Raw genomic sequence first — 55,010 nt, 5'->3', positions numbered from 1 at the left:
CGGTGTCAAATTTTTGTTTGATAATCGCTCCTGTGAAGCGTCGTGGGACGTTTTACTACGTTTAAAGGCACTATATAAATGCAAGTTGTTGTTGGGGAGTGTCGGCCTAGATTTTGTGCTCAAGTCTCTGGAGTGGGACTTGAGCCCGTGAGAGGTACTACACTTCAAAACTACTTCATTGGCTATAAAGCGTCTTTGGGGCATCGTGGGGTCGTGAAAGGCGCTATGTCGACCCTTTCCTTCCTCTGCACTAAAGTGAGGTAGGGGAATACTGTTCGGTAACCAGGTCACCTCAGCTTCCATACAGCGAGTGAACGGGTCCTATTAGCAGAGAGCTATTGGTCCTATAGGGCAATGCCCACTTGCTGGAGGTGCTGGGATAGGGCGGCTGCTGTACCCCAGTGAGAGTTTTCAGGGCGGGGGGGGGGGTGCAAATTTGGATAAACTAAATATAAAAGTTGTTTTCTGGTTGTGACACTGACAAAGATCAGCTCAAATTGGAATTGAGCAATCAGATATTTTAATCTTGTGCTTATTTCCAGTGACACTTTGTCACTGGAGAGACAGGAAGCGCCTGTGAACACTTCCTCCTCCCCGGCTGTCAACAGAAAGAGAAGCAGAGCCACTCTGAGCCCCTATTTCTGTATCGCCCTGACGGAACGCGATACAGACCCCCGCGGGTCACCGGAGGAGGGGAGGGGAACTGGAAATTAGATAAACTTTTTGGAAAATGGAAATACGCAGCCCCACCTCGCCGAAAAAAAAAAAACAAAACGGATTCCGCAGAGGAGGAGGGGGTCCGGGGTCCAACCCCAATCTGGGGCAAACAGCTGATCTCGGGGCAGCGGATGCGACAATTGGCCTCAGTACCGGCAGGGGGGGGGCGGTGGGAAATAGTCCAGGACTCTTGGTCCTGATTGGCATCCAGTGGCCTCTAATGGAAGGTGCGCAGCTCAATCCTGTCCAAAACACACCCTTTCCGTCAGGACTTACTGGAGGGTGATCAGGAATGGGAATTCTTTGTATCTCCTTTCCCCCTCCCCGACCCAAGGGGCACGGAGGTCACTAGAACCACCCCCTCTACCGTCACCCCGGGCTTGGGATCCAGCGTCTTCCTGGTGTGTGTGTGTTCGTGCGTGCGCGGTTCGTCAAGGTACCAGACGGTGCGCGTGACCATCCTACGGCTCCCATCGACCGCCAGCGATCCTCCCCCCACCCCCCCCCCCCAACCTCCCCGCTCGCAACTTGCAATTTCCGCGTTTTAAGTTTCTACTGAATTTGGGTCAAAAAGTCAGGTGGCAGCAAATCTGTTTAGGTGTCTGAATTGAAGGGAAAAGAAAGAACTTCCATTCATACGGAGCCTTTCGTGACCCCAAAGATCTTTACAGCCAGTGGAGTACTTTTTGAAGTGTGGTCACTGTTGTAACGTAGGGAGACCAATTTGCGCACAGCAAGATCCCACAAACAACAAAGAGATAATGACCAGATCATCTGTTTTGGTGATGCAGGTTGAGGGATAAATACTGGCCCCAGGGGAGAACTCCCCCCTGCTCTTCTTCCAATAGCGGCCAGTGGGATCTTTTCCGTCCACCTGAGAGGGCAGACGGGGACCTTAGTTTAACATCTCATCCGAAAGGCGGCACCTCTGACGGTGCGGCGCTCCCTCAGTACTGCACTGGGAGTGTCAGCCTAGACTTTGTGCTCAAGTCTCTGGAGTGGGACTTGAACCCATGACTTTCTGACTCAGAGGCAAGAGTGAGAGCCACGGCCGACACCTGAAAATAAAGAGAAAAGAAAGACTTGCATTTATATTATACCTCTCACAACCTCAGGATGCCCCAAAGCGCTTCACTTTTGAAGTGTAGTCACTGTTGTAATGTAGGGGATAAAATAAAACCTTTGTAATCAGAAAATCTTGGCTGGTTAATTGCACGAGGCAGATTCCAATGTTGTAACTAGCCTGTGATTACATCAAACAATAAGGCACTATTACAGACTTGTACAGTCATGCATCCCTGTTTTGCACCCTCGAGTCTTTCTAAACCGGATTGTTCCTTGCTCCCCGCTCCTTCTGCTACACTCTGCTCTCTGGAATTCCCATCCCAGGAGCGGGGAGTGTCTGTATGGTGGTGCACCAGGCATCGTAGTTGTGAGGGACGGGCTGGATGGACAGGCGGGTCTTTTCCTGTCCGTCATTGTTTGTCTGTTCATGAATGATCAATCCCCTCTGTGGGACTCAAGCTATTTTAATTTCTCACTACTTGTTCCCCATCTCTCTCGTGGTACAGCTCCACAACTGCCCTTTGAGGCACGAGCCAAGTGCTTATTCTTCATGTGTGAATGTCGACCAACATGCGGCCAGAGGGAGGACACTGACCCTGTCCTCAGCCGTCGACACACACACACACACTTTACAGCGGGAGTCGCTGGACAGAGATCGGGGGTAGGAACCCTGTCTGTCGCGGATGCACCCCGACCACCACCCTTGCAGAGATGAGCCAACTCAGCACGGACCAGGGGGTTTGATCTGTACAGTCCAGCTACTCACTGGATTGTCTCATCCACTGGGCGGGGGGCTGGGGGAAGGAGGGCAAAGAGTTGGACCATCATTAACTCCACCACCAGGTCTCAGTAACTCAGTGGGTTAGTGCGCCACCCAAAGTGGCAAAAAAACCCATAGCCATCGGGGTGTTTAAAACGTTAAAAGGATTCGACAGGGTAGATACGGAGAAACTATTTTCTTCCGGTGGGCGATATAATTAGAGCCAGTGAAATCTTTTTCACACCAAGGGGAGAGGAAATCTGGAACTCTCTCCCCAACAAGGTGGAGGCTGGGGGCCAATTGGAGCTTTCAAGACAGATTTTTGTTGGGTGAGGGGTATCGAGGGGTATGGAGTCGAGGTGCAGATCAGCCGTGGTCGAACTGAATGGCGGAGCAGGCTCGGGGGGGGGGGGGCTGGGCTGGGCTGAACGGCCTCCTCCTGTTCCTAGATCAGGAGGTCTCAGATTGCACCTCGGGGCCGCGATGCTGCAAAAAAGTGGAAGGGGAGGGGAAAGTTAATCAGGGATCCAGGTCATGCTGGAGAGCGCACGTTTGCGAGGACAGGGTTTCGTCCCCACCTCCCCGTGCCTTCGCTTTATTTACACACTCGACGGGTGGTTTCAACCTCCTCCGTTGGATAGCTGCAGTGTAGTTTGTTCTTCTGTGTGTAGTTCATGTATATTATTGTGCCCACCCGTTCGGCAGAGGGCTACAAAGAAAGAACGAACTTGCATTTCTACAGCGCCTTTCATGACCTCAGGACGTCCCAAAGCACTTCACAGCCAATGAAGTACTTTTTTTTTTGAAGCGTGGCCACTGTTGTAATGTAGGGGAAACGCGGCAGCCAATTTGCGCACAGCAAGATCCCACAAACAGCAATGTGATAAATGACCAGGTAATCAGTTTTAGTGATGTTGGTTGAGGGATAAATATTGGCCCCAGGACACTGGGGAAAACTCCGCTCCCCCCCACCCCCCCACTGCTCTTCTTCCAATAGCGGCCGTGGGATCTTTTACGTCCACCCGAGAGGGCAGACGGGGCCTCGGTTTAACGTCTCACCTGAACGGTGGCACCTCCGACAGCGCGGCGCTCCCTCAGTACTGGCACGGGGAGGTGGGGGGGGGGGGAGCGTCGGGCCTGGATTATGGGGCTCAGGTTTCTGGAGTGGGGACTTGAACCCACGACCTTCTGACTCAGAGGCGACGAGCGCTCCACGGCTGACACCTGAGGGAGGGAGAGAACGGGAAGATTTTTGTTTTCAAAAAAAAAAGGAAGAAAATTTCTTTTAAAATAAAAATGGAGTATCATCGATCGAATATTTTTTTTAAAATCTAGCGGGTCCGGGGGCAGGAACTTAAACTGTGGCCTCGATTAGAGGAGCCGTTATGCGAGACTTGTGGTAAAGAAATTGAGGAGATGATAGTATCATAAATAAATTGGATAAATTTCATATCTATCCTTCCCCTCTCACCCAAGCAAAAAGAAGAGAAATATTAGTCAACTCCAGTGAGGCCCCCTCGACCCCACCAAACGTACTTTATAATCTAGAGTGCAGCCTGTGCCTTATAGTAGATGTCTCCAACTCCCCCCCGATGATGCCACCCAGCTCCACGAACTGTTAGTCACTGATAAGGGTTTTATCTGATCAGAGGCAATTCTTGGGTCATATGCACAGCAGAAATCTGAACAGTCATTTTCTTTTTTTTTTCCCTTCAGGGCAGAAACATGTCACTTTATAACATTAACCCCTGCCCGCTGTGCTCTTGTTTCTTTTATTTCTCGAAAGGCGGGTGTTTGGTCACCTCCTCATCTCCATGGGTGGTGTCGGGCCACCAATCTCGCTTTCCGGCCCCTCTCTCCTCCTCCGAGGAAACCAATATTGATACCAAGGCTCATGTCAATTAACACTAAAATGGCTGAGGGTGGTGGAGGGGAAAGGCCCGATACCCCAGGCCCGTCTTATGGGGGTCGTTGGGGCCAAAGCCTTCCTCATAACCCAACAAAACTTTCAGGAGGAACTTCTCAGCCCAGAGAGTGGTTGAGGCGAATAGGACAGATGCATTTAAGGGGGAAGCGAGATAGGTACACGAGGGAGAAAGGAATAGAAGGGTATGTTGATAGGGTGAGATGAATCTTAGAATAAGGGGCTGCTCTTTCAAAACTGAGATGAGGAGAAACTTCTTCACTCAGAGGGTAGTAGGTCTGTGGAATTTGCTGCCCCAGGAAGCTGTGGAAGCTACACCATTAAATAAATTTAAAACAGAAATAGACAGTTTCCTAGAAGTAAAGGGAATTAGGGGTTACGGGGAGCGGGCAGGAAATTGGACATGAAGCTGAGTTCGGATCGGTCAAGGCCCTGTGGGTGGCGGAGCGGGCGCAGGGGCTGAGGGGCCGGGTCCTGCTCCTACTTCTTGTGTTCTTTAGATTTGAGGTTAGGATCAGGTCAGCCATGATCTTATTGAATGGCGGAGCAGGCTCGAGGGGCCGATTGGCCGACTCCTGCTCCTATTTCTTATGTTCTTATGTTCTTAAGTAGGGTGGGAGGGGGGCTCGTGTGGAGCATTAAGACCCCCATAGACTTGTTGGGCCAAATGGCCTGTTTCTGTGCTGTAATTTCTATGTACTCCAGGCCCCTTTGCATAGATCAAGGTTCCTTCCTCAGTCTGGCAAGTCCCATCAAACCTTCCAACACCGCCTCATAGAACCGTAGTTTACATCGCGGAATGAAGCCATTCGGTCCATCCGGTCTGTGCCGGCTCTTCGCTAGAGACCGGACCGAACCAATCCCAATGTCCCGCTCTCTTCCCCCATAGCCCTGCATCTTCAACTGCCTCAAATGTTTACCCGTTCTTCCCTTAAAAGATGCTGTGGTCTCTGTTTCAACCTCCATGTCATTGCTCAATATTCACTCCTATTTTTTAAATACTCACCCACTTATTTCAATACTTATTTTACATTTGAGTCATGAGATCGTGGGTTCAAGTCCCACTCCAGAGACTTGAGCACAAAATCCAGGCTGACACTCCAGTGCAGTACTAGGGTAGTGCTGCAATGTCAGAGGCGTCGATTTTCAGATGAGACGTTAAACCAAGGCCCCATCTGCCCCTTCAGGTGGACGCAAAAGATCTCAAGGAATTATTTGAAGAAGAGCAGGGGGAGTTCTCCCCAGTGTCCTGGTCAATTTTTTATCCCTCCGCCAACATCATTAAAACAGATGAACTGATCATTGTCACATCGCTGTTTGTGGGATCGTGCTGTGCGTTTCCTACCTTACAATAGTCACCGCAGTTCAAAAGTAATTGATTGGCTGTAAAGCGCTTTGGGACACGCTGAGGATGTGAAAGGCGCTACATAAATGCAAGTTCTTTCTTTCCTCAGTTTATTGGTATATTTGGAGTCAAGTTCTGGGGGCCTGAAGAAGGTACTGAATCCCAGCACCAAAGGAAACACCCACAGATTCATCTCATTCCTCTTTATGGAACGCTGCTGACTCAGAATGGCTGCCTACGTGACAACAGTCACTGCACTTTAAGGTATCTCATTGAATGAAGGGCCTTGAGACGTATTGGTGTGCTAAGAGCTACATAAGTTCGAGTATTTCCTTTAGCCACAGCTGTCTATGGGTTGAAAGGCCCTCTTTACTCCTCCAACCTTAGATTGTACAAGTTTAAGAAGTAACGTGAGATGCCAAAACATGGAACACAGCACAGATCTTCAATACAACCTTCCAACTTTCAAGGTTGTGAGCTTTATGACATCAAGGATTGATTAAGAATAAACTCGCTCACGTAACTGGCTCCAGATAGATGGGTGAGAGCCATCAACCTCCGCGTCAAAAACGACCTGCAGAGGTGAGAACTGAGAGGAGCATCAAATGAATCACACAAGTGATTGATCTTCTGGGTTTGGGCTTGAGGCACATTGTTAGGTCGACGTAATCTGTATCTAAACCGTACTGTACCTGCCCTGGGAGTGTTTGATGGGACAGTGTAGGAGGAGGTTTACTCTGTATCTAACCTGCACTGTACATGACCTGGGAGTATTTGATGAGACGGTGTAGAGGGAGTTTACTCTGTATCTAACCTGTGCTGTATCTACCCTGGGAGTGTTTGATAGGACAGTGTCGAGGGATCTTTACTCTGTATCTAATCCATGCTGTACCTGCCCTGGGAGTGTTTGATGGGACAGTGTAGAGGGAGCTTTACTCTGTATCTAACCTGTACTGTACCTGCCCTGGGAGTGTTTGATAGGACAGTGTCGAGGGATCTTTACTCTGTATCTAACCTGTGCTGTACCTGCCCTGGGAGTGTTTGATGGGACAGTGTAGAGGGAGTTTACTCTGTATCTAATCCATGCTGTACCTGCCCTGGGAGTGTTTGATGGGACAGTGTAGAGGGGGCTTTACTCTGTATCTATCCTGCACTGTAAATGACCTGGGAGTACTCGATGCCATCACACTCGTGCCTTAGCTGAGTGTGTTCCATTCCCTCACTTTGACAAAGAAAACAATTGAAATCGAGGTGCTGTGCGAAGACAAATCCACTCCCTAATTCTGGAACTGCAGGAGATTGCTTTCTGACCTCAAAAATCAGCAATATCTACTCTCACCATGCACCTACAGATACCAGAACATCTTTCATTCAGAAAAATGCACAAAAGGTTCAAAGGGTAGGACACTACCAAGGCTGAAAATAATGAGAACATGAATTGAATCATAGGAACAGGAGTAGACCAATCAGCCTCTCTAGCCTGTTCCGCCATTCAATTAGTTTGCAGCTGTTCTGTATCTTAACTCCATTTATCCGCCTTGGTTCCGAAACCCTTAATACCCTTATCAAAATCTATCAATCCCAGTTTTGGAAATTTTCAATTGACCCCTACCTCAACAGCTTTTTGGGGAAGAGTTTTCTAGATTTCCATTCCCCTTTGTGTGAGGAAGTGCTTCCTGACATCACCCCTGAACGGCCTGGCTCTAATTTTAAGGTTCTGCCCCCCTTGTTCTGGACTCCCCCCACCAGAGGAAATAGTTTCTCTCTCTCTCTACCCTATCAAATCCTTTAATCATCTTAAACCCCTCGATTAGATCGCCCGATAATCTTCTACACTCGAGGGAATACAAGCCTAGTCTGTGCAACCTGTCCTCGTAATTTAACCCTTTTAGCCCCGGTATCATTCTGGTGAACCAAGAAGCAGTGGTCAGATGACACCAAACTTGGGATTTAAAGACCTGCAGACTCTAAGTGGGGGTGAGGAGTTCCACAGTTTTGAGTCCTGGGAAAGAGAGAGTTGGAGTCGGAGACTTATCTGTTAATTGTATCCATGTGATTTATATCAATTAGTGTTAATTGTATTCAGGTGGTGCGTATCAATTGGGAATTCTCTTGTATCCATTTATAAGAGAGCTGATCTAGGGTGTGGGGTGGGTGTAATGTGGAGCTCTATGAATAAAGGCTTGGAAGCAACTGAAGACCAGGCTCTAGAATTCTATCCTTCATCACCAGGCTATCCAATTTACGACATTATCTTCATCCTACAATGTGTCTTCCCCTAAGTCGAAACACTCTCTATACATACAGAAAGCTACTTTATTTTTCTCCACAGATTCTGAATCTTCTTCTCTGTTACTTGTTACCACTGCCACACCTTCTGTCCATTGCATGCCCTCCCACCATATTTCTCTCTCTCTCGCTCTCTTCCTTTTCCAGACTGCCCCCTCTCCTTGTCTTGCCCTCACGTCAGGGGGTGCTACACTGATGGAGGTGCCCTCTTTACTGATGAGACGATACACCAAGGCATCGTTCAGGGGGCTGTTAAAGATCCCGTGGTTTCCTGGGGCCGACGTCCCTCCGTCAACCAAACACCGCCGAGAGACAGGAGGAAAAACACTGCGGATGCTGGAAATCTGAAATAATGAACAGAAAAGGGTTGGAGGACACTCAGCAGTCATCGACCTCGAAACGTTAATTCTGTTTCTCTCTCTCCACAGACGCTGCCTGGCCTGCTGAGCATTTTCCAGCACTTTCTGCTTTTACCACCGAAAATAGGACTCATTCGTTTGCTGTGTGTGGGGTCTTGCTATGTGCAAAAATTAACTGGTGCGTTTGCCTACAAAATAACAGTGACTGCACTTCCAAAATAATCCACTGATTGTGTAACACTTTGGGACGTCCTGGAGGCATATAAATGCAAATTCTTTCTTTCTTTCATTGAACTTTCTCTCTCTACCCGGGGGCTTGTTATTCCCTCTCTCCTCCCCTTTTCCCTGACATGCTTCTTTTCTTCTGCTCGTTGATCACATGCTCTCTTCCCTCTTTCGGATTTTCTCTCTCTCGTTCTGCTCTGTTTATTCCCTACTCTCCATCTACCCTCCACGTCCTCTCTCTCTCTCCCCCCCCACTGTTTGTTTTTTTTTCTCCGTCTCTTGCAGCCTGTCTGCAGCAGTCGGCACTGTACTTGACAGAAGCCTCCCAACAGCTCTCACTCACGCGAGTGTACGCTCGGCATGCAGAACTGGGAGGATCTGGGCCGACGAGATAAGGGTGTTTCAGAGGAATTGCTCTTCTGGTGAAGTGACCCAGTGGCTGATTCACACCCAGAACCCAGAAAGCCAGAAGTGGTCTGGAGGGAGGGACCGAATTCACGAGCAGAATCTGGAGGCGCAATGTCGCGTTTCACAACTTAAACTTGCATAAAGGTACAGTCATTTTCCTCTGGCCTGTATCCGTCAGAACAGTGCTAATCCTGGTGCGTTACAATCACTTTTTAAATTCCTCCCACCCCTCACGAAAGGGTCGAGTTCCACGGTCCACAGGCACCCTCTCACACTTCCCCCAAGTGGCCATTTTTCAAGCACGAACTGGTTGTCAGCCGTGGCTCAGCGGGTCTCACTCTCGCCTCTGAATCAGAAGGTTGTGGGTCCAGAGACTTGAGCGCAAAAATCTAGGCCGACACTCCCAGTGCAGTACTGAGGGAGCGCTGCACTGTTGGAGGTGCTGCCTTTCTGGTGAGACGTTAAACTGAGGCCCCGTCTGCCCCCTCAGGTGGATGTAAAAGATCCCACGGCCACTATTTGAAGAAGAGCAGGGGAGGTGTCCTGGGGCCAATATTTATCCCTCAACCAACATCACCAAAACGGATTGTCTGGTCATTTATCACATGGCTGTTTGTGGGATCTTGCTGTGTGCAAATTGGCTGCCGTGTTTCCTACATTACAACAGAGACCACACTTCAAAGGTACTTCATTGGCTGTGAAGCGCTTCGGGACGTCCTGAGGTCGTGAAAGACGCTGTAGAAATACAAGTTCTTTCTTTCGCTGCGTCCAATCCTGTCCCGCCCGAAGTCCACGCTCTCGCTTTCCCCTGCAGGACTCGCTGCATCAGCGATCGCGACCAGGAGCCCGGCACGATTCATTCCCCTCCTTGGCCCAGGGACTCAGAAGGAAAACGGGAAAGGAACGTTCGGTGCGGTAAAAAGGAAGTGGGGGTTCTTCCCTAAAGTCCTGAGTAGTTCAAAGTTGGCGGGTTGGGAACACTCTTCCTGCCGGATTTGGGGGTAGCCGCTTATTCGGATAGCGTCCTTTTGCCTCCCCCCACTCTGAAACCAGCACAACGACCGTGAAGCCGTCGTATTGTTGCAAAAACCCAACTGGTTCTCTAGCGCCCTTCAAGAAAGGGACTCTGCCGTACTCACACGGAATGGGCCTATGTGTGACTCCGGGCCCACACCGATATGGTTGACTTCTAAGTTCCCTCTCATGTGGCCACTCAGTTGTACGAGAGCCGCTTCCTAGCGGTTCAAGAAGGAGGCCCACCACCACCTTCTCAGGGCAACCAGGGACGGGCAATAAATGCCAGCCTTGCCAGCGACGCCCACATCCTGATAATGAGTAATAGAAAATCTCCTTTGGTACAGCACTTGGAGCGTGGGCCTTGGTTTATGGGCTCAGGTCCCGGGGTGGGGCTCGAGCCTGGCGCGTGGCATCGTCGGGGAGGAGACTGGGGCGGGTGGGGGGTGCTGGATAATTTTTAGTGTGCGAAACTCTTGCTTCCCCTCGAGGTACGAATCGCCGTTTGGCCAAGTGAAAGCAATCTGATCATTTCAGAAAGTGGAAAAGAGAAGAAAAAAAAAAGGAACAGATTCTAATATCCATATGAGGGAGAAAGAAATAGAAGGGTATGCTGAAAGGGTGAGATGAATTTAGATGGGAGAAGAGAGTAGGGTATTAGAGGGACGATCACTGGGAGAAGAGAGTAGGGTATTAGAGGGACGATCACTGGGAGAAGAGAGTAGGGTATTAGAGGGACAATCTTCACTGGGACAAGAGTAGGGTATTAGAGGGACGATCTTCACTGGGAGAAGAGAGTAGGGTATTAGAGGGACAATCTTCACTGGGACAAGAGTAGGGTATTAGAGGGACAATCTTCACTGGGACAAGAGAGTAGGGTATTAGAGGGACGATCACTGGGACAAGAGAGTAGGGTATTAGAGGGACGATCTTCACTGGGAGAAGAGAGTAGGGTATTAGAGGGACGATCTTCACTGGGACAAGAGAGTAGGGTATTAGAGGGACGATCTTCACTGGGACAAGAGAGTAGAGTATTAGAGGGATGATCACTGGGACAAGAGAGTAGGGTATTAGAGGGACGATCTTCACTGGGACAAAAGAGTAGAGTATTAGAGGGATGATCACTGGGACAAGAGAGTAGGGTATTAGAGGGACGATCTTCAGTGGGAGAAGAGAGTAGGGTATTAGAGGGACGATCTTCACTGGGAGAAGAGAGTAGGGTAATAGAGGGATGATCTTCACTGGGAGAAGAGAGTAGGGTATTAAAGGGACGATCACTGGGACAAAAGAGGAGGGTATTAGAGGGACGATCTTCACTGGGAGAAGAGAGTAGGGTATTAGAGGGACGATCTTCACTGGGAGAAGAGAGTAGGGTATTAGAGGGACGATCTTCACTGGGAGAAGAGAGTAGGGTATTAGAGGGACGATCTTCACTGGGAGAAGAGAGTAGGGTATTAGAGGGACGATCTTCACTGGGACCAGAGAGTAGGGTATTAGAGGGACGATCTTCACTGGGACAAGAGAGTAGGGTATTAGAGGGACGATCTTCACTGGGAGAAGAGAGTAGGGTATTAGAGGGACGATCTTCACTGGGAGAAGAGAGTAGGGTATTAGAGGGACGATCTTCACTGGGAGAAGAGAGTAGGGTATTAGAGGGACGATCTTCACTGGGAGAAGAGAGTAGGGTATTAGAGGGACGATCTTCACTGGGAGAAGAGAGTAGGGTATTAGAGGGACGATCTTCACTGGGAGAAGAGAGTAGGGTATTAGAGGGACGATCTTCACTGGGAGAAGAGAGTAGGGTATTAGAGGGACGATCTTCACTGGGAGAAGAGAGTAGGGTATTAGAGGGACGATCACTGGGAGAAGAGAGTAGGGTATTAGAGGGACGATCTTCACTGGGAGAAGAGAGTAGGGTATTAGAGGGACGATCTTCACTGGGACAAGAGAGTAGGGTATTAGAGGGACGATCACTGGGAGAAGAGAGTAGGGTATTAGAGGGACAATCTTCACTGGGACAAGAGTAGGGTATTAGAGGGACGATCTTCACTGGGAGAAGAGAGTAGGGTATTAGAGGGACGATCTTCACTGGGAGAAGAGAGTAGCGTATTAGAGGGACGATCGTCACTGGGAGAAGAGAGTAGGGTATTAGAGGGACGATCACTGGGAGAAGAGAGTAGGGTATTAGAGGGACGATCTTCACTGGGAGAAGAGAGTAGGGTATTAGAGGGACGATCTTCACTGGGAGAAGAGAGTAGGGTATTAGAGGGACGATCTTCACTGGGAGAAGAGAGTAGGGTATTAGAGGGACGATCTTCACTGGGAGAAGAGAGTAGGGTATTAGAGGGACGATCACTGGGAGAAGAGAGTAGGGTATTAGAGGGACGATCTTCACTGGGAGAAGAGAGTAGGGTATTAGAGGGACGATCTTCACTGGGAGAAGAGAGTAGGGTATTAGAGGGACGATCGTCACTGGGAGAAGAGAGTAGGGTATTAGAGGGACGATCTTCACTGGGAGAAGAGAGTAGGATATTAGAGGGACGATCTTCACTGGGAGAAGAGAGTAGGGTATTAGAGGGACGATCTTCACTGGGAGAAGAGAGTAGGGTATTAGAGGGACGATCGTCACTGGGAGAAGAGAGTAGGGTATTAGAGGGACGATCACTGGGAGAAGAGAGTAGGGTATTAGAGGGACGATCACTGGGAGAAGAGAGTAGGGTATTAGAGGGACGATCTTCACTGGGAGAAGAGAGTAGGGTATTAGAGGGACGATCTTCACTGGGAGAAGAGAGTAGGGTATTAGAGGGACGATCGTCACTGGGAGAAGAGAGTAGGGTATTAGAGGGACGATCTTCACTGGGAGAAGAGAGTAGGGTATTAGAGGGACGATCTTCACTGGGAGAAGAGAGTAGGGTATTAGAGGGACGATCTTCACTGGGAGAAGAGAGTAGGGTATTAGAGGGACGATCGTCACTGGGAGAAGAGAGTAGGGTATTAGAGGGGCAATCACTGGGAGAAGAGAGTCGGGTATTAGAGGGACGATCTTCACTGGGAGAAGAGAGTCGGGTATTAGAGGGGCAATCACTTGGACAAGAGAGTAGGGTATTAGAGGGACGATCGTCACTGGGAGAAGAGAGTCGGGTATTAGAGGGGCAATCACTTGGACAAGAGAGTAGGGTATTAGAGGGACGATCGTCACTGGGAGAAGAGAGTAGTGTATTAGAGGGACGGGTATTAGAGGGACAGGATCAGCTGGGCCGACTCCCTTGTTCTCATCCTCAACGTTTCTTCTGGTCCAGCTCAGCACAGACACGAGATGGAGCTCGGGACCTTCTTGGTCAGCCCCACAACAGGCGGTGCACTTACCGGCTGGGTTAGGGAGGGAACCTCTGGTTTCCCCTCGTTTAAGAGAAGTTGAGCAAATGGAAAGGGGTGTGGAAGCAATCATGTGGCGCCATCAACGACTTTCTCAACAGCTTCGCTCCTGTGGTCCAGGACGTCAGCGCAGCAGCACGACTGAATTATGGTCACAACGCTCACTGCCAGACGTCTGTCCCGCTGGAGTTACATGTCTGGTGCTTACAACTGTGGTGTTTTATCTCCATCAAAGGATGAATCATTCGTAAATTTAATCATGCATTTCCTGCCTTTACACGAGTGGGGGCGGGGCGGGGGGGGGGGGGTGGGGGTGAGATGATTGCACTGGAGAGGGTACAGAGGCGATTTACAAGGATGTTGCCAGGGCTGGAGAATTTTAGCTGTGAGGAAAGACTGGATAGGCTGAGGTTGTTTTCTTTGGAACAGAAGAGGCTGAGGGGAGATTTAACTGAGGTGTATAAAATTATGAGGGGCCTAGATAGAATGGATAGGAAGGACCTATTTCCCTTAGCAGAGGGGTCAATAACCAAGGAGGCACAGATTTAAAGTAATTGACAGAAGGATTAGAGGGGAGTTGAGGAGAAAATTTTTCACCCAGAGGGTGGTGGGGGTCTGGAACTCACTGCCTGAAAGGGTGGTAGAGGCAGAATCCCTCATCACACTTAAAAAGTACTTGGTTATGCACCTAAAGCGCCGTAACCTACAGGGCTACGGACCAAGTGCTGGAAAGTGGGATTAGGCTGGATAGCTCTATTTCGGCTGGCACAGACACGATGGGCCAAATGGCCACCTTATGTGCTGTAAATTTTTGATTCTATGACCGGAGGAGCCCTCGCTACTGAACGGATTTCTACTGGTGCCAGTTTGCAGCTTCAATCAGGGCTCGCCCAATGGCTCAGTGCACTGATCAGCATGATACAGGTCCCAGGATCTTGAGTGCCACCATGGCTGCTGCTTGCCCGTATCCTGACTCGCACCAAGTCCCGTTCGCCCATCAGCCCCGTGCTCGCTGACCGACATTGGCTCCCGCTCCAGCAACGCCTCCATTTTAAAATTCTCATCCTCGTGTTCAAATCCTCCCATGGCCTCCCGATCTCTGCAACCTCCTCCAGCCCCTACAACCCTCCCGGATCTCTGCGCTCCTCCAATTCCGGCCTCTTGTGCATCCCCCGATTCCCATCGCTCCGCCATTGGCGGCCGTGCCTTCATCCGTTGAGGCCCTAAGCTCTGGAATTCCCTCCCTAAACCTCTCCGCCTCTCTCTCTCTCTCCTCCTTTAAGACGCTCCGGAAAACCTCCCTCTTTGACCAGATTTTTAGTCACTCCTCCTAACATCTCCTTCTGTGGCTTGGTGTCCATTTTTTTTGTCGGCTTACGCCTCTGTGAAGCTCCTTGGGCCGTTTTTCTATGCTAATGGCGCTCTATAAATGCAAGTTGTTGTAGAGAGAATGCAGCCTTCTGCATTATATTGTAGGAAACAGCAGTCCTTGTGTATATTACAGGGCATAGCAGCCCCTGTGCATATTTGTCAATAGCAGGCTATTATAAGAGAAGGGTTGTGCGATGAAGCTCCCTCTTCTGTTGCAAGATCTGAACTGTTCCTCGAATCCAAAAAGCTGTTGTCAAACCGCGTCGGAGGGGAATGAAAGCAGCATGTGATCAAAGGAGCCTCTCAAGGCCGCACAGGGCGGAGGCACTGAGCTCCTCCCGGTTTACCTCCGCTGCCACCTACGGGGAGGAGGCAAACACTGGGTGCCGACAACCAGCAACTGGCCCACAGCAATGGGAATGGTCCACGCCCGGTCGCTGTCCAGCTCCTGCGGGCAAAGGGGGAGGTCGGACACCGGGGAGAACTCCTCTGCTCTCCTTCCAGTAGCGCCTTGGGATCTTTAACATCCACCTGAACAGGTGCTCAGCGCCTAAAGGACGGCACCTCTGACAACGCAGCTCTCCCTCGGTGACGCGCTCAAGTCCCTCTGACAACGCAGCTCTCCCTCGGTGACGCGCTCAAGTCCCTCTGACAACGCAGCTCTCCCTCGGTGACGCGCTCAAGTCCCTCTGACAACGCAGCTCTCCCTCGGTGACGCGTTCAAGTCCCTCTGACAACGCAGCTCTCCCTCGGTGACGCGCTCAAGTCCCTCTGACAACGCAGCTCTCCCTCAGTAACGCGCTCAAGTCCTGGTGTGGGGCTCGGATCCACAGCCTTCTGACCAGGTGACAAGAGTGCCATCTTAGCCAGTCGCTCAGTGGCTAAATACACTGCCCATCCAGGCCTGGTGTACAATATAGGAAAGAGCAGCCCCCGAGTATATTATGGAGGATAGCAGGCCCTGAGTATATTATGGAGCAGAGCAGCCCCCTGTGCACATTAGAAGGAATGGCAGCCCCTGTATGTATATTAAAGAGAATAAGAGCACCTGTGTATATTATAGACAATAGCAGTCTCTCTTTATTTCGGCCCTATAGCCTCTCTCTACATTGTATGTTATAAAGAATTACAGCCTCAATGTACACTATGGAGAACCAGCAGCCCTTCTGTGTATTATAAAGGGTAGCAGGCACATAGTGGACTAGCAGACCCTGCGTGTATTATAGAACACAGTGCTTATAAAGAGGAACAGCACCCCGTGTCTCTCTTTACGTAGACACGTTTACGTATCATTATCTCCAGAGGGGTACTCCAGTTAATTCCTCATTTCCATGGTGCTGGGGTGAGGACTCGGTGGCAGTCGGGACGTTGCCTGCCCCCTTTCACCAGACCCTGACGTGCTGGGAGATGAGCTCTGGGTCGATGACGGACTCCTCGATCGGCTGGTCGATGTGGAACTCGTACTGGTGCTGCAGCCGCTGCTGGGTCTTCTTGGCGCCCCTCTGCGGTATCGGCAGTTCAGAGTGGTGGGCCGGCAGCGGCTCCTTAAAGAAGTACGGGTGCAGAAGGGCCTGCAGGAAGAAGATACCAATGAGGCTATCGCGGTGTTGCGCCGACTCCACTTCCTGCCCCGGAGGCGCTGCTCTGCCGTACGGTGTTCCGCGAGCACCAGTCCCACACCTAAGGAGGTGCGAGCTTGGACGGCGAGTGTTAGCGATGGCGGCCATCATGATGGCCGAGCCCTGATCCGACATCTATAGACGGGTACTTTCTAGCAAGGGTCACCGGATGGTGAACAGGAGCTGGGGGAACCCTGGCTCATTTGCTGCCACTCCCTAACCCAAGATAGCTGAGGCCAATTGTAGTATCCCTACCAGCTGGAACTGTCCCAGTAGCCGGTGTAGCAGTTTGAAAGTGCTGCGGCAAAGGCCACTCTCAGGAACCACAGGACGGTGGGACTTTGGTCAGCTCCACAAAGAAAAAGGAAAGAACTTGCATTTCTATAGCACCTTCCCTGACTTTAGGACATCCCAAAGACAATTAAGTACTTTTCTGAAGTGTAGTCACCGTTGTAATGTAGGAAATGCAGCAGCCAATTTGTGCACATCAAGCTCCCACAAATAGCAATCAAGTACACAATCTAATAATCTATTTTGGTGATGTTGGTTGAGGGATAAAAATTGGCCCCAGGATACCGGGAGATCTTCCCTGCTCTTCTTCAGTGCCATGGGATCTTTTACGTCCGCCTCAGAGGGCAGACGGGGCCTCGGTTTAACGTCTCATCCGAAAGACGGCACCTCCGACAGTGCGGCGCTCCCTCAGTACCGCCCCTCCGACAGTGCGGCGCTCCCACAGTACCGCCCCTCCGACAGTGCGGCGCTCCCTCAGTACTGACCCTCCGACAGTGCGGCGCTCCCTCAGTACTGACCCTCCCACAGTGCGGCGCTCCCTCAGTACTGACCCTCCGACAGTGCGGCGCTCCCTCAGTACTGACCCTCCCACAGTGCGGCGCTCCCTCAGTACCGCCCCCTCCCACAGTGCGGCGCTCCCTCAGTTCCGCCCCCTCCCACAGTGCTGCGCTCCCTCAGTACCGCCCCCTCCCACAGCGCGGCGCTCCCTCAGTACCGCCCCCTCCCACAGTGCGGCGCTCCCTCAGTACCGCCCCCTCCCACAGTGCGGCGCTCCCTCAGTACCGCCCCCTCCCACAGTGCGGCGCTCCCTCAGTACCGCCCCCTCCCACAGTGCGGCGCTCCCTCAGTACCGCCCCCTCCCACAGTGCGGCGCTCCCTCAGTACCGACCCTCCGACAGTGCGGCGCTCCCTCAGTACCGCCCCCTCCGACAGTGCGGCGCTCCCTCAGTACCGCCCCCTCCCACAGTGCGGCGCTCCCTCAGTACCGCCCCCTCCCACAGTGCGGCGCTCCCTCAGTACCGCCCCCTCCGACAGTGCGGCGCTCCCTCAGTACCGCCCCCTCCCACAGCGCGGCACTCCCTCAGTACTGACCCTCCGACAGTGCGGCGCTCCCTCAGTACTGACCCTCCGACAGTGCGGCGCTCCCTCAGTACTGACCCTCCGACAGTGCGGCGCTCCCTCAGTACTGACCCTCCGACAGTGCGGCGCTCCCTCAGTACCGCCCCCTCCCACAGCGCGGCACTCCCTCAGTACTGACCCTCCGACAGTGCGGCGCTCCCTCAGTACCGCCCCCTCCCACAGTGCGGCGCTCCCTCAGTACCGCCCCCTCCCACAGTGCGGCGCTCCCTCAGTACCGCCCCCTCCCACAGTGCAGCGCTCCCACAGTACCGCCCCCTCCCACAGTGCGGCGCTCCCTCAGTACCGCCCCCTCCGACAGCGCGGCGCTCCCTCAGTGCCGCCCCCTCCGACAGCGCGGCGCTCCCTCAGTACCGCCCCCTCCCACAGTGCGGCGCTCCCTCAGTACCGCCCCCTCCCACAGCGCGGCGCTCCCTCAGTACCGCCCCCTCCCACAGTGCGGCGCTCCCTCAGTACTGACCCTCCGACAGTGCGGCGCTCCCTCAGTACTGACCCTCCGACAGTGCGGCGCTCCCTCAGTACTGACCCTCCGACAGTGCGGCGCTCCCTCAGTACCGACCCTCCGACAGTGCGGCGCTCCCTCAGTACTGACCCTCCGACAGTGCGGCGCTCCCTCAGTACTGACCCTCCGACAGTGCGGCGCTCCCTCAGTACTGACCCTCCGACAGTGCGGCGCTCCCTCAGTACTGACCCTCCGACAGTGCGGCGCTCCCTCATTGCCGCCCCCTCCCACAGTGCGGCGCTCCCTCAGTACCGCCCCCTCCCACAGTGCGGCGCTCCCTCAGTACTGACCCTCCGACAGTGCGGCGCTCCCTCATTGCCGCCCCCTCCCACAGTGCGGCGCTCCCTCAGTACCGCCCCCTCCCACAGTGCGGCGCTCCCTCAGTACCGCCCCCTCCCACAGTGCGGCGCTCCCTCAGTACCGCCCCCTCCCACAGTGCGGCGCTCCCTCAGTACTGACCCCTCCCACAGTGCGGCGCTCCCTCAGTACTGACCCTCCCACAGTGCGGCGCTCCCTCATTGCCGCCCCCTCCCACAGTGCGGCGCTCCCTCAGTACCGCCCCCTCCCACAGTGCGGCGCTCCCTCATTGCCGCCCCCTCCCACAGTGCGGCGCTCCCTCATTACCGCCCCCTCCCACAGTGCGGCGCTCCCTCAGTACCGCCCCCTCCCACAGTGCGGCGCTCCCTCAGTACCGCCCCCTCCCACAGTGCGGCGCTCCCTCAGTACCGCCCCCTCCCACAGTGCGGCGCTCCCTCAGTACCGCCCCCTCCCACAGTGCGGCGCTCTCTCAGTACCGCCCCCTCCCACAGTGCGGCGCTCCCTCAGTACCGCCCCCTCCGACAGTGCGGCGCTCCCTCAGTACCGCCCCCTCCCACAGTGCGGCGCTCCCTCAGTACCGCCCCCTCCCACAGTGCGGCGCTCCCTCAGTACCGCCCCCTCCCACAGTGCGGCGCTCCCTCAGTACCGCCCCCTCCCACAGTGCGGCGCTCCCTCAGTACTGACCCTCCGACAGTCCGGCGCTCCCTCAGTACCGCCCCCTCCGACAGCGCGGCGCTCCCTCAGTGCCGCCCCCTCCGACAGTGCGGCGCTCTCTCAGTACCGCCCCCTCCCACAGCGCGGCGCTCCCTCAGTTCCGCCCCCTCCCACAGTGCGGCGCTCCCTCAGTACCGCCCCCTCCCACAGTGCGGCGCTCCCTCAGTACCGCCCCCTCCCACAGTGCGGCGCTCCCTCAGTACTGACCCTCCGACAGTCCGGCGCTCCCTCAGTACCGCCCCCTCCGACAGCGCGGCGCTCCCTCAGTGCCGCCCCCTCCGACAGCGCGGCGCTCTCTCAGTACCGCCCCCTCCCACAGCGCGGCGCTCCCTCAGTACCGACCCCTCCCACAGTGCGGCGCTCTCTCAGTACCGACCCCTCCCACAGCGCGGCGCTCCCTCAGTACCGCCCCCTCCCACAGTGCAGCGCTCCCTCAGTACCGACCCCTCCCACAGTGCGGCGCTCTCTCAGTACCGACCCCTCCCACAGCGCGGCGCTCTCTCAGTACCGCCCCCTCCCACAGTGCAGCGCTCCCTCAGTACCGCCCCCTCCCACAGTGCGGCGCTCCCTCAGTACCGACCCTCCGACAGTGCGGCGCTCCCTCTGTACTGACCCTCCCACAGTGCGGCGCTCTCTCAGTACCGACCCCTCCCACAGCGCGGCGCTCCCTCAGTACCGCCCCCTCCGACAGTGCGGCGCTCCCTCAGTACCGCCCCCTCCCACAGTGCGGCGCTCCCTCAGTACCGACCCTCCGACAGTGCGGCGCTCCCTCAGTACCGCCCCCTCCCACAGCGCGGCGCTCCCTCAGTACCGCCCCCTCCCACAGCGCGGCGCTCCCTCAGTACCGCCCCCTCCCACAGCGCGGCGCTCCCTCAGTACCGCCCCCTCCCACAGTGCGGCGCTCCCTCAGTACCGCCCCCTCCCACAGTGCGGCGCTCCCTCAGTACCGCCCCCTCCCACAGTGCGGCGCTCCCTCAGTACCGACCCCTCCCACAGTGCGGCGCTCCCTCAGTACCGCCCCCTCCCACAGTGCGGCGCTCCCTCAGTACCGACCCCTCCCACAGTGCGGCGCTCCCTCAGTACTGCACTGGGGAGTGTCGGGCCTGGATTATGGGCTCGAGTCTCTGAAGGGGGGCTCGAACCCACGACCTTCTGACTCAGAGGCAAGAGTGATACCCGCTGAGCCGAGGCTGACGTCTAAGGAACGGGCGGAGCTGAAGCCAGGCACCTTCCCACAGGCAGACTGCATAGCTTCTTCGTTGGACAGCGAGAGAAAGGGGGAAGATAACAGCACTGAATCCCAGGCTGTTCCACATGCCACAGCCAGGGGAGTGAACAGGAGTCTGAGCGAAGCAACGAGCTTACCGTGGGGCCCCAGGTACAAGGGCGGCCCTGAACCACATATGGAGTGACGGCACTGGAGAAGGCGACAAGGTGGCACCAGCGGGTCAACGTGCTGCGGGACAGCGCGGGAGAACTCAGGGCTGCATCGTGACAAGCTGCTGCCCTCAGTGGTGCCATTCGGAGCAGGTACCGGACAAGGAGGAAAGATAATTGGAGAGCGAGTGGGTCACCCAAGGGCGATCGGGGGGAGGAAATGCCAACACGTTGCAGCGCACAGAGCGGTGTCACTTCGCCGCGCATTTCGCTGCCCGTTTCCCGAGAGTCCCCCGGCTGAGAGGGACCTTTCTCGGATCTCGCCACCCCACGCTTGGTTTGATTTTTTTGTTAAAAAAGGCCTTATTAACCTGCGTCGCTACTTTTAACGATTTGTGTATCTGTACCCCTGGAGCCCCAGTGGTAACAAATCTTTTTTTTGCCGTTCCTGTACGTTCCTCCGGCGTTACGGCGAACCAAAGACCGACTCTGTGAACACCGCGCGGTTCAACGCGGGGAAGGGTTTCTCCTCACCTCAGCAGCACTGATCCTCCGCTTGGACGGGTAGACGAGGAAACGTTTGAGCAGATCCACCGCCTCCGGGGACGCGTCCGGGACGATCTGCTCCAGCGGGATCGGCGGGTTCTCCTTGAAGGTGATCTTGTTGTAATCCGGAAGCTCCGTGATTTCCTGACCGGAAAAGCCGCCCGTTAGGGAAGGGTGAGAAAAGACCACACGGGGGCCACCGAGCCCCACCCCTCCCACCGAGCCCCACCCCTCCCACCGAGCCCCACCCCTCCCACCGAGCCCCACCCCTCCCACCGAGCCCCACCCCTCCCTTTTGCACACAGGTTGCAATCCAGCCGAGTGTCGGCCGTGGTTTAGTGGGCAGCACGCTCCCGAGTCAGAAGGTCGTGGGTTCGAGCCCCAACCCCACAGACTTGAGCACAAAATCCAGGCCGACACTCCCCCCCCCGGTGCCAGTACTGAGGGAGCGCTGCACTGTCGGAGGTGCCGTCTTTCAGATGAGACATTAAACAGAGGCCCCCGGTTGCCCCTTCAGGTGGACGCGAAAGATCCCACGGCCACGACTGGAAGAAAAGCAGAGTGGGGAGTTCTTCCCAGTGTCCTGGGGCCAATATTTATCCCTCAACCAACATCGTTAAAAACAGACGACCTGGTCATTATCACGTTGCTGTTAGTGGGATCTTGCTGTGCGTGAATTGGCTGCTGCGTTTCATACATTACACTGGTAATGTACATTTCAGAAAGTACCTTCATTGGCCGTGAAACGCTTTGGGACGTCCTGAGGTTGTGAAAGGCGCTGTGGAGATGCAAGTTCTTTCTTTACTCTCTCGGTACCTCTCTTACCGCTTTCAAAACCTCTTCGACCCGCCCTCGGTTACCTCCCCTAACTCCTGCTGCTCCTCGGCAGCTGTTTCCAATCTCTGTGAAGCGCCTGGAGTCGTTTTACTATGCTAAAGCTGGCGTGTGAATGCAAGATACTACCGCTCTTGTTGAAAATCCCATGGGCCCGCAGTGCAGGACACCACCAAGAGTAGGGCGGGGGGGGGGGGGGGGGAAGGCGGGGTAAATTAAGCAGTCGTGATTAGGTGAGGTCGAGCCCTGGGTTCTAGAAGCCTGAAGACTCTTGGAGGAAGGGAAAGAAGGAGCTAACCAACAAAGCGTTGTCTGCTTTTGTTAGGAGGACTGGATGGGAGTCAGACGTGATCCACCTCGCCCTCCCCCCACCTCCCAAACTCGCGATCTCCACCATCCAGAGGGACAAGGGACGCGGGTGCATGGGAACACTATCGCCTCTAAATCACACACCATCCCGACTTGGGCATATAATCGACGTTCCTTCTCGTCGCTGGGTCGAAATCCTGGACCTCTCAACCTAACAGCATTGTGGGAGCACCTTCAGCGGTTCAAGAAGGCCCACCGCCACCACCTTCTCAAGGGTGCAACTGGGAATGGGCAATAAATGCCGGCATTGCCAGCGACGCCCACATCCTGAGATTGCATTTAACCTTAAAATTGGAGCTCGGTCGTTCAGGGGCGATGTCAGGAAGCGCTTTTTCACACAGAGGGTGGTGGAAATCTGGAACACTCTCCCCAAAATGGCTGTGGATGCTGGGGGACAATTGAAAATTTCAAGACTGAGTTCGATAGATTGTTGTTGGGTAAAGGACATCAAGGGATATAGAACCGAGGTGGGTAAATGGGGTTGAGGTACAGATCAGCCATGATCTAACAATGGCGGAGCAGGCTCGAGGGGTCGAGTGGACTCCTCCTGTTCCTACGCCTGTCTCGAGGGAAGGTGGCAGGCGTGTACAGTGCACGAGCTAACAGCACGGCTGAGTCAGCCAATGACTTACTGGCCAGATCTTCTCGTTGGGCGTCCCCAGCACCCGGAGCACGCAGCACAGCTGCTCAATGTCATTTTCACCAGGGAACAGCGGAGAATTGTTCAGGAGTTCGCCGAATATGCAGCCCACAGCCCTGGAGGAACCAAAACACACACAGACAGTTAACAAACAGTTCAACCGCTCCCCACCCCACTCCTCTCCGACTGAATGCATCGGCTCTTGCCAGGGTACAGTTTCACTGTTCGTTGCTGCCCTCTGGTACTTGAGCCGAGGAACCACATTTCACGTGTGCGGCTAGACGAGCTATTCAGCTGCCGAGGCCATCCCGGCCGAGCCGAGTCAGTCCCAATCCACTTTCCAGCAAAAGTCACTGGATTATGGTCAGATGCGGGAACGCCAACTGATTTTTTACCCCTCTCCTCAACACAGGGCAATGAGACAAATTGTAGCCCCTTAGTACTACCCTGGTTGAGACCAGCTAACTCGGCACAGGCCCTTCCTGCTCTGTTAGGCTGAAGACCAGAGCGATTGATTCATTCACTGACTGACTGAAGGGATGAAGGTCCCCTCTATCTGCAGGCTGTAAAGGACCCATGTGAAATTAAGGTGGGGCAACTTCAACCTAGTTTCGTGCATTTAACCAATGCTGTACCTGCCCTGGGAGTGTTTGACGGGACAGTGTAGGGGGAGCTTTACTCTGTATCTAACCCTGTACCTGCCCTGGGAGTGTTTGATGGGACAGTGTAGAGGGAGCTTTACTCTGTATCTAACCCTGTACCTGCCCTGGGAGTGTTTGATGGGGACAGTGTAGAGGGAGCTTTACTCTGTATCTAACCCTGTACCTGCCCTGGGAGTGTTTGATGGGACAGTGTAGAGGGAACTTTTCTCTGTATCTAACCCTGTACCTGCCCTGGGAGTGTTTGATGGGACAGCGTAGAGGGAGCTTTACTCTGTATCTAACCCGTGCTGTACCTGCCCTGGGAGTGTTTGATGGGACAGTGTATAGGGTGCTCTGTCTTTTATTCTACCATCTTTCCATCTAACTTAGTAAACCGAAGGAAACATTTCTTTGTGAGGTGATTGTAATGGAGAAAGTCGGATCTCACCAAATATCCACGCCTTCATCGTATTTACGTGCTCCGTATAGCAGCTCCGGGGCTCGGTACCACCTGTGACACAGAACAAAACATGTAACTTAACAGACAACAATTACAGCGAGGCCTATGGACTCGAGAGTGCAGTTCAGTGCCAGCCGTGGCTCAGTGGGTAACACTCTCGCTTCTCAGCCAGACGGTCGCCGGTTCGAGTCCCACTCCAGAGACTGCAGCACAAAATCTAGACTGATACTTCAGTGCAGTACTGAGCGAGCGCTGCGCTGTCTAAGGTGCCACCTTCCAGATGAGACATTAAACGGAGGTCCCGTCTGCCCCCTCAGGCCATGAACACTATTTCGAAGAAGAGCCACGTCTGAGGCCAATATTTATCTTTCAACCGACATCACTAAAACAGATTATCTGGTCCTTATCACATTGCAGTTTGTGGGATCTTGCTGTGCGCAAGTTGGCTGCCCCGTTTCCTACGTTACAACAGTGACCACACTTCAAAAGTTCTTTGTTGGCTGTGAAGCGCTTTGGGACGTCCTGAAAGGTGCAGTAGAAATGTAAGTTAGTTCTTTCTTTCTTTCTTTCTTTCTCACCGTGTCGCCACCTGATGGCTGTAGAGTCTGTCGCCCTCGTTTGAGAAAACCCGCGCCAAGCCAAAGTCCGCGATTTTCAGGTGTCCCGTCGAGCTGATGAGGAGATTGGCCGGCTTCAGGTCCTGCAAGAGGAAAATGAAATTTTAAAACAGGTCAGTCGGAGCAGTGTGCAAACCTTAATCCTTCTTGTGAATAAACCAGAGCAACTGAGGATGGAGCGGGGGAATAGAGGGGGTTATCCCCACTCAATTATTTGTGGCAAAACCAATAATATTGAAGATCACATTTAAAAATTTCACAGAGAATCATTTCAGTGCAGCAGGAGGCCATTCGGCCCATCGAGCCTGTGCCGGCTCTTTGTGAGAGCAATCCATTTAGTACCCCCACCCTGCTCTTTCCCCGTACCCCTGCAAATTTTTTCCCCTTCAAATATTTATCCAATTCCCTTTTGAAAGCCACGAGTGGATCTGCTTCCACCGCCCTTTCAGGCAGCGCATTCCAGATCAGAACAACTCGCTGCGTACAAAAGTTTTTCCTCCCGTCGCCTTTGGTTCTTTTGCCAATCGCCTTAAATCTGTGACCTGTGGTTCTCGACCCTTCTGCCAACGGGAACAGTTTCTCTTTATTTACTTTATCTAAACCAGTCATGATTTTGAACACCTCTATCACTTGTCATAACAAACAACAGCTTGCATTTATACAGCGCCTTTAACGTAATAAAACGCCCCAAGGCGCCTCATACAGATGAAACTAGCCCTCAAGTACCTTTAGAAACATTGCAGACAGTGATCCTGACCAATTTTTTTATTTATTTGCTCCGTTACGAAAACCACTTAAAAGAGCTAATGCCCCTAGTGCAGGACATCAAGGCTGGCGAGGGTAACAGAGGCTCCCCTGACAGTCTGACTGCTTAAGGCTGTGAGTAGCTGAGCCGCACAGTCAAGGAAGATCTTCGGTCCCATTCCCCAGCCTCCGTTGAGTTAGTTCATCTCACCCAGGGTGGAGATGGAAAGGGCGGGGAGGGGCGGGGGGTGGTGGGGGGAACAATTCTCCTCAGTGCTTCTGGATTACAAAGGGAGGAGTGGGAACAAGAATAATCAGCCAGCCCTCTCGCCTCTGAACACCCCTCCCCAGTGACCCCCGTTGGAAAGTGCAAGTCGGGGGGGGCGGGGGGTGGGTATGGATGTCAGCATCGGATTGCACCGCGATGCCCCCAGTGTCAAATAGCCTGCCGAAACCCACCATCTTGATGCACACGTGGGTGCCGACCGTCTGTGCAGCTGCTCCCCAGCGAGGAGCCAGTGCCTTTGGAGAGAGGAGAATAAAATGAAAGCAACAACACTTGGGACGGGGGCGAGCTTCTCACCCGGTGCATGATGGAGTTTTCGTGACAGAACGCCACCCCCTTCAGCAGCATCATCATGTAACCTTTGACCTGCGACTCGGTGAGGGGCCGGTCGGAGTTGCGGATGACCTCCGACAGGTCGGAGAGCATGTACTCGAAGACCAAGACGAAGCCCGTCCCGTGCGGGAAGACATCCTTCAGCTTCACCACCTGGAGGGGGGGGGAAAAGAGGAGCCAGGAGCTTGTAAGAAATCTGAACAACATTTACAGAGCGCCTTTCACATAGGAAAACGTCCCAAGGCGCTTCACAGCAGCATAAATCAGACAAAAATTTACACCGAGCCACGTAAGGTCAGGTGACTAAAAGCTTGGTCAAAAAGGTAGGTTTTAAGGAGCGTCTTAATGGAGGAGAGAGAGGCGGAGAGGTTTAGGGAGGGAATTCCAGAGCTTAGGGCCCAGGCAGCTGAAGGCACGGCCGTCAACAGTGGAGCGATTAAAATCAGAGGATGTACAAGAGGCCGGAATTGGAGGAGCGCAGAGATCCGGAAGGGATGTAGGGCTGGAGGAGGTTACAGAGATAGGGAGGGGTGGGGGGACGAGGCCAGGGAGGGATTTGAACACAAGGATGAGAATTTTAAAATCGAGGCACTGCCGGACCGGGATCCAATGTAGGTCAGCGAGCACAGGGGGGTGATGGGTGAACAGGACTTGGTGCGAGTTAGCATACGGGGGCAGCAGGGTTTTGGATGAACTCAAGTTTACGGAGGGTGGGAGATAGGGAACAAGGAGTTTGGAAGGGACCGAGTGCTGTCAAGGCTAATTCGGTGCGGTACTCCAGCAGTGTTTGCTCTGCGAGCTCAGAAATGAGAAGTCTTCCTGTAGTGTCCAGAAGGTATGTCACTGACTGCTGGGAGGATATGGCGAGCATCACAGCAATGCACTTCCCGCTTGATGTCTTGTCATTTGGAAAACAGCTGGAGCAGATCATGAGAAAACAGTAAAACACTACTGTAGGAGACTGACTCCAGCCAGACTAGCCTACTCTGCAACCTGTGCCAGAAAGCCTAGGATTAAAAGGCACAGGATTAAAGGCACAAGACACATCAGGTACAGCACGGGTTAGATACAGAGTAAAGCTCCCTTTACACTGTCCCATCAAACACTCCCAGGGCAAGTACAGCACGGGTTAGATACAGAGTAAAGCTCCCTCTACACTGTCCCATCAAACACTCCCAGGCAGGTACAGGGTTAGATACAGAGTAAAGCTCCCTCTACACTGTCCCATCAAACACTCCCAGGGCAGGTACAGCACGGGTTAGATACAGAGTAAAGCTCCCTCTACACTGTCCCATCAAACACTCCCAGGGCAGGTACAGGGTTAGATACAGAGTAAAGCTCCCTCTACACTGTCCCATCAAACACTCCCAGGGCAGGTACAGGATTAGATACAGAGTAAAGCTCCCTCTACACTGTCCCACCAAACACTCCCAGGGCAGGTACAGGATTAGATACAGAGTAAAGCTCCCTCTACACTGTCCCACTGCGTTCCCCAAACTCAATTCCAAAACAGTGCTCCCTACTGCACAAATGTAACATTTTTCATTTCCCACATCAACCATCCTGTTGCCTAAGTGAGGCTGATAATTTAATACTGAGTTAGGACCAGTTTTGTGCGATGGAGGAGCTGAACGTAAACTGGGCCTGATAAGCAGCAGACTGAGGATACCTTTGTTGCATCAATCTGGACTGGATTCAAGGTGGAAGTGGGGGCGTGCGACACACCATACCACCTGGTGCCAGCCCTGGGCTGGCAGTGGTTCCTGTACTCACATACTGATTATCCTCGATTTCCTGAAGAGCTTTGATCTCACGTAGTGCCTGGTTCGGAATACCATCCTCCAGCTTCCGCAGAGCTACTTTCTTCAGGGCGACAGTCTCTCCCGTCTACAGAACAAGAAGAAGAACAAATCGAGCAACTGGTACGATCTGCTTCAGAGAAAAACTACCGGCGATCCCGATGACTCCAGAGATAAAGTCCCAGTCTCCACGAGCCATGCGGTCCAGAGGGCAGCAACTTCCATGGCCGCTGTCAGCACTCTCCCGAGTGAGAAGGTTGCAAGTTCCCATCCCCACTCCAGAGACTTGAGAGCAAAATCCAGGCCGACGCACCCAGTGAAGCACAGAGGGAGCGCCGTGCCCTCGGAGGGTCGGTACTGAGGGAGCGCCGCACCGTCGGAGGGTCGGTACTGAGGGAGCGCCGCACTGTCGGAGGGTCAGTACTGAGGGAGCGCCGCACTGTCGGAGGGTCAGTACTGAGGGAGCGCCGCACCGTCGGAGGGTCAGTACTGAGGGAGCGCCGCACCGTCGGAGGGTCAGTACTGAGGGAGCGCCGCACCGTCGGAGGGTCAGTACTGAGGGAGCGCCGTGCTCTCGGAGGGTCAGTACTGAGGGAGCGCCGCACCGTCGGAGGGTCAGTACTGAGGGAGCGCCGCACCGTCGGAGGGGCGGTACTGAGGGAGCGCCGCACTGTCGGAGGGTCAGTACTGAGGGAGCGCCGCACTGTCGGAGGGTCAGTACTGAGGGAGCGCCGCACTGTCGGAGGGTCGGTACTGAGGGAGCGCCGCACTGTCGGAGGGTCAGTACTGAGGGAGCGCCACACTGTCGGAGGGTCAGTACTGAGGGAGCGCCACACTGTCGGAGGGTCGGTACTGAGGGAGCGCCGCACTGTCGGAGGGTCAGTACTGAGGGAGCGCCGCACTGTCGGAGGGGCAGTACTGAGGGAGGGCCGCACTGTCGGAGGGTCAGTACTGAGGGAGCGCCGCACTGTCGGAGGGTCAGTACTGAGGGAGCGCCGCACTGTCGGAGGGTCAGTACTGAGGGAGGGCCGCACTGTCGGAGGGTCAGTACTGAGGGAGCGCCGCACTGTCGGAGGGTCAGTACTGAGGGAGCGCCGCGCTCTCGGAGGGTCAGTACTGAGGGAGCGCCGCACTGTCGGAGGGTCAGTACTGAGGGAGCGCCGCACTGTCGGAGGGTCAGTACTGAGGGAGCGCCGCGCTCTCGGAGGGTCAGTACTGAGGGAGCGCCGCGCTCTCGGAAGGTCGGTACTGAGGGAGCGCCGCACTGTCGGAGGGTCAGTACTGAGGGAGCGCCGCACTGTCGGAGGGTCAGTACTGAGGGAGCGCCGCGCTCTCGGAGGGTCAGTACTGAGGGAGCGCCGCGCTCTCGGAGGGTCAGTACTGAGGGAGCGCCGCGCTCTCGGAAGGTCGGTATTGATTTATCCCTCAACCAACATCACTAAAAGAAAAACAGATGATCTGGTCATTTATCACATTGCTGTTTGTGGGATCTTGCTGTGCGACATTACAACAGTGAATGCACTTCATCCGATGGGGCAGATATCCCGGGTCCTCGACGCCCTGAGCCCCCCCCCCCACCTCGATGTGTTTGGCTTTGAAGACGATGCCGTGCGCCCCCTCCCCGATCCGCCCCAGGATGCTGTACTGCTCCATCCCGAGCAGCAAACGCCGCTTCAAAGAGGCCTGGAGCCGCTAGGCCGCGGGGACCGTTGGAGCGCGGGCGTCATGGCAACGGCGCGCGCCCGCGCGGGCGGACGTCATCGCCTCAACCGTCGTCACGCGTCCGAGTGCTGAAGGATGTCATCACGCGACCTAGTTCTGGGTGATGTCATCACGCGACCTAGTTCTGGGTGATGTCATCACGTTAACAGGTTAGACTCCTCCCCTCTCCCGCACCAGATTGTTTTCCCTTAAAGGGACACTCCAGGGAATTACATGAACTGGAACCCCCACCCCGCCATTGTTTTCCCTTAAAGGGACACTCCAGGAAATAACATGAGCTGTAACCCCCCCCCATTGTTTTCCCTTAAAGGGACACTCCAGGGAATAACATGAACTGGAACCACCACCCCGCCATTGTTTTCCCTTAAAGGGACACTCCAGGAAATAACATGAGCTGGAACCCCGCCATTGTTTTCCCTTAAAGGGACACTCCAGGGAATAACATGAGATGGAACCCCCCACCATTGTTTTATCTTAAAGGGACACTCCAGGGAATAACATGAATTGGAATCCCCCCCATTGTTTTCCCTTAAAGGGACATTCCAGGGAATTACATGAGCTGGAACCCCCACCCCCCCCCCCCCAAACACACACACACACACACACAAACCACCTTTAATTGCTGTCCATATGGAGGCAGGACATGTTTAGTACAAGATTCCAGTCCCCGGCACTGTGAACACGCCCGGTTGGCACCTGTCTCTGGGCTGGAGGGCGAGGGAAGGGGGGCTGGGGGGGATAAAAAATCAGCCAGGGGTTCCCACACCTATACGCATATCAGTGACACCTGCTGGAAAGTGCGTGTGTGTCAGGCAAAACAGGATCAGGCTCAGCCGCGATGCTCCCTGCAGTCGAATACCTTGCCCCAGCTCACGTACGAAGAAGAGCTGCTTGGGCGAGGTAATGGGAAGTGACTGGTGATTGTGTAACTGTAAAGAGTCAACGCCTTCAGGAGAGGAGGGGAGAGGAGTGAAAATTGGACGGGGTGGGTAGCATGAAAGGGAAGCAAAAGTATTGGGGACAAAGCAGTCCGCTTGATCGGTGCCCCTGACGCTGGACTCAGAATACACCCCAGGTGCATCTGTGACCCACGGGATGCACTGCAGCAACTCACCAAGGTTACTTCACCAGCAACTCCCTCTTCTGCGGTCTCCACCACAGAGAACGCCAAAGGCAGCAGACGCATGGGAACACCATCGCCTCTGGGTCACACACATACCCTCACACCATCCCGACTTGGAAATATATCGGCCGTTCCTTCATCGTCGCTGGGTCAAAATCCTGGAACTCCCTCCCTAACAGCACTGTGGGAGAACCTTCACCACACGGACTGCAGCGGTTCAAGAAGGCGGCTCACCACCACCTTCTCAAGGGGCAGTTAGGGGATGGGCAATAAATGCCGGCCTTGCCAGCGACGCCCACATCAACTGAACTAATGATATCAAGAAACGGCTGAGTGCACTGGATACAGCAAAGGCTATGAGCCCCGACAATATCCCGGCTGTAGTGCTGAAGACTTATGCTCCACTCGATTGGGGGTAATATTCTGGCATGGGTGGAGGATTGGTTATCTAACAGGAAGCAGAGAGTTGGGATAAATGGTTCATTCTCGGACTGGCAACCAGTAGCCAGTGGTGTTCCGCAGGGGTCGGTGCTGGGTCCCCAACTCTTTACAATCTATATTAACGATTTGGAGGAGGGGACCGAGTGTAACATATCAAAGTTTGCAGATGATACAAAGATGGGAGGGAAAGTAGAGAGTGAGGAGGACATAAAAAACCTACAAGGGGATATAGACAGGCTGGGTGAGTGGGCGGAGATTTGGCAGATGCAATACAATATTGGAAAATGTGAGGTTATGCACTTTGGCAGGAAAGATCAGAGAGCAAGTTATTATCTTAATGGCGAGAAACTGGAAAGTACTGCAGTTCAAAGGGATCTGGGTGTCCCAGTGCAAGAAAATCAAAAAGTTAGTATGCAGGTGCAGCAGGTGATCAAGAAGGCCAACGGAATGTTGGCTTTTATTGCTAGGGGGATAGAATATAAAAACAGGGAGGTATTGCTGCAGTTATATAAGGTATCGGTGAGACCGCACCTGGAATACTGCATACAGTTTTGGTGTCCATACTTAAGAAAAGACATACTTGCTCTCGAGGCAGTACCAAGAAGGTTCACTCGGTTAATCCCGGGGATGAGGGGGTGGACATATGAGGAGAGGTTGAGTAGATTGGGACTCTACTCATTGGAGTTCAGAAGAATGAGAGGTGATCTTATTGAAACATATAAGATTGTGAAGGGGCTTGATCGGGTGGATGCGGTAAGGATGTTCCCAAGGATGGGTGAAACTAGAACTAGGGGGCATAATCTTAGAATAAGGGGCTGCTCTTTCAAAACTGAGATGAGGAGAAACTTCTTCACTCAGAGGGTAGTAGGTCTGTGGAATTTGTTGCCCCAGGAAGCTGTGGAAGCTACATCATTAAATAAATTTAAAACAGAAATAGACAGTTTCCTAGAAGTAAAGGGAATTAGGGATTACGGGGAGCGGGCAGGAAATTGGACATGAATTTAAATTTGAGGTTAGGATCAGATCAGCCATGATCTTATTGAATGGCGGAGCAGGCTCGAGGGGCCGATTGGCCTACTCCTGCTCCTATTTCTTATGTTCTTAGGACTAGCTGCGCCTCTAGCCAAGCTGTTCCAGTCTGCTACAACACTGGCATCTACCCGACAATGTGGAAAATTGCCCAGGTATGTTCTGTCCACAAAAAGCAGGACAAATCCAATCCGGCCAATTACCGCCCCATCAGTCTACTCTCAATCATCAGCAAAGTGATGGAAGGTGTCGTCGACAGTGCTATCAAGCGGCACTTACTCACCAATAACCTGCTCACTGACGCTCAGTTTGGGTTCCGCCAGGACCACTCGGCTCCAGACCTCATTACAGCCTTGGTCCAAACATGGACAAAACAGCTGAATTCCAGAGGTGAGGTGAGAGTGACTGCCCTTGACATCAAGGCAGCATTTGACTGAGTGTGGCACCAAGGAGCCCGAGTAAAATTGAAGTCAATGGGAATCGGGGGAAAACTCTCCAGTGGCTGGAGTCATACCTAGCACAAAGGAAGATGGTAGTGGTTGCTGAAGGCCAATCATCTCAGCCCCAGGGCATTGCTGCAGGAGTTCCTCAGGGCAGTGTCCTAGGCCCAACCATCTTCAGCCGCTCCATCAATAACCTTCCCTCCATCATAAGGTCAGAAATGGGGATGTTCGCTGATGATTGCACAGTATTCAGTTCCATTCGCAACCCCTCAAATAATGAAGCAGTCCGAGCCCGCATGCAGCAAGACCTGGACAACATCCAAGTTTGGGCTAATAAGTGGCAAGTAACATTCGCGCCAGACAAGTGCCAGGCAATGACCATCTCCAACAAGAGAGAGTCTAACCACCTCCCCTTGACATTCAACGGCATTACCATCGCCTAATCCCCCACCATCAACATCCTGGGGGTCACCATTGACCAGAAACTTAACTGGACCAGCCATATAAATACTGTGGCTACAAGAGCAGGTCAGAGGCTGGGTATTCTGCAGCGAGTGACTCACCTCCTGACTCCCCAAAGCCTTTCCACCATCGACAAGGCACAAGTCAGGAGTGTGATGGAATACTCTCCACTTGCCTGGATGAGTGCAGCTCCAACAACACTCAAGAAGCTCGACACCATCCAGGACAAAGCAGCCCGCTTGATTGGCACCCCATCCACCACCCTAAACATTCACTCCCTTCACCACCGGCGCACCGTGGCTGCAGTGTGTACCATCCACAGGATGCACTGCAGCAACTCGCCAAGGCTTCTTCGACAGCACCTCCCAAACCCGCGACCTCTACCACCTAGAAGGACAAGAGCAGCAGGCACATGGGAACAACACCACCTGCACGTTCCCCTCCAAGTCACACACCATCCCGACTTGGAAATATATCGGCCGTTCCTTCATCGTCGCTGGGTCAAAATCCTGGAACTCCCTCCCTAACAGCACTGTGGGAGAACCTTCACCACACGGACTGCAGCGGTTCAAGAAGGCGGCTCACCACCACCTTCTCAAGGGCAATTAGGGACGGGCAATAAATGCCGGCCTTGCCAGCGACGCCCACATCCCGTGAACGAATAAAAGAAAAATCACAATTTGTGAATTTGAGCAAAGGGTATTCCAATGCCTTGGACAGTCAGATGGGCAATCCCAGGAATAAAGGGCCTGAGTCTCATTTGTATCACAAGACACAGTCCTAATCCAAAGACAAACTATTTAGACACTCATCCCACTTTAAAATCTCCCACATGCTGGTCCAAGTGTCCAGTTGTGAGCTTTCAATTCCCTCCTGTCAGCCCCCGTAGGCCGAGCTCCACCTGAAAGTTACAAAACCCGGAAACAGCTAAACTTTCCTGAAACTTGCAGGGGGCAGAAAGTGAAACTGGAGGAGAGTTTTAAGCAATAACATTTGGAGCACCAGGTTCAGGCACGGGTAAGAGCTGCAGACAAGTTCACATTTTGTGATCAAGTTAAACTTTTTAAAGTTTTTTTAAAAAAAAAGTTTTAAGAAGTTTGCAATCGACAAAAAGTTGTTAACTCGTTTCCCAGAGATAATTCGCGTGACTTCCATATAGTTTATTGGTTCAGACTCGCTGTTTCATGTTTATCCCGAGTGCAGCCAGTTCTTAGAGCGATTTAACCTTTTTAATTGAAAACTTATTTTGTTTGTAAGAGTTGGAGGGGGGGGAAGAAACAGAAAAGCAGAAATAAAGCTGCGTTTTGATGGTGTTACTGAGATAACCTGGGATTTGTAAAGCGTGTTAGAAACAACGCTGATTCAATGTTGTAAATAAGCTCTGATTTAAACTATCCCAAGGGGGCAAATTTAATAAATTCCGCACTGAGTTGCTGCAGAAGGTGCATATTTACATATGGAAATATTAACGCGGATATGCAAATTAGTGCGCCCAATATTAATATGCAAAGAGCAAATGATGCAGTGTGAAAAATATTAATGCAATTGCTGTGCAAAGGTTAAATTGTGCACATAATGCAGCTGGTATAAAGATAATTAGACTGCAAATGGATAAATCTGCATATATGCAGATTGCAGTTGTCTCTAATTAAGAGCTCGCGCTCTCTCTCTCTCTCTCTCTCTCTCTATTTTACTCTTTTTTTCCTCCTTTCCTGACTGAATTAAAAGGTTTCACAGGTACTAGACTGAAAGCCGAGAGAGTGGGGGGGGAAGAAGAAGAACATAAGAAATAGGAGCAGGAGTAGGCCAATCGGCCCCTCGAGCCTGCTCCGCCATTCAATAAGATCATGGCTGATCTGATCCTAACCTCAAATCTAAATTCACGTCCAATTTCCTGCCCGCTCCCCGTAACCCCTAATTCCCTTTACTTCTAGGAAACTGTCTATTTCTGTTTTAAATTTATCTAATGATGTAGCTTCCACAGCTTCCTGGGGCAACAAATTCCACAGACCTACTACCCTCTGAGTGAAGAAGTTTCTCCTCATCTCAGTTTTGAAAGAGCAGCCCCTCATTCTAAGATTATGCCCCCTAGTTCTAGTTTCACCCATCCTTGGGAACATCCTTACCGCATCCACCCTATCAAGACCCTTCACAATCTTATATGTTTCAATAAGATCACCTCTCATTCTTCTGAACTCCAATGAGTAGAGTCCCAATCTACTCAACCTCTCCTCATATGTCCACCCCCTCATCCCCGGGATTAACCGAGTGAACCTTCTTTGTACTGCCTCGAGAGCAAGTATGTCTTTTCTTAAGTATGGACACCAAAACTGTATGCAGTATTCCAGGTGCGGTCTCACCAATACCTTATATAACTGCAGCAATACCTCCCTGTTTTTATATTCTATCCCCCGAGCAATAAAAGCCAACATTCCGTTGGCCTTCTTGATCACCTGCTGCACCTGCATACTAACTTTTTGATTTTCTTGCACTGGGACCCCCAGATCCCTTTGTACTGCAGTACTTTCCAGTTTCTCGCCATTAAGATAATAACTTGCTCTCTGATTTTTCCTGCCAAAGTGCATAACCTCACATTTTCCAACATTGTATTGCATCTGCCAAATCTCCGCCCACTCACCCAGCCTGTCTATATCCCCTTGTAGGTTTTTTATGTCCTCCTCACTCTCTACTTTCCCTCCCATCTTTGTATCATCTGCAAACTTTGATATGTTACACTCGGTCCCCTCCTCCAAATCGTTAATATAGATTGTAAAGAGTTGGGGACCCAGCACCGACCCCTGCGGAACACCACTGGCTACTGGTTGCCAGTCCGAGAATGAACCATTTATCCCAACTCTCTGCTTCCTGTTAGATAACCAATCCTCCACCCATGCCAGAATATTACCCCCAATCCAGTGATTCTTTATCTTGAGCAATAATCTTTTATGTGGCATTTGTCGAATGCCTTCTGGAAGTCTAAATACACTGCGTCCACTGGTTCCCCTTTATCCGCCCTGTACGTTATGTCCTCAAAGAACTCAAGCAAATTTGTCAGACATGACTTCCCTTTCGTAAAGACATGCTGACTTTGTCCTATTAAATTGTGTTTATCCAAATGTTCCGCTCCTGTCTCCTTAATAATAGACTCCAAAATTTTACCCACCACAGATGTTAAGCTAACTGGTCTATAATTTCCAGCCTTCTGCCTACTACCCTTTTTAAATAAGGGTGTTACATTAGCAGTTTTCCAATCTGCCGGGACCTTTGCCGAGTCCAGAGAATTTTGGAAAATTGTTACCAAAGCATCCACAATCCCTCCTGCCACTTCCCTCAAGACCCTGGGATGTAAGTCATCAGGTCCAGGGGATTTATCCGAAGAACAAGAATAAGAATGAACCGGCCTCGGAAGCTGCGTGAACCTGCTTCATGGCCTCTCACTGGGATTGTGTGGACTGCAAATTGTTTGAAGAACGGAGAGTGGCTGAACCCCGTCCTCAGGACAGGGGGGCAACACCCCGTTACCCCGTTACCCCTCTACCCATGGGGTTTCGCATGTCAATACGACGAGTAATTAACTGGAATTGAGAGTCACCCACTCTAACGTCATCTCGAGCTGTGCAATCCTCCGCCTCCCTCCAGGAAGAACTTGTACCCTGTGGTTCAGGGGGTCTCCCTCTCACTGCCGAGTCAGAAGGTCGTGGGTTCGAGCCCCCCCCCCCGGCTCCAGAGACTCGAGCACGTAATCCAGGCCCGACGCTCCCGAACGCCAGTACCGAGGGAGCGTTGCCCTGTCTGAGGTGCCGTCTTTCGGATGAGACCTCTCGGGCGGACGTAAAAGATCCCACGGCCGCTATGGGAAGAAGAGCAGTGGGGGGGGAGTTCTCCCCGGTGTCCTGGGGCCGATATTTATCCCTCAACCAACATCGTTAAAAAACAGATGATCTGGTCGTTTATCACATTGCTGTTTGTGGGATCTTGCTGTGCGCAAATTGGCGGCCGCGTTTCCTACATTACCGCACTTCAAAAGTGATTCATTGGCTGTAAAGCGCTTTGGGACGTCCCGAGGATGTGAAAGGGGCTATATAAATGTAAATTCTTTCTTGCCTCATTCTCCGAACAACCCAGTTAGCTTTAAATAAACTTGTTTATGTGGGTAAATACGGCAGCCAATTTGCACACAGCAAGATCCCACGAACTGTAAATGACCTGAGCAACCAGTTGTGTTATACCCAGTAACGCACGGCCTGTGTTCTGTTTCAGACCATCGTTTGCGCGGCTTCCAACGAAAAGATGTCGATGAGGAAGAGAATCCACCTGAAGGTCGTCCTTCTGGGAAACTCCGGGTAACGTCAGAAATAGGGGCAGCAGTAGGCCATTCGGCCCCTCGAGCCTGCTCCGCCCTTCAATCAGATCATGGCTGATCTTCGACCTCAACTCCACTTTCCCGCCCGATCCCCATATCCCTCTATTTCCCCTAGAGTCCAGAAATCTATCTATCTCAGTCTTGAATATACTCAACGACTGAGCATCCACAGCCCTCTGGGGTAGAGAATTCCAAATATTCACAACCCTCTGAGTGAAGAAATTCCTCCTCATCTCAGTCTTGAATGGCCGACCCCTTATCCTGAGACTATGCCCCCTAGTTCTAGACTCTCCAGTCAGGGGGAAACAGCCTCTCAGCATCTACCCTGTCGAGGCCCCCTCAGAATCTTGCATGTTTCAATGAGATCACCTCTCATTCTTCTAAACTCCAGACAGTATAGGCTCAGTCTCTCCTCATAGGACAACCCTCTCATCCCAGGAATCAATCTAGTGAACCTTCGTTGCACCGCCTCTAAGGCAAGTATATCCTTCCTTAGATAAGGAAGAGCAAAACTGTACACAGTACTCCAGGTGAGGTCTCACCAAAGCCCTGTACAACTGTAGCAAGACTTCCTTACTCTTGTACTCCAACATCCTTGCAATAAAGGCCAACGTGCCATTTGTAGGTACTGTTCCATGGGGAGAGTTTTCCGATTTCTTCCCTCCGACTCCCCGGCCGTTTCTCTCACCTGCCTGACTGTGTCTCTCTGCATGGGGAACCTTCAGCTGCTCACAGATTTCTCCAACTTTCCAGCAGTTGGGAAACCTGCGAGAGTTAACACCAGGTTACCTGTTCTACACATGAGTGTTATACTTAAATAATGCACAGAGTGTTACACATACAGGAGTGTTATACTTCAACAATGCACGGAGTGTCATATAATATATACAGGAGTGTTATACTTAAATAATGCACGGTGTGTTATTATAATATTTTATATATACAGGAGTGTTATACCCAGTAGCGCACGGTGTGTTGTTATATAATATATATACAGGAGTGTTATACCCGGTAACGCACAGTGTGTTATTATATAATATATATACAGGAGTGTTATACCCAGTAACACACGGTGTTATTATATAATATATATACAGGAGTGTTATACCCAGTAACACACGGTGTGTTATTATATAATATATATACAGGAGTGTTATACCCAGTAACGCACGGTGTGTTATTATAAAATATATATACAGGAGTGTTATACCCAGTAACACACGGTGTTATTATATAATATATATACAGGAGTGTTATACCCGGTAACGCACGGTGTGTTATTATATATTATATATATCCAGGAGTGTTATACCCGGTAACGCACGGTGTGTTATTATATATTATATATATCCAGGAGTGTTATACCTGGTAACACACGGTGTGTTATTACATAATATATATACAGGAGTGTTATACCCAGTAACACACGGTGTGTTATTATATAATATATATACAGGAGTGTTATACCCAGTAACGCACGGTGCGTTATTATATAATATATATATACAGGAGTGTTATACCCGGTAACACACGGTGTGTTATTATATAATATATATACAGGAGTGTTATACCCGGTAACGCACGGTGTGTTATTATATAATATATATACAGGAGTGTTATACCCAGTAACACACGGTGTGTTATTATATAATATATATACAGGAGTGTTATACCCGGTAACGCACGGTGTGTTGTTATATAATATATATACAGGAGTGTTATACCCAGTAACACACGGTGTGTTATTATATAATATATATACAGGAGTGTTATACCCAGTAACACACGGTGTGTTATTATATAATATATATACAGGAGTGTTATACCCAGTAACGCACGGTGCGTTATTATATAATATATATACAGGAGTGTTATACCCAGTAACGCACGGTGCGTTATTATATAATATATATACAGGAGTGTTATACCCAGTAACGCATGGTGTGTTATTATATATAATATATATCCAGGAGTGTTATACCCAGTAACGCACGGTGTGTTATTATATATAATATATATACAGGAGTGTTATACCCAGTAACACACGGTGTGTTATTATATAATATATATACAGGAGTGTTATACCCGGTAACACACAGTGTGTTATTATATAATATATATACAGGAGTGTTATACCCGGTAACACGGTGTGTTATTATATAATATATATACAGGAGTGTTATACCCAGTAACGCACGGTGCGTTATTATATAATATATATACAGGAGTGTTATACCCAGTAACGCATGGTGTGTTATTATATATAATATATATCCAGGAGTGTTATACCCAGTAACGCACGGTGTGTTATTATATATAATATATATACAGGAGTGTTATACCCAGTAACACACGGTGTGTTATTATATAATATATATACAGGAGTGTTATACCCGGTAACACACAGTGTGTTATTATATAATATATATACAGGAGTGTTATACCCGGTAACACGGTGTGTTATTATGCTATACTAGTTGATCTTTCGTGACATTGCAGACAGGGAGTCCAAGACCAAGTATAATTTTCAGCTGGAGCAGGGTTACTGCCTCCGCTGGTGGGAGGTTGTAATTACAATGTGACATGTTTACATAGGCAGTTTCTATTCTCAATGTGGATGTCGGAATTTGTGTTGGAAAAACATTTGACAGGGAGTGTGTGCAGACGTCGGATTTTTACTATAGTATAGATAGATGTTAGAACCAAGGGCAGCCTTTTTCAAACCTGCATAAAATTCAAACAGAGCCAACCAACAACAACTTGCATTTATACGGTGCCTTTAAAGTAGTAAAACATTCCAAGAGACTTCACAGGAGCGATTATCAGACAAAAATTGACACCGAGCCACATAAGAAGATATTAGGACAGGCTTGGTCAAAGATGTAGGTTTTAAGGAGCATCTTAAGGGAGAGGGAGAGGCGGAGAGGGAGAGGCGGAGAGGTTTAAGGAGGGAATTCCAGAGCTTAGGGCCTAGACAATGGTGGAGCGATGAAAATCGGGGATGGGCGAGAGGCCAGAATTGGAGGAGCGCAGAGATCTCGGAGGGTTGTGGGGCTGGAGGAGGTTACAGAGATAGGGAGGGGGAGGGGGAGGCGAGGGCCGTGGAGGGATTTGAACACAAGGATGAGAATGATAAATTCGAGGCATTGCCGGACCTGGAGCCAGTGTAGGTCGGCGAGCACAGGGTGGGCGATGGGTGAACGGGACTGGGTGCGAGTCAGGATACGGGGGCAGCAGAGTTTTGGATGAGCTCGAGTTTACGGAGGGTGGGAGGTGGGACGGTGAGGACAGTAAACGGGACTGGGCTGCCTGCGCTCGGAGGCTGGGGTGTTGCCAGGTGCCATGAGGAGAGGTTGGTAACAAGGCTGTTTGTTGTTACGTTTCAGAGTGGGGAAGTCAGCCCTCATGAACCAGTACATAAATAAACATTACACCAACCTGTACAAGGCCACAATCGGAGCGGACTTCCTCACCAAGGACATCGTCTCAGACAACAAAAACGTCACCTTGCAGGTACGTGGCGGGAAACCCAGCTCCCCCTTATAGCCCAGGTGAACCCTGGCTCAGTGGGGGTCTCCCTCGCCGCCAAGTCAAAAGGTCATGGGTGCGAGTCCCCATTCCTGGGACTTGAGCCCATAATCCATGCCCGACACTCCCCAGTGCCAGTACTGAGGGAGCGCTGCACTGTCGGAGAGGCGCAGTCGTTCGGGCGAGACGTTAAACCGAGGCCCCCCCGTCTGCCCTCTCGGGTGGACGTAAAAGATCCCACGGCCGCTATTGGAAGAAGAGCAGGGGGAGTTCTCCCCGGGGTCCTGGGGCCAATATTTATCCCTCAACCAACGTCACTAAAGATATATGATCTGGTCATTATCAGATTGCTGTTTGTGGGATCTTGCTGTGCGCATGTTGGCTGTCGCGTTTCCTACATTACAAACAGTGACCACACTTCCAAAAAAAGTACTTCATTGGCTGTGAAACTTTGGGACGTCCCGAGGTCGTGAAAGGCGCTGTAGAAATGCAAGTTCTTTACCGGAAAGTCATCCGAGGGACCCTCCACGCCGCACTGGGAGCGTCGACTTGGGCGACGGGCTCAGATCCTGGGGCGGGCTTAAACCCACGACCCTCGCGACTCGGAGGAGAGAGTGGAACCAGCTGAGGGGGGACGTTGCAATCTCCCTCGGCCCCTCCTGGGCTTAGGCCTCTGTTGTCGGGTGCGGACCGTGGGTGGCGCTGGCCGCGATGGCCCCCGTGGCCCAATAGCCCGCCGATACCGAGTGGCGTCCCCGTCGCGAGGTAGTGCGGGTGGGGTGGGGTGGGGCGGGAATGCAGTTACAACTTTTCTATTTGTGGAGCGCCTTTTGAACCTAGTGAAATGTCCCAAGGCTCTTCAGGAGGCTTTAGGACAGGGTCAAAGAGGGAGGTTTTAAGGAGCATCTCAAAGGAGGAGAGAGAGAGAGGTTTAGGGAGGGAATTCCAGAGCTTGGGGCCGAGGCGGCTGAAGGCACGGCCGCCAATGGTGGGCCGAAGGGAGCGGGGGGGATGGACGAGAGGCCGGAATTGGAGGAGTGCGGAGATCTCGGAGGGTCGTAGGGGCTGGAGGAGGTTACAGAGATAGGGAAGGGGGGCGAGGGCCATGGAGGGGATTCGAACACAAGGATGAGAATTTTAATTTGGAGGCTGAGAGGTGACCTGATGGGTCTTTAAAATTATGAAGGGGTTCGTTCGATAGGGTAGAATTAGAAATGTTTCCACTTGTGGGGGGAGGCCAGAACTCGGGGCCGTAAATACAAGACGGTCACATTAATCCAGTAGGAAACTCAGGAGACACTTCTTTACCCCAGAGAGCGGTGAGAATGTGGAGCTCGCTCCCACATGGAGTGATTGAGGCGAATAACAGAGATGGGTTTAAGGGGAAGCTGGATAAACACATGAGGGAGACAGGAATAGAAGGATAGGCTGATAGGGTGAGATGAAAAGGGATAGGAGGAGGCTCATGTGGAGCATGAACACTGGTTGTTGGGCCGAATGGCCTGTTTCTGGGCTGTAGGTTCTGTGTAGGTCGGCGGGCGCAGGCGGCGATGGGCGGGCGGGACTCAGTGCGGCAGCTCTCTCTCTGTGTGATTTTTTTTGACGTCTGCTCTCCCTGCAGGTGTGGGACACGGCCGGGACGGAGCGTTTCCAGTCGCTGGGGTCGGTGCTGTACCGAGGGACCGACTGCTGCCTCCTGGTGTTTGACGTGACCTCCACGGCCTCCTTCAGAGCGCTGGAGGGATGGAGGCAGGAGTTCGTGCTGCAGGCCGCGCCCAGGGACCCCGACGGCTTCCCCTTTGTCGTCGTGGGCAACAAGACCGACCTGAGGAACCGAGAGGTGAGGAGCTTCGCGATTTAGTCATTTTTATTTGCCCCTTCGCGATTTAGTCATTTTTATTTGCCCCTCCCCCCCTCCCCTCCCAGAAGGTGCCGGCTCCTCGCTCCTCCGGTGGCTCACTGGAATTTGGCTGTCCGTCACGCTATTTGACTGTGGGTGGCGGCGGCAGCACAGAGGGGCTTGGCGCCCGGGACTTTGCGCCTAAACCCCTCCCAGTCTCTCACCCATTGAGAAAATGTTCCCACTCGTCTTTCTCCCCATCCAAAGTGGGCGACCTCACGCTTCCCCTAATTTGAACTGTAATTCAGGGTTGCCAACTCTGGTTGGACGTATTCCTGGAGGTTTTATCGCACGACCTCCCGTCCCCTGTAAAACGTCCTTTTCCCCCCCCTTATATTTACATGACTAGTAAGTGAAGAACTTGTAAGAAATTGAATAAAACGCATACATTTTTTTTTTAAATGCCCCTGTGACTTTTCTCCGAGTGTTGCTCGCAGAAAAGTCTCAGGAGATTAATTTTCAGTTCCTGGAGAATCTGGGGTAATCCTGGAGGGTTGGCGACCCGAGCCAGTGTTTTTCCCACTCACTCGGTCTGTCTCTGGCCCTTTGCAACTTCCTGCTCCCATCTTCAACAATTTACTGTCCCCTCCTAACTTAGCGTCAGCTGCAAACATAAGAAATAGGAGCGGGAGTTGGCCATTCGGCCCCTCGAGCCTGCTCCGCCATTCAATCAGATCATGGCTGATCTTCCACCTCAACTCCACTTTCCTGCCCGATCCCCATATCCCTCGATTCCCCGAGAGTCCAGAAATCTATCGATCTCAGCCTTGAATATACTCAACGACTGAGCATCCACAGCCCTCTGGGGTAGAGAATTCCAAAGATTCACAACCCTCTGGGTGAAGAAATTCCTCCTCATCTCAGTCTTGAATGGCCGACCCCTTTATCCTGAGACTATGCCCCCTGGTTCTGGACTCTCCAGCCGGGGGAAACAGCCTCTCAGCATCTACCCTGTCAAACCCTCTTAGAATTTTATCTGTTTCAATGAGATCACCTCTCATTCTTCGAAACTCCAGAGAGTATCGGCCCATTCTACTCAATCTCTCCTCATAGGACAACCCTCTCATCCCAGGAATCAATCTAGTGAACCTTCGCTGTGCTGTCTCTAAGGCAAGTATATCCTTCCTGAGATAAGGAGACCAAAACTGTACGCATTGCTCCAGGTGAGGTCTCACCAAAGCCCTGTATAGTTGCAGTAAGACTTCCTTACTCTTGTACTCCAACCCCCTTGGATGTACAACTCTCTATTCCTTCATCCAAGTTGTTAATATGGTGAAAAGCTGAGGCCCCAGAACTGATCAACGGGGAACACCATTTGTCACATCCCCAACCTGTGTGGGACTGAGCCCCACACACAGAGCAGGAAAGCCCCAGGCTGCATCCCCTGGCCTGCGCCGAGTTAGCTGACCCCAGTCAAGTTGGTGTTGGCGGAGAGGGGGTGGGAACTCTACGATCGGCTTTAGTGCCCCCCCCCATTCCCCACCTGGGTAAGAGAGGGGGGAAAAAAAGTCAAGCCAGGATTCCTGCTCCCAAATCGTCAGCTCGTTGCCCCAGGACGGTGAATGATGGGGTGGGGGCTACAGCTGGCTTGTTAAGGAGGTGAGCTGTGATGCTCTTTCCCCCTAACCTCACGGTACAATGTCCTGCTTGACAGTCACTGACTGGGGCGAGGGGTATGGAACTGATACAGAACAGAAGGAGGCCGTTCGGCCCCTCGTGCCCATGCCAGCTCTTTGAAAGAGCTGTCCAATTAGTCCCACTGCACATTTTTCCCCTTCAAGCATTTATCCAATTCCCGAACCGTGCAGCCGTACGCCGTGTCGAGCCGAGGCCTTCAGGGGACACACGAATAGGACGGGCAGGGAAAGACCAGCTGGTCTGTCAAGCCTTCCCATGACTGCTGGAACATCCTGACTAAACACTTTCCCCCCCCCCTCAGCCTTGTAATCTCCTGGGAGAGGCAACAAAAACCCAGGGTCAATAAGGCGGGGGGGGGAACAAAGAAACACTCTGGAAAATTCCTCTCCAAGGAACAGGACGAGGCCATTCAGCCCCTTGAGCCTGTTCTGCCATTCAATTAGATCATGGCCACTCTGTACCTTAACTCTATCTACCATCTCTCCGGCCCCCTCGGGACGATCAAAAACCAGTCCAGGATATCGCTCGGACCGAGTGTTATCGAAAAAAAGATACTGACCTCCCACATGATGCGATCTCTTTCCCCCCCCCAGTCAGAAACCGGTCCAGCTCCCTCTCGAAGGCTACGGAGGGTCAGCACCCACCATACCGGCCGGCAATGTGTTTCAGAGAGGAAAGGGAGTGGGGAGGGGGGGTTGGGGGTTACGATTCACTGGTGCCTGGGTGGGGGGGGTGGGGGGGAACTATTTCTGTTTTTTTTTAAACCAACGATGAGCTGATTATTTGGCGTTCTCTGCTCCGCAGGTCACCGTCAAGCACGTGGAGGAGTGGTGCAAACCTCACAACCTGCCCTACTTCGAGACCAGCGCAAAGGAGGACCTGAACGTGGAAGAGGCGTTTCGAGCTGCTGTGAAAGTAGCCTTGAAGAAGGTAAAAGTCCTGGAGCGGGAAGCGGGGTGGGGCTGAATTCAGGCCGGACTGGAGGAGGAGGAGGGGTAGGGGGGCTTAGCAGCAAGATAAATCATCCAAAGACCCTGCTCCTAAATCGCTAACCCACTGAACCCCCCACCCCTCCCTGGCGTGAGTGTGCACCGGATTGGGCTCAGCTGGCGATGCCCTCTGAGGTCGAATATCGTGCCGAGTCAGGAGAAACTTCTTCACCCGGAGAATGTGGAACTCGCTCCCACAGGGAGTGGTCGAAGCGAATAGCAGAGATGCATTTAAGGGGAAGCTAGTTGGGAGAAATGAACAGAAGGATAGGGTGAGATGAAGTAAGGGAGGGAGGAGGCTAAACACCGGGATAGCCCAGTTGGGCCGAATGGCCTGTTTCCGTGCTGTAAAATTCGATGTAATTCTGTGTCTTGTTGGATTCTGTCGCAGCTGAGGAGCGAGGACCAGTACGTGGACTGTCTCGACCACGTCCAGCTCAGCCCGGTTCACCGCGCCAAGACGCAGGAGCACTGTGAATGCTGATCTCGAGCCTCGGTGACCTGCTCCCTCTTTGACCCGTCCTCTCCCCCCTCTCTCTGGACTTGAGGGGTTTGTGCACCTCATCTCAGCCAAGGTCTGACAGTCATTGCATTGGACGTGTGGCTCGGGTCTTTTCATTTCCACCTCCCTTGGTCAATTATTTTTTTCCCCCCCCCGAAGCGAAATTAGTTCTGAATGTTCACCTTGCCCAGTGACTTCCCCCACCAAATCCCACTCTTGTTCTTCTTGGACCTCCTGCTCGGTTCCAGAATCTGCTGGACGAACGCTATCCTGGCGGAAGGAGAGGGCTGAGGCCGCCATCGACTCGGAGTCCTGTCGCACCGCCGCACGCTGCCGGTCAGAAGGCACCGCAAGATAAGCCACCAGACGTGCGCTCGGGGGGGCCGCCAGGGAACGTGCCGCCCCTCGGGCGAGGGCGGACAATCGAGGAGGGCGCGTCTGCCCTCTGGCGAGCTTGGGACTATCACCTCTCTACTCCCACAGGGGGCAGGGGAGTTGAAAGGAATCGGAACGCCTGGGATATTTACCGCATCGAGCGAAGATATATTTTTATTTATCGAAGAAATGGGGAGGGAGGAAAAACGACAATTGTTTTAAGGAGGCACCAAGTTGCAGCCACCAAATGTAGGTATATGGCAGCCTGTGGGTAGGGTACAGAGTAAGTGGACCTAACCCCGTTATTGGGGAGGGGCGTTAAACTGTCCTGGGTCGAGCAAATGGTCTGCCCGTGCTTCAACTCATGTTCCCCTTCTGATCCGTCATTTCTGTCGACCGCAGATTGAAACGGGCAACGTTCTTAAACCAATAATTCAGCAAATCGGTGGTTATGGACCCCCCCACTCGGGGTCCAGGTGAGGTCCCACAGCAGGCTGGGCCAGGGGACTGTAGGAACATAGGATCAGGAGTAGGCCATTCAGCCCCTTGTGCCCGCTCCGCCATTTGATAAGATCATGGCTGATCTGTGATCTAACTCCATATACCTGCCTTTGGTCCGTATCCCTTAATACCTTTGGTTGCCAAAAAGCTAGAGAGCGCAACAATTATAAAAATTAAAAACCCATCAATTGGTCAAAGGTTTGTGCAAAAAGCAGGAATTCCAGACAACAGGGGGTAGGTATCAGACAATGGGATGAGGTTGGGATCCCCGACATTCAGAGTCGATGGGGAAAAGCAGGGGTGGGGTTTAGATCTGCTTGAAATGAATGAGAAGAGGTGAAATCCAGAGTCCGAAGGAGGTTTTGTGTACGTGGGAGTTCATTAGTTTGGGTGCGCGTCGATCTGGAGCCAACTCTGTACAGATGGAAACACAGTAGGAAGAGACTTGCTTCTCAAGAAAAATGGATAAAACAGGACTTTGTTGGTGAGCGGAACTGCATTATCATTTTCTTTGCCTAGATGGATCTGTTCGTCGATGTTGAATTGTACAATGTAATTTCTAACTTGGTAACGACAATAAAACACACAGGTTTAAAAAGCAGGGTGAAATCCTGTTAATCTAACAAGTGCTGCACGTTATTCCCAGATGGTTGGGAAGGGAGGGTGGGATGACCGAACAGCCTTTCATAGGAGCAGGAGTAGGGGGCCGTTCAGCCCCTCGAGCCTGTTCCGTTGAGGTTGGGATCCTTGTCAGAGCCAATGGGTCGAGGTAAAGAGAATATATCCCACACGCTGTCTTCAAAGTTTATTCCAAAAATCGTGGTTTTTTAAATTAATTAATTAATTGTTCAAAATAGCACATAAACAGGTAGCACTAGGCTCACCGACTCATCGGATACTCTACAATGTAAAATAGCATCTTCGTTGAGATATAAAATAAAGGGTGTGCACGAGTGTGAGCGAGGGGTTAAATCTGCTACTACTATATTCACAGGGTCTCACTTTTGTACAGATCTCTGGAGGTTCTGTGGGTGTGAGAGAGAGAGACAGTGAGGCAAACACCCACCCACTTAAAACCAATCTGCTTTTAGGTACGTGCTTCGGACGGGTAAAAATGTTTTGTTTATTTAAAAAAAACACACACACGAGGAAAAGTGAAAGGAAAATCTACTTCCCGAAATGCTGGGAACAGGACTCCAAGCTTCCTGATCTGGTAAGAGCTCCTTACTGCTACTGCCACCACCCATGATCCAAAGGTTAGAGGATCCAATAAGACAATCTTAGTGCCCCCCCTCCCTCCATCACCAACACCAAAAGCTGAGATCCTTTAATTGTGGACAGTTATTTTCAGAGCGTTATATAAAACACAAGGACAGGTCAGAATCCATCAACTGTACATTGAGTTAGACCAAAGCATTAAAATCTGTGGCACGAACGGTTCTCCAGCACCTTTCGCCAACTCAGGACGTCCCAAAGCGCTTACACAGCCAATGAAGTACTTTTTGAAGTGTGGTCCCATGGGAAACGCGGCAGCCAACTTGCGCACAGCAAGATCCCACAGACAGCAATGTGATAACGACCAGGTCGTGTTTTAGTGGTGTTGGTTGAGAGATAAATATTGGCCCAGGACACCGGGGAGAACCCCCCCCCGGCTCTTCTTCCAATAATGGTCGTGGGATCTTTTACGTCCACCTGAGAGGGCAGACGGGGCCTCGGTTTAACGTCCCGTCCGAAAGATGGCGCCTCCGACAGTGCAACGTTCCCTCAGTACTGCACTGCAGCGTCGACCTAGATTTCATGCTCGAGTCTCTGGAGTGGGACTTGAACTCACAGCTTTGACTCGGGCGAGAGTGAGACCTAGTGAGCCACGGCCGACATCGACAGCGACCCAGGAGTCTTGGTGGACTCAATGCTCATCACGTCCAACCAACGAAGGCCAGCGATCGATAAAGATTGCTGAATTACATAGCCAAAACATCAACTTGCATTTATACAGCGCCTTTAAACACAGTAAAACGGCCCAAGGCGCTTCACAGGAGCAATTATCAAATAAAATTTGACACTGAGCCACATAAGGAGATATTAGGACAGGTGACCAAAAGCTTGGTCAAAGAGGTAGATTTTAAAGGAGAGTCTTAAAGGAGGAGAGGCAAGCGGTTTCGGGAGGGAATTCCAGAGCTTAGGGCCCAGGCAGCTGAAGGCACGGCCGTCAATGGATTGAACAAAGAAAACGGGAGGGACACAGTAGAATACGTGGATCAGACTGCACCTCAAGTACTCGTGGGGGTGGGGGAGATACAGTTCTGGTCACTGAGACAGAACAAAGATGTCTCAGTGGAAGTACGGAGAAGATCCACGAGGTTGATTCCCCAACGTCAGAAGACTGAGCGATGAGGAAAGACTGGAAGAACCTTGAAAGGATGTGACAAGAGATAACTTAAGAGGAGGCAGCGAACGGTCTTGTAGGTTAATCCGGAATATTACTTCGAACTAAACTGCGGGAAGTGGGAGAAGGGGACACAGGTTCAAACTAGTAAAGGGGAATTTTATTACTGGCATTGGACGCTCAAGAGTGGACTCTGGGCAGGAGAGTGAAGGTGAAAAACATGAGATGAAGAACCAATTGGATACCGTGAGGGGGAAGGGAATGTAGGGTCTTTCTGGATGGACAAATGGCCATTCTCATGTGCGTTCATCTTGTGAAACCATCGTCTACTATTTACCCCTTTCATTCCCCCCCCCTCCCCTCCTCCTCCTCCTCTCTCCTCCCCCCAACCAAGAGGAGGTACAAGAGACAAAAATGTGGACTACCAGTGTTGGGCGTGAGGGCTGAAGATGAACAGAAATCTTCCCCTTGTATCACACACAGGGTGGTACAGAGCTCCCTGCACATCGGACATCAGCAGATACAAAACTGGGCCGACTGAGCACCACAGTGATTTCAAAACGACGGCCCCGGGCTTTGAGTAAATCACTCCTCGACTTCCATCACCACAACATATCGCACTGTCTCATTACATGCAGAGCAAAGGACCTGTAACAACATTGCTCGCAACAGAAAACCCTTCACTTTCAGATTGAGGGGAAACTGGTTAAACGCACGATGTGGGGGGGGGGGGGGGGGGGGGGGGGGGGAAGGAATAGAAGGATGTGCTGATAGGGTGAGATGAAGAGGGGAGGGAGGCGGCTCGTGTGGAGCATCAACACCGGCATGCATGGACCAGATGGGCCGAATGGCCTGTTTTGGTGCTGTACATTCTATGTAATTAGGCAACAGTGGCTCTCCATGCCAGACTTGGAAACCCAGTATCTGAGCCACGCCCAGGCAGTCCATGGCATTTAAGGGGAGGCTTGTTGGAGTGGGAGGAGGCTCGTGTGGAGCATAAACACTGGCAAAGACCAGTTGGGTGGACCAGCCTTTTTCTGTGCCGTAGACTCTGTGTAAAATTCCAACGACTGGCCAAGGTTCTCAGATGGTACCTGAACGGGCAGACCCTCCACTGGGTTGGGGGGTCAGGAATTCTTCCCACTCGGCTCCAGATTACCCAGTGCTCCAACGGGCAGGGTGATCCTGCCTGGATAAGCAGCGGAAGCTTCCTGGCTGCTCTGCGCGTAAGAGCTGAGCGGTTTGAGCTAGATAGACTCCAGCAGTACCCTGGCACACAGGAGGTGGGGATGGGGGAAGTCTTGGATTGTACCTAAGCTCTCCTGGTTAAGGTGAGTGGGGTGTGCGGAGGGGAGAAAGAGAGCGCGCCCTCGCTGTTGAACAAACTCCTGTGCTCTCTCAGTAGTTTGGCGGAGAGACATCTTTTGGATTTACCAGGAATAAACCCCTCGGCCACTTCCCTCAAGTTACAAACTCTAGAAACGATCCCTAAAAGTTGAGTCTTAAAACAAACCCAGTTAGGGCGAAATATCACACATTAAAAGCCAGCTTCCTGCCCCATATAAACGTGCTCTGGCTGCTCTTGAGGAACATGGGGTGCTCGTTTGAAGTCTGGCAGCATGTTTAATGTCCATCAGCGAGCGAGTGTACCAGCTGTCACCTTTCCCCCTGAACATCAGGAAACAGACGGGCTTTGTGGCATCAGACGGGCAGCACAGAGGCAACAAAGTCTATGTAAAAAGTGGCATCAATCATAACACAAGCTAAACCCTGATTTAGAGAGAACGACATCACCTGCCTAAATATATTAAAAATCTTACTGTCTGCTTCAACTTTTTCCATCAGAAGTTGCTATGGCCGCATTTATAAATGGAAACTGCCTATGTAAACCCGTCACGCTGTAATTACACTCCTATAGCGCCACTGCTGGCAGGAGGCTGTAATTACAGCGTGACATGTTTACATAGGCAGCTCCCATCATAAATGCGGACCTAAGAATGTGCGTTGGAAATATAAAATTAACAACCTTAAAATGGGAGACTGAATTCCGACAGCGCACCCTGGTCCAATTATTGCCCGTTTTCGAACCTCGCGTCGCCTAAAGATTACACGGGAGATCGCCGAACTCTGTAGTTTTCAGGGCACTCCTTAAAACCAAATGCTGGGATTACTGTGATCGCCTGGTGATTCCGCACATCCGCGGGATTCCCAGTCCCTGTCGGTAAAACGCGTTAGCTCTGGTGCTTGGAGATGACATCATTCGCGTTCCCACTCCCCTCCGTCCGCGCCCGTGACCCCCCCCCCCGAATTCTGCACAGAGTTAGGGAGCAATTTGCAACCAAAAAAAGTGATTAGACTTAAGGGTAAGCAGCTTAAAAGGTTAACCTTGCCTCCCGAGCTAAAATAGAAAGTTCCAGAAGTACAGCGGGTCGGTTCCTCACAAAACGTTAGCTCGTCTTTTTGGATGCCAACTGACCCGCAGTGAACTTTCCGCGTCTCTCCGCCCAGTTTTTTTTTTGTGAGGGGAGGCGTTGCTCCCAGTAAATTGGGGGGGTACAGCATTTCATGAGTCGTCGTCAGTGTACTGTACGACGACAGAGGGGGAGCGTTTGCTACTCGATGGGCCTTTCCTGGCGGGCGCAATGGGAGTTGCCTTGAAGGAAAGAGGGCTCCTCAGATGGTGGGCCTGCTTTCAACCTGGCCTGTCCCTTTGAGGTCATGAAGGCTAACCTGGACCCTAGTGTGCAGATCTGACGGTCCAGCTGCTCCAATACTCCCAATGTTTATGGGAGGGGACGGGCCGGGGGAGGGTTTGGAAGGAGAAAGTGGGTAATTGCTTTAAGCAGGCTCAAGCAGAGGTCAATCACAAGGTCGTTGATAAGGAGGGTTTGTTGCTGTCATTGGGCCCGACTGTTAAATCAAGATTTGCTGCAGTTTTATGCCAGTAAAGTACGAGCGTGACGCGGTGGAGTGATAGAGCTGTTAAATACAATTCGTGCACAGAGGCTGTAAATCACATAATAGGCTCTTTCAGTGTACACGGTGGGGTTCAGCACACGTTAAAAGGGGCTCCCCCTTTTCTCTTCAAACTATGCACAGCGTCACTAATGCACGTTTTAAACGGATAAAAGCGTTCACTTGTTTCATTTCTCTTCGATCTCTCTCCTGGAGACCTCCGCCATCTTCCAGTACGTCACCCCAGTGGCCGACCTTCGCCCGCGAGCCCGTAGAGCGTGCGTCGGCAGGCTATTCAACCCCCGGGGGGGGAGGGGGGAGAAAGGGGAAATCGGGACCAATCCTGTTCTCAACAAATATCCGCGCACGGATACGTTCCAGCACGGGTCACGGGGACGGTGATCGGGAACCCTGGCTGACTATCGGCCTCTCTAACGCAACGGGTACTGAGGCCAACTTTAGTCCTCCTAATACCGCCCCAGCTCGGGCCAGCACAAACTTCAGGGGGGGGGGGGGGGGGAAGGATTGAATCTGCCGCCAAAGTGCTACAACTGGACGCATTTAGGGAAAGGGGGGGGGGGGGGGTGGAGAAAAAAAAAAATCAGGATTCTTGTTTCTGAATTCTATGATGTGAACCGTGCTGGGGAGCGTGGGGCGCGGACATAATCGGGTTCGTTCTTGATGCCGCCCGCAGTCAAATATCCCGCTAACAAACCATGGTCTCGGCTCAGAAGTGACGAGCGGCAATTGGGGGGGGGAAACGCCAGAGGTCGCCTTTTAGAACCACACGCTCGGAAGGGGTCAGCGGCTGCGGGAGAAGGTCGGAGAGAAAAACTGGGAATAAAATCCCCCGGCCTCCGACGATCGCCAGTCCCCTGTGACACTCGAAACATCAATTGCAAACGGGCACATTGATTGGTCGCACCTGCTATTCTTAACCATGGCGCTGTTACCTCAAACAAAATCACAAGCCCTCCCCCCGCCATGTTATTCTTACTTGCTTCAGGGGTGGCCCTGTAACCCCCACTTTGGCCAAACACAGCTAAGAGACAAGCCGTTCCATCACACTAACGGTGAGCAATGCCACGGGAGACTGGCTAATAATTCTTAAATGTATATATTTTCAAAAATCTGTCGGGGTTTTTCTCTTCAGGATTACATCAGGAGAAGCCTGGCTCCCAGGCAAGAGACTGATCATTCTCGATCCATCGCACTTAAAATTGAGAACAGATTCTTAGACTTTACAGTGTGGGACATTAAGCAATCCCTTCCATCTCTCATGATCAAACATTTAAACTTTACGTTACAGCGCATTCCCCTTCACCTCCTCATTAAAAACACATAGGCAGCGAGTTGTCACGGTCTGGAACCCGCTGCCTGAGAGGGCGGTGGAAGCAGATTCAATAACAACTTTCAAAGAGGAACTGGATAGATACTTGAAGGGGAAAAAAAAAACATGTGAAGGACGAGCAGGGGGGAGCGGGACTAATTGGAGAGCTCTTTCAAAGAGCCGGCACGGGCCCGATGGGCCGAACGGCCCTCCTTCTGTGCTGTATCATTCTGTGATTCATATGAGCAACGTTTCGAACAGGAAATGCCAGAAACACACAGCTGGCCCCTCAGCGTCTGAACAGAAATGTTTCTAGTCCTGGTGCGAGGTTTCTGTCCGAAAAAGGTTAGCCTGTCCTTTCCCTTTTCAGAGGCCGACTGACCCCCCCTCCCTCTGCTGTGCCTTTTCCAGTACTTTGCTTTCTGGTCAGATTTCCAGTGTTGAAGCCCTAGAACGTGATCGGTCTCTCCCTCCCCTTTTCCTCCTGTCCCAAAATATCTTCACCCTAGAACGCAACCGCACCCCAAAACCGGGACTGCTCCAGTTAAGGCCACTTTTCGACTAAAATTAAAACATTTTCACGCACGTTCAAATTTCAGTGTCACTGGACGCAAAAAAACTAGACGCGAGAGGTGTTTTCACTTGTGGTGGGGGGGGGGGGGACGAGACCAAAACTAGGGGTCATAAATATAAGACGGTCACTAATAAATCCAATAGGAGAATTCAGGAGAAACTTCTTTACCCCAGAGAGCGGTGAGAATGTGGAACTCGCTCCCACAGGGAGTGGCTGAGGCGAATAGAACAGATGCATTTAAGGGGAAGCTCGATAAACACGAGGGAGAGAGGAATAGAAGGATAGGGTGAGATGAAGAGGGGTGGTGGGAGGAGGCTCGTGTGGAGCTTAAACACCGGGCATGGACCTGTTGGGCCGAATGGCCCATTTCTGTGCTGAAAATTCCATGTAAAACCAGTCATTTCTTGCTGGTTTCAGAGAAACTGGCCCAGCGACAGGAAATGCCCATTAATTGACCTCAGAATGCACCCAAGAGCAATTTGGCTCTAACTGACCTCACAATTAGGCTCTAACTGACCTCTCAGTTAATCCACAGCAAATTAGACTTTGTGGCCTTACATGGGCATGGGGTAGGTTACGCACGGCTACAGGATACAAATTGAGCGTTACGTGGTACGACGCTCCTTTACGACACAGCGCACCGTCCCGACCTGCGATGAGCAATGCCACG

At 52.0% G+C, this 55,010-nt stretch overlaps 2 protein-coding genes across 4 annotated transcripts; one reads left to right on the top strand and one right to left on the bottom strand.

The window, feature by feature from the left end:
- Positions 1 to 9,216: 9,216 nt before the first annotated feature.
- Positions 9,217 to 47,693, top strand: LOC137306807 (ras-related protein Rab-7a-like). Of its 2 annotated transcripts, none has more exons than XM_067976193.1 (6): positions 9,217 to 9,236; positions 37,560 to 37,642; positions 41,049 to 41,175; positions 42,812 to 43,030; positions 45,533 to 45,658; positions 46,109 to 47,693. In XM_067976193.1, the coding sequence occupies exons 2-6, from the start codon at positions 37,590 to 37,592 to the stop codon at positions 46,199 to 46,201; spliced, it is 618 nt and encodes a 205-aa protein (XP_067832294.1). In that variant the 5' UTR covers positions 9,217 to 9,236; positions 37,560 to 37,589; the 3' UTR covers positions 46,202 to 47,693. The 2 variants fall into 2 exon arrangements, with proteins under 2 accessions (XP_067832294.1, XP_067832293.1); XM_067976192.1 differs by lacking the exon at positions 9,217 to 9,236 and adding an exon at positions 34,209 to 34,316.
- cdk20 (cyclin dependent kinase 20) lies at positions 15,906 to 29,857 on the bottom strand. Of its 2 annotated transcripts, XM_067976190.1 has the most exons (8): positions 29,658 to 29,857; positions 28,054 to 28,167; positions 26,245 to 26,433; positions 24,879 to 25,000; positions 24,289 to 24,351; positions 23,192 to 23,315; positions 21,345 to 21,500; positions 15,906 to 16,423 (listed from the first exon to the last, which is right to left on the bottom strand). In XM_067976190.1, the coding sequence occupies exons 1-8, from the start codon at positions 29,730 to 29,732 to the stop codon at positions 16,235 to 16,237; spliced, it is 1,032 nt and encodes a 343-aa protein (XP_067832291.1). In that variant the 5' UTR covers positions 29,733 to 29,857; the 3' UTR covers positions 15,906 to 16,234. The 2 variants fall into 2 exon arrangements, with proteins under 2 accessions (XP_067832291.1, XP_067832292.1); XM_067976191.1 differs by lacking the exon at positions 26,245 to 26,433 and having other exon boundaries at positions 29,658 to 29,856.
- Positions 47,694 to 55,010: the final 7,317 nt, after the last annotated feature.

Source organism: Heptranchias perlo, chromosome 45 (assembly GCF_035084215.1).
Source record: "Heptranchias perlo isolate sHepPer1 chromosome 45, sHepPer1.hap1, whole genome shotgun sequence".
In the NCBI taxonomy this organism is placed as follows: domain Eukaryota; kingdom Metazoa; phylum Chordata; class Chondrichthyes; order Hexanchiformes; family Hexanchidae; genus Heptranchias; species Heptranchias perlo.
The sequence above is the reverse complement of the archived record's forward strand: the minus strand, read 5'-3'. Positions and strand labels throughout refer to the sequence as shown.

Bases quoted from the DNA above. Each gene is read 5' to 3' on its own strand.
- cdk20 (XM_067976190.1), bottom strand. From the start codon at position 29,732: ATGGAGCAGTACAGCATCCTGGGGCGGATCGGGGAGGGGGCGCACGGC. The intron at 26,434-28,053 runs GTGAGTACAGGA...CCCCCCCTCCAG, and splicing joins AAATCGAGGATAATCAGTAT to GTGGTGAAGCTGAAGGATGT. The intron at 23,316-24,288 runs GTGAGATCCGAC...TGGTTCCTCCAG, and splicing joins GATGAAGGCGTGGATATTTG to GGCTGTGGGCTGCATATTCG.
- LOC137306807 (XM_067976193.1), top strand. From the start codon at position 37,590: ATGTCGATGAGGAAGAGAATCCACCTGAAGGTCGTCCTTCTGGGAAAC. The intron at 41,176-42,811 runs GTACGTGGCGGG...CTCTCCCTGCAG, and splicing joins ACAAAAACGTCACCTTGCAG to GTGTGGGACACGGCCGGGAC. The intron at 45,659-46,108 runs GTAAAAGTCCTG...ATTCTGTCGCAG, and splicing joins TGAAAGTAGCCTTGAAGAAG to CTGAGGAGCGAGGACCAGTA.